Below are 72,089 nucleotides of genomic sequence, written 5' to 3' on the forward strand. Positions count from 1 at the left end.
TGACTTTTATGTAGTATAACACACGAAAACCTTCCAAAATACCAAATTTTGCAAGTTTAACGAACTTCGTGAGCTTTATAAAGTATAGCACATTAAAATATTCATAAATACAAAAGATACCAAATTTAACGAATTTGTGACTTTTATATAGTATAGCACACGATTATCTTCCAAAATACCAAATTTTGCAAGTTTAACGAACATCGTGACTTTTATGCAGTATAGCACACGAAAATCATCCAAAAAGACCAAATTTTGGAAGTTAAACGTACTTCTTGACTTTTCTGTATTATAGCACATGAAAATCTTCCAAAATATTAAAATTTGCAATTTTAACGAACTTTGTGACTTTTATGTAGTAAAACACAAAAATCTTCCAAAAGACCAAATATAGCCAATTTAACAAATTTTGTGACTTTTAGGTAGTATTGCACACGAAAATCTTCGAAAATACCAATGTATAGAAGGTTAGCGAACTTCGGGACTTTTATATACTATAGCACACAAAAATCTTCCAAAATTTCAATGTATACAAGTGTAACAAACCTTGTGACTTTTATGTATTATTGCACAAGAAAATCTTCCAAAATACAAAAATTTGCAAGTGTAACGAACTTCGTGACTTTTATGAAGTATAGCATACGAAAATCTTCCAAAATACCAAAATTTGAAAGTTTAACAAAATTGTGACTTTTATGTAGTGTAGCAAATGAAAATCTTCCAAAACACCAAAATTTGCAAGTTTAACAAACTTTTTGACTTTTACGTAGTATATAGCACACGAAAAGCTTCCAAAATACCAATGTATGTAAGTTCAGCAAACTTGATGACATTTATGTAGTATAGCACACGAAAATCTTGCAAAATACCAATGTATGCAAGTTTAATGAACTTCGTGAGTTTTATATAGTATAGCCCACAAAAATATTCCAAAATACCAAAATTTGCAAGTTTAACAAACTTCATGACATTTATGTAGTATAGCATACAAAAATGTTCATAAATACCAAGGACTGAAAATTTTACGACTTTCGTGACTTCTATGTAGTATAGCGCACAAAAACCTTCCAAACTACCAAAATTTGCAAGTTTAACAATCTTCGTGACTTTTATGTAGTGTAGTAAACGAAAATCTTCCAAAAGACCAAATTTTGCAAGTTTAACAAACTTCGTGACTTTTTCGTAGTATATAGCACAAGAAAATCTTCCAAATTTCTAATGTATGCAAATTTAACGAACTTTCACTTTAATGTAGTATAGCTCCCGAAAATCTTCCAAAATAACAAAATTTTCCGGCTATACGAACTTCTTGACATTTTTGGGATATAGTAGACAAAAAACACCCAAAATACAAATGTATGCAAGTTTAATGATTTTCATGAGTTTTATGTAGTATAGCACACAAAAATATTCCAAAATACCAAAATTTGCAAGATTAACGAACTTTGTGACATGTATGTAGTATAGCACACGAAAATCTTCATAAATACCAAGGATTGTAAATTTAAAAAATTTCGTGACTTCTATGTAGTATATCACAAGAAAATCTTCACAAGCACCAAATTTTGCAAGTTTAATGAAACTTCATGACCTTTATGTAGTATAGCACATGAAAATCTTCATAAATACCAAAGATTGCAAATTTAAAGAATTTCGAGACTTTTATGTAGTATAACACGAAAATCTTCCAAAATACAAAATTTTGCAAGTTTAATGAACTTCGTGACTTTTATGTAGTATAGCACACGAAAACCTTCCAAAATACCAAAATTTGCAAGTTTAACGAACTTCGTGACTTTTATAAAGTATAGCACATTAAAATATTCATAAATACCAAAGATTTCAAATTTAAGGAATTTCGTGACTTTTATATAGTATAGCACACGAATATCTTCCAAAATACCAAATTTTGCAAGTTTAACGAACTTCGTGACTTTTATGCAGTATAGCACACGAAAATCATCTAAAAAGACCATATTTTGAAAGTTTAACAAACTTCTTGACTTTTCTGTATTATAGCACATGAAAATCTTTCAAAATATTAAAATTTGCAAGTTTAACGAACTTTGTGACTTTTATGTAGTAAAACACAAAAATCTTCCAAAAGATCAAACTTAGCCAGTTTAACAAATTTCGTGACTTTTAGGTAGTATAGAACACAAAATTTTTCGAAAATACCAATGTATACAAGTTTAGCGAACATCGGGACTTTTATATCGTATAGCACACAAAAATCTTTCAAAATTTCAATTTATACAAGTGTAATAAACTTTGTAACTTTTATGTATTATTGCACAAGAAAATCTTCTAAAATACAAAAACTTGCAAGTGTAACGAACTTCGTGACTTTTATGAAGTATAGCACACGAAAATCATCCAAAATACCAAAATTTGCAAGTTTAACAAACATCGTGACTTTTATGTTGTGTAGCAAATGAAAATCTTTCAAAAGACCAAAATTTGCAACATTAACAAACTTTGTGACTTTTACATAATATATAGCACACGAAAAGATTCCAAAATACCAATGTATGCAAGTTCAGCAAACTTCATGACGCTTATGTAGTATATCACACGAAAATCTTGCAAAATACCAATGTATGCAATTTTAATGAATTTCGTGAGTTTTATGTAGTATATAGCACACAAAAATATTCTAAAATATCAAAAGTTGCAAAATTAACAAACTTCGTGACATTTATGTAGTATAGCACATAAAAATCTTCATAAATACCAAGGATTGAAACTTTAACGAATTTTGTGACTTCTATGTAGTTTATCACACGAAAATCTTCCAAAATATTAAAATTTGCAAGTTTAACGAACTTCGTGACTTTTATGTAATATAAGCACACGAAAAATCTTCCAAAATACAAATATTTGCAAGTTTAAAGAACATCGTGCCTCTTATGAAGTATAGGACACGAATATCTTCAGTAATACCAAAAATTTTAAGTTTAACGAACTTCGCTACATTAATTAGTATAGCACATTAAAATCTTCATAAATACCAGGTATTGTAAATTTAACAAATTTCATGACTTTTATATAGTATAGCACACGGAAATCTTCCAAAATATTAAAATTTGCAAGTTTAACGAACTTAGTGACTTTTATGTAGTAGCACACGAAAATCTTCCAAAAAATCAGATTTTGCTAGTTTAACAAATTTCGTGACTTTTATGTAGTACAAAGCACACGAAAAATCTTACAAAAGACTAAATTTTGCAAGTTTAGTGAACTTCATGACTTCTATGTAGTATATCACACGAAAATCTTCCAAAATATTAAAATTTGCAAGTTTAACGAACATCTAACTTTTATTTAATATAGCACACGAATATCTTCAAAAATACAAATATTTGCAAGTTTAACAAACTTTGCTACATTAATTAGTATAGCACATGAAAATCTTCATAAATACCAGGTAGTGTAAATTTAACGAATTTCGTGACTTTTATATAGTATAGCACACGGAAATCTTCCAAAATACCAAATTTTGCAAGTTTAACAAACTTCGTGACTTTTATGCAGTATAGCACACGAAAATCTTCCAAAAAGACCAAGATTTGAAAGTTAAAAGAACTTCTTGACTTTTCTGTATTATAGCACACGAAAATCTTCCAATATATTAAAATTTGCAAGTTTAACGAACTTCGTGATTTTTATGTAGTATAGCACACGTCAATCTTCCCAAAGACCAAATTTTGCAAGTTAAACAAATTTCGTGACTTTTATGTAGTATTGCATACAAAAATCTTCCTAAATATCAATGTATACAAGTGTAAGAAACTTCGTGAATTTTATGTAGTATTGCACACGAAAATCTTCCAAAATACAAAAATTTGCAAATGTAACGATTTCCGTGACTTTTATGAAGTATAGCACACTAAAATCTTCCAAAATACCAAAATTTGCAAGTTTAACAATCTTCGTGACTTTTATGTAGTGTAGCAAACGAAAATCTTCTATAAGACCAAATTTTGGAAGTTTAAAAACTACGTGACTTTTACATAGTATATGGCACACGAAAATCTTCCAAATTATCAATGTATGCATGTTTAACAAACTTTGTCACTTTTATGTAATATAGCACCCGAAAATCTTCCAAAATACCAAAATTTTCCGGCTATATGAACTTGACATTTTTGGGATATAGTAGATAAAAAACACCCAAAATACCAATGTATGCAAACTTAGCAAACTTCATGATATTTATGTAGTATACCACACGAAAATATTCCAAAATACCAATGTATGCAAGTTTAATGATTTTCGTGAGTTTTATGTAGTATAGCACACAAAAATATTCCAAAATACCAAAATTTGCAAGTTTAACGAACTTTGCAACATATATGTAGTATAGCACACGAAAATCTTCATAAATACCAAAGATTGCAAATTTAACAAATTCTGTGACTTCTATGTAGTATATCACAAGAAAATCTTCCAAAACACGAAATTTTGCAAGTTTAACGAAACTTCATGAGCTTTATGTAGTATAGCACATGAAAATCTTCAAAAATACCAAAGATTGCAAATTTAAATAATTTCGAGACTTTTATGTAGTATAGCACACGAAAATCTTCCAAAATACAAAATTTTGCAAGTTTAATGAACTTCGTGACTTTTATGTAGTATAGCACACGAAAACCTTCCAAAATACCAAATTTTGCATATAACGAACTTCATGACTTTTATAAAGTATAGCACATTAAAATATTCATAAGTACCAAAGATTTCAAATTTAACGAAGTTCGTGACTTTTATATAGTATAGCACACGAATATCTTCCAAAATACCAAATTTTGCAAGTTTAACGAACTTCGTGACTTTTATGCAGTATAGCACACGAAAATCATCCATAAAGACCAAAATTTGAAAGTTAAACGAACTTCTTGACTTTTCTGTATTATAGCACATGAAAATCTTCCAAAATATTAAAATTTGCAAGTTTAACGAACTTTGTGACTTTTATGTAGTAAAACACAAAAATCTTCCAAAAGACCAAATTTAGCCAGTTTAACAAATTTCGTGACTTTTAGGTAGTATAGCAGACAAAAATATTCGAAAATACCAATATATACAAGTTTAGCGAACTTCGGGACTTTTATATCGTATAGCACACAAAAATCTTCCAAAATTTCAATGTATACAAGTGTAACAAACTTTGTGACTTTTATGTATTATTGCACAAGAAAATCTTCAAAAATACAAAAATTTGCAAGTGTAACGAACATCGTGACTTCTATGAAGTATAGCCCATGAAAATCTTCCAAAATACAAAAATTTGCAAGTTTAACAAACATCGTGACTTTTATGAAGTATAGCACACGGAAATCTTCCAAAACACCAAATTTTGCAAGTTTAACGAACTTCGTGACTTTTATGTAGTATAGCACACGAAAATCTTCTAAAAATACAAAATTTTGAAAGTTAAACGAGCTTCTTGACTTTTCTGTATTATAGCACCCATAAATCTTCCAAAATATTAAAATTTGCAAGTTTAACGAACTTCGTGACTTTTATGTAGGAGCACATGAAAATCTTCCTAAAGACCAAATTTTGTTAGTTTAACAAATTTCGTGACTTTTATGTAGTACAAAGCACACGAAAAATCTTACAAAAGACTAAATTTTGCAAGTTTAGTGAACTTTGAGACTTCTATGTAGTATATCACACAAAAATCTTCCAAAATATTAAAATTTGCAAGTTTAACGAACTTCGTGACTTTTATGTAATATAGCATACGAAAATCCTCCAAAATACAAATATTTGCAAGTTTAAAGAACATTGTGACTTTTATGAAGTATAGCACACGAATATCTTCAAAAATACCAAAATTTGTAAGTTTAACGAACTTCGCTACATTAATTAGTATAGCACATAAAAATCTTCATAAATACCAGGTATTGTAAATTTAACGAATATCGTGAGTTTTATATAGTATAGCACACGGAAATCTTCCAAAATACCAAATTTTGCAAGTTTAACGAACTTCGTGAGTTTTATGCAGTATAGCACACGAAAATCATCCATAAAGACCAAATTTTGAAAGTTAAACGAACTTCTTGACTTTTCTGTATTATAGCACATGAAAATCTTCCAAAATATTAAAATTTGCAAGTTTAACGTACTTTGTGACTTTTATGTAGTAAAACACAAAAATCTTCCAAAAGACCAAATTTAGCCAGTTTAACGAATTTCGTGACTTTTAAGTAGTATAGCACACAAAAATCTTTGAAAATACCAATGTATACAAGTTTAGCGAACTTCGAGACTTTTATATCGTATAGCACACAAAAATCTTCCAAAATTTTAATGTATACAAGTGTAACAAACTTTGTGACTTTTATGTATTATTGCACAAGAAAATCTTCCAAAATACAAAAATTTGCAAGTGTAACGAACTTCGTGACTTTTATGAAGTATAGCACACGAAAATCTTCCAAAATAACAAAATTTGCAAGTTTAACAAACATCGTGACTTTTATGTAGTGTAGCAAATGAAAATCTTCCAAAAGACCAAAATTTGCAAGTTTAACAAACTTTGTGACTTTTACGTAGTATATAGCACACGAAAAGCTTCCAAAATACCAATGTATGCAAGTTCGGCAAACTTCATGACATTTATGTAGTATGGAACACGAAAATCTTGCAATATACCAATGATGCAAGTTTAATGAACTTCGTGAGTTTTATATAGTATAGCACACAAAAATATTCCAAAATACCAAAATTTGCAAGTTTAACAAACTTCGTGAAATTTATGTAGTATAGCACACAAAAATCTTCATAAATACCAAGGATTAAAAATTTAATGAATTTCGTGACTTCTATGTAGTTTATCACACGAAAATCTTCCAAAATATTAAAATTTGCAAGTTTAACGAACTCCGTGACTTTTATGTAATATAGCACACGAAAATCTTCCAAAATAAAATTATTTGCAAGTTTAAAGAACATCGTGAATTTTATGAAGTATAGCACACGAATATCTTCAAAAATACCAAAATTTGTAAGTTATGGAACTTCGCTATATTAATTAGTATAGCACATGAAAATCTTCATAAAAACCAGGTATTGTAAATTTAACGAATTTCGTGACTTTTAAATAGTATAGCACACGAAAATCTTCCAAAATACCAAATCTTGCAAGTTTAATGAACTTCGTGACTTTTATGCTGTATAGCACACGAAAATCTTCCAAAAAGACCAAAATTTTGAAAGTTAAACGAACTTCTTGACTTTTCTGTATTATAGCACACGAAAATCTTCCAAAATATTAGAATTTGCAAGTTTAACGAACTTCGTGACTTTTATGTAGTAGCATACGAAAATCTTCCAAAAGACCAAATTTTGCTAGTTTAACAAATTTCGTGACTTTTATGTAGTACAAAGCACACGAAAAATCTTACAAAAGACTAAATTTTGCAAGTTTAGTGAACTTCGTGACATTTATGTAGTATAGCACACGAAAATCTTCCAAAATATTAAGATTTGGAAGTTTAACGAACTTCGATATTTTTATATATTATAGCACACGAAAATCTTCCAAAAGACCATATTTTGCAAGTTAAACAAATTTCGTGACTTTTATGTAGTATAGCACACAAAAATCTTCCAAAATATCAATGTATACAAGTGTAACAAACTTCGTGACTTTTTGTAGTATTGCACACGAAAATCTTACAAAATACAAAAATTTGCAAGTGTAAAGATTTTCGTGACTTTTATGAAGTATAGCGCACGAAAATCTTCCAAAATACGAAAATTTGCAAGTTTTACAATCTTCGTGACTTTTATGTAGTGTAGCAAACGAAAATTTTCCAAAATACTAAATTTTGGAAGTTTAACAAACTTCGTGACTTTTACGCAGTATATAGCACACGAAAATCTTCCAAATTACCAATGTATGCAAGTTTAACGAACTTTGTCACTTTAATGTAGTATAGCACCCGAAAATCTTCCAAAATACCAAAATCTTCCGGCTATACGAACTTCTTGACATTTTTGGGATATAGTAGACAAAAAACACCCAAAATACCAATGTATGCAAGCTTAGCAAACTTTGTGACATTTATGTAGTATAGCACACGAAAATCTTCCAAAATACCAATGTATGCAAGTTTAATGATCTTCGTGAGTTTTATATAGTATAGCACACAAAAATATTCCAAAATACCAAAATTTTCAAGTTTAATATGGATCCTAAAAGAACTAAGTTGGGTCCCCGAGGGATCAAATGTGCTTTTATAGGCTATGTATTTAACAGTAAAGCATGTAGACGTTTGAGTTTGGAGCATAAGATAATTATTGAATCTCGAGACATAAAGTTCTTTAAGAACCTTACTACAAGGGATAAGGAATCATAGTTTCCCATAAATGAAGAACCTCGTGAGGAAGACTCTCCATATGTTGTTAAAACACAACCCGAATTTTTTGCACAGATTGTTGAAACACAACTCGAGCTTAAGATAAGCAATATTGTTCAAATGAATGAGGATCTAGGGCCAAATGAAATCAGTTTTCAACTTATTTCTTTTTATCTTGTAGAAGTAAATAATGAGAATTTTGTTTGTAAAACTCCTATTATTCTTCAATTGTAAGGTGATTGATAAGTGTCAATATGTAGTTATTTTGAGTATATATTTGTGGCATTTGTCGATTCTATTCTTTGCATTTTAAAAATAAAATCCCAACTTTTGTGTAAATATTAGTATACTTGAGATTTGATTCGTTTTATGTACCGTTTAATAGTTTTTCATTCATTTTATAGGTATTGATGCATATCGGAGCCTCGAGCAATAAAGTGTCGAAGGCACGACTTCAAATACGCAGTTTTGAAGCAATAAGGAGAAAAAATTTCAGAAGTTCGCTAAGCCAAGTTGTAGCGTGCTTAGAGATTCACAAATAGAGGCAGAACATTCTTCATGAGCTCGCTTAGCGCGGTCAGTTGGCTAAGTGAGATCTCTTTTACTATACTAGATATTTAGGAATAAAGTGTAGGCTCGCTTAGCCCAAGTGGCTCGCTTAGCGAGCCTGCGCAAATTTTGTTTATATTTTCTTTATTTGTAACATTTTAGGTTATGATTTTTGGGGGAGTTTTTACTCAAACTCCATCAATCTCATTCTTAGGTTAGATTAGGTTAGAAAACAACTATGGAGATCGCACTTGGATGATTTGAGGTGGATTGATCGTCGATCGGAGCTGACAAACTGGGAGATTTTCATTTCATTTCTCTTCTTCTTTGTGTATTCTCTATTAGTTAGGTTTTGTTTATGTATTTACTTTGAACTCATGTATATTTGTCGCTCATGGCATTATATTTAATATGCTTTACAAATCTTTGTCGATTGTTGTATTAGATTTTTGCTCTGTGCTTGGGGTTTTGGGTTGTTATAGACATATATTGCTTGAATCCTTATCTAGGATGATTATTTGTTAGTTTCTAGACTCTAGAGATAGATTTGTTATTGGGTATTTGTTCTTAATGTCTCTGTGTTGGTTGTGTTGTGCTGAGAGATCGTCGGCGCGAGCAACACAATTGTCTTTTGTGTTATCGAGGTGTGTGGAGAGATCGTCATTGAGATGATACAGTGGGTTTAGTGGTTGATATGTGATGATATTGATGAGTATCGTAGGTTGAGTATAACTGATTGATAAGTTTAAGTCTGTGACGAGTGAGTATGTCTGCATGACTGATAAGCTAATTTCATCCAAAGAATGTCTTTATTTTCTGTTTATATCTTTCTATTTTCTGCTTTTACTTTCAATCCATTCAAACCCAAGCTCGAAAATATCGAAACCGTTGAATGGCATTCTAACAACCATCTTTGTGGACACGATAATTCCCGGAGTAATACTTTCAAATTTTTTGTTGCTTGCTGCTATACATCTCCAACAAAATAGTGTCGTTGTCGGGGATGGTTTTGTTTGGGATTGCATCGCAATAATTTCCTTGGTTTTAAGTTTTATACATATCGTATATATTGTATATGCCTAGTTGTATAATTTCACCTGTACATGTTTATTTGTATATGTTCATCATATAGTTTACTTGTATATGTTAACATATAAGTATATTTTTGTTGGTGAATGTTGACTAAACAAGTTGAAATTGGACAAGTGCTTTATTCACTTCTCAAAATTTGTGTATCCAATATTCACCAATTTTTCCCGTTTCATTCTCACACTTAAAATATTTCTCATTTATTTATTAACTTAGACATTGAAGTAGTAATATTACATGTTCATCCCGCTTCATCCATCTCATTTCACCCATCCCGCCCCACCGTACTGGAAGCACACTCCAGTACACATGAATTCTATCACACTCCGTCATCAATTACTTTTAATAAAAAAATTTAAAAATAACTTTTCAAAAAACTGAATAGATGGATAAAATCTGAATTCAAAAAGTTTAAACTTTAAATTATCATTGTAAACTCAAAAGAGGAAATTAAACTAAAAATAATTTTTAAAATAAAATTATAAATGGCTAAAAATAAATAAAAGAGATGTTTGGTGAAAGAAGTTAAAGTAAATATACGTATAAATTGTTGATATATTTTTTTTGCTAGATAAGAGGAAGCCAATTTACTAACCACCTTCTTTAATTATTTTTTAACCTTATAAATAGGAGATTTTTCAACCATTCCCTAAATATACTCAAAAGAATATTTAAAAAAAAACTCTTGAACAAGTGTAAAGAGCCAAATCGAAAATCAAAATCACACTACTAGTGTGTGGTTATTGAAAACTACTCATTCACCACCTCTCACACGTCTTTCATCTTTTAAAAATAATCACAAATTGCTCTCAAACCACAAAACATAATTGATGAGGTTGTCTTTCAGATTGTGACATCTAAATTGAGGTATGTTTGTTTGGTTTTGATTTGATTTTCTTCAATAATTTGTACATACATGTTTGTTAATTTCGTTTTCACAAAACGTGGGATTGTCTTACTTTACTTTTTCTTTCTCTTGTTGAGAAGGGATTTTAAGGATTATATATGAGGATTTTAGAATGATAGTGAAATTGTGATGAAATTATGATGATTGGATGGATGAATGAATGATAGTAGAATATTTAGGATGGAGAAATAGTCCTAAAACGTATTGAATTTTCTGCAGAAAATAATGTCTACGAATTCGCGTTCACATATCGATATTGATGATTATTAGATCAAAATCGGAAAACTTTAAGAACTTCATATAAAGTTTAATTATAAAAATATCAAATATAAAAACTGGAGATCTAACCACTATTCAAAATTTCAGATATTAATTTCATGAATGCGTGAGATTGTGACCACGTTAAACCCTAATTTCAGGTTAGTTTGCCAAACACTTAGATTTTGATGATATTATTAAATATTATATTTAATATAAATATAAAATAAACTCAGAATTTAACAACTATAACTAGTAATATTCGTTTCATATGCTTTCTGTGCAAGTGGAATTTAAAATCATGACCAAATACTTTGTACAAAGTTTTAATAAGAATGTTAATTAAAAAATGAAAAACCTTCCAAAAGAGATAATTACCTAAAAAAAATTATGTTATCAATAAAATATAACTTAATTAAAAAAAATCAAAAACTCAAAACATCATAAATTATCTGTGTGAATTTTTGTAATTTTCGTTAATCGTCTGTTTCGAAAACTTCACAATTGTCTGTATAAATTTTTTTGTGATTATTATCATTTCATCTGCGTGTGTGCTAAAAAATTAATTTCCAATTCATACTGAACTATATCCTTAAGACAAATTCTGAAATAATTGTTTGATATCTAAATAACCCAAAATGTGAGATTCTTTCTACAAATACAATCTAAAAACTTTAACTTTCTCACTCATTTTCTTTTGAGTTATCATTTTTTAACACTGAAAATGACATAAACCATCTTCCACTAGCTATGGTTTTTTTTATACCAATTATGTTACATACCTTATGGTGTCCTACCAAGCTGAACACCATGTACCATCAACCACCATGTACCATCAACTTTATAAGATGACAAAAATCAATTATGTAGTACTCTCACGTGATATATAATCATCTAACAGTCCAAGCTATATAATAGGCCATAAAATAATGTCATATGATTATTTATTTTCCTTTATATAATGTGTGAGATTTCTATGGCCAATAACTTTTGTAATAGTTTCTGTAGAACAGAAAGAAGAATTTGAGGGTCAAGGTGAGAAGAAAAGATGGCTTTGGAGAATTTGTTCAACATATTGTTATCTGTTGAAACAAGTAAGTTCTAATCAATAGTTACAAATTCATGCTCCTCTCTCATTATTATTTTACTATAAACAAGTGTTTCAAATTTGATATAAGAAAAGAGAAAATTAACTTGTAATAGTAGTTTCTAAGTTTGTTAATAAATTCGAATGCACCTTATCGCTTATAGCATAAATATTTATCATCATAAACGATTATGTTTAATTTAATTAAAGCCTTCTTTAAAATTGTGTAAGATGACTTACAATGCAGAGTCTCGTATTTTTTCATAATTATGTTATAAAAGAGTCTTTTTACATACGTGAATTCATGATTAATTTACAATTAAATATATTTTATTAAAAAAACTCACAATTCAATTGAAATTAATTTCAATCTTTTGAATCTATTCTCTCAAAATTATGAGAAAACTCTATATTTAACATTTAATTATTTTATTTTCTCAAAGATGAAGTGACTCTTCTCTCAACAAAGAGCCATTTTTTACTATCTTTCTCAAATGTCTTATTCAAATAATATATCTTATAAATTCGGTGAATATAATACATATTTTAGTGGAACATAGATTTATAACAATCTTCACCCAAAGTAAAGTACAACACGTAACTATATAGTATTTGAAAAATCAGAGTCTTGTTATTTTAGTGGTTTAAAGGTCCATCATTTTGGAAATTATGACCTAATTCATTCTTAATAGATTACACACTTTCATAATTAAATTCTTCATTGGTCCATAAAAAAATTATTATATTGATTAAGATTTGAGTCGTGAGAGTATATTTTTTTCAAGATTTCATATTTAAATCCGTAAGATGTTAATAATTTGATGTTGAATTATTTCATATAAAATTTTGCTCAGACTTTAAATGAGTCGCTGCTAATAGAATATTTAATTTTTTTAAATTAGTCGGTCTCAATATCAGAGATCAAGTTTTTTTATATGAATTGACGAAGCATATAATGTTAGTGTCAGGGACAAATATTCAATCATCTAAATCCCAATCATACCTTTCTATTTTTGGTCTTATTTTTAGAGTTTGAAAAATCAAAATTGTATTCCTACACATCATTTTTTTTGTTTTGAATCCCATCTATAATATACGTGAGAAATACTATTAATTTTCTATAGAAAATTTGGAAAATCAAAATAAAACAAAAACTAGTGGAGATTCCAATTTAAAGCAATAGTGACACTTTAACTTTTTCTGTTTTGTTTTTTTGTTTTATAAATAGTTATTCCTTTTTTGTTTGACAGTAAGCATTATGTACTTGAAATTCTACACCTTTAAATAATCCATAATCACTTATTGGTCTTGCCAAACATATCTTATCATATATTTTTTTCTTTAAGAAAAATGTTACTGATATCAAAGTTGACTCAATTATTGATGAAAGGACAAACAGAAATTTGAAAAAGAGGAATGTATAATAATAATAATAAACTATTTAGAGTAGTTTTAAAAGTGATAAATTAATCACTTTTTTCTATATCAAAAAGTCTTTATTATTGAGAATTTTATACTTATATACTCTCAATACTATTTATGCTTCTTCTACTATATGCTACCATGAATCTTCATGATTTTGATATCACTTTTCATTTGAATTTACCAGAGTTTAGAAGTTTTTCATGGCAGCCATTACTCTCACCATGCTTATTGGAACATGTAACTTTACCTCTAGAGTTTGGATTCTTTGTGATATTGTTAGTCCAACTTTTAAGAAATTGGATGAACAATGTCACCAAGCAAAACAAGCTCTCAGAAGTGAATCCAAACGCCATGAAATTCGGTTTCGCTTACAAAATCGGCTTATTTTGCACCGCGTTATTGTTTGCTGTTCATGGCTTAATGCTGTTTTTGATCATCAATCATGGTGAGCCGGAGTGTACCTCGAAGCTTCAAGCTTTAACATCGGAGATAGCTCAAGTGTTATCGTATGCAATTGTTGTGATCGCGATATGTAAGATGTTGAAAAAGCCGAACGCTTATTTCCCTTGGATTGTAAGAGCTTGGTGGTTTATCGGTTTCTTTTCGAGCATTATCAGCACGATTCTTCATGTTCATTTCAGCGTAAAAAACAACGGTACTATCGGTGTAACGGAATACGCAGATTTTCTTGGTTTGGTTTCCTCAACATGTCTTTTAGTTATTTCGACAAGAGGCAAAACAGGCATGGTTATCATTGCGACAAAAAATGGAAGTCTAGATGAACCACTATTGGGAGAGAAAAACGAGAAACATTCTTCCGAGTTTGTAAGAGAATCGTCGCCATACGGAAAAGCTACACTTCTTCAGTTGATAACTTTCTCATGGCTCAATCCATTGTTTGCAGTAGGGTATAAGAAGCCTCTTCAATTGAATGACATTCCTGATCTCGACATTAAGGACTCTGCTGAATATCTGAATTGCTCGTTTGACGAGAGTCTTCGACAAGTTAAGGAGAAAGATGGAACTACGAATCCGTCTATCTACAAGGCAATTTATTTATTTGCTAGAAAGAAAGCAGCGATCAACGCGTTTTTCGCGATAATATGTGCTTCCGCGTCTTATGTTGGTCCATATTTGATTACTGATTTTGTGAATTTTCTCGCCGAGAAGGATATCCGTGGAGTAAAGAGCGGATACCTTTTGTCGTTAGGTTTCTTATGTGCTAAAATGGTTGAGACCATAGCTCAAAGGCAATGGATTTTCGGTGCTCGGCAGTTAGGTCTTCGATTAAGAGCAGGGTTGATAGCGCATATATACAAGAAGGGCTTACATCTGTCTAGCCGATCGCGTCAAAGTCATTCCGGTGGTGAGATAATGAACTACATGAGTGTTGATGTGCAGAGAATTACCGATTTCGTTTGGTACGTAAATGTGATATGGATGCTTCCGATTCAAATTTCCTTAGCCGTTTTCATTTTGCAAACAAATCTTGGATTAGGTTCGTTGGCTGCATTAGCCGCGACGCTAGCGGTTATGGCTTTGAACATACCGCTAATGAAAATACAGAAAAGATACCAATCAAAGATCATGGATGCAAAAGACAACAGAATGAAAACCACTTCAGAAATTCTCAAAAACATGAGGACTTTGAAACTTCAAGCATGGGATAGTGAATTTTTCCAAAGGATAGCGTCGTTGAGAAGTGTCGAATATAGTTGGCTATTGAAGTCGTTAAGACAACAAGCGTTTAGCGCGTTTATCTTCTGGGGTTCACCTACATTCATTTCAGTGATAACCTTTTGGACATGTATGTTCTTAGGGATTGAACTAACAGCTGGAAGAGTCTTATCGGCATTCGCGACGTTTCGAATGTTACAGGATCCTATCTTTAGTCTACCTGATTTACTCAATGTCATCGCCCAAGGAAAAGTTTCTGTCGATAGGATCGCTTCGTTTCTTAAGAAGGAAGAAATCCAACACGATGCGATCGAATACGTCGCAAAGGACAAAACAGAATTTGATGTTGTTGTTGAGAAAGGAAGATTCAGTTGGGATCCCGAGTCAACAATTCCAACACTCGATGAAATCGAGTTGAAAGTTAAGAGAGGAACAAAGGTTGCGATTTGCGGTTCTGTCGGTTCAGGGAAATCTAGCGTGCTATCGGGAATTCTGGGAGAGGTATATAAACAATCGGGGAATGTTAAGATTAGTGGAACAAAAGCTTATGTTCCACAATCTGCATGGATACTTACTGGAAATATAAGGGATAATATAACCTTTGGAAAAGAGTTCAATGAAGATAAGTACGAGAAAACCGTTGAAGCATGCGCGTTGAAGAAGGACTTTGAGCTATTTTCATGTGGAGATTTGACTGAGATTGGTGAGAGAGGGATTAATATGAGTGGTGGACAGAAACAAAGAATACAGATTGCTAGAGCAGTTTATCAAGATGCTGATATATACCTTTTTGATGATCCTTTCAGTGCCGTTGATGCGCATACCGGCACTCACCTATTTCAGGTTAGAATTTTTGTTTTTATATTTTAAATATGTAAATGTTTCATGGTATGAGGACATTGTTTTGAGAAACTATTGCATTGCTTAATGTTTTGTGTTCCTCATGTTTTTTGCAGGAATGTCTTATGGGGATTCTCAAAGAGAAAACTATACTTTTTGTTACACACCAAGTTGAGTTTCTTCCAGCAGCAGACCTCATTCTGGTAAATAATTCTTTAAAGTTTGGTTCTATAAACTATGAAGATTGGTTTTGATTTGTTAACAGTGTAAAACTTTTTACAATAGTGTCTCAAAATTCTTAGCAGTGTTGTCGATGGCAGAGAGCCAAAATCCCGCCGGCGGCTTTGCGACGCCGTTGTAGTGGATTATGGCGGAAAAATCCGCAATATCGGCCAATATTCACTATTGGGGCGAGCCCAAAAACCCCATGTATATCCGCCATGGAGGATATTTGATAACACTGACTCTTAGAATGTTTGGGTTGGACCTAACTATCCCTACAAAACACCTCTCATGCTCGGGATTGGACATCTAGAGCATAGACATGATTGGTGGGGGCCCGATAGCGGAAACCTGATAGCAGGTGGTGGCCTAACGGATCTTAAACTTGACTCTGATATCATATTAGAATTAGAATTTGGCCCAACTCATTCCTACAAAGCCGGCTTCAAAGGTGAGGCTTCATTTACTTAAGATTTCTTTGTTTTGATTTATTTCTTCCAAATGATTACCAGGTAATGCAAAATGGAAGGATTGCACAAGCTGGAACATTTGAAGAACTTCTAAAGCAAAATATAGGATTTGAAGTATTAGTTGGTGCTCATAGCAAAGCACTAGAGTCAGTTCTTATGGTTGAAAACTCAAATAAAACAAATTTAAATCCAATACCTGAAGGAGAATCCATCACCTACTCACACTCAAGTTCTGAACTTTTGCACACAAAGCTCGACACAGTGCAAGATAACCCACCTGATAACAAAGGAAATAAGGATGGAAAATTGGTTCAAGAAGAAGAACGAGAAACAGGAAGCATATCAAGAGAAGTTTATTGGTCTTATTTGACCACTGTTAAAGGAGGACTTCTTGTTCCAATCATAATATTGGCACAGTCGTCGTTCCAAATTCTTCAGATTGCTAGTAACTATTGGATGGCTTGGGTTTGTCCCACAAAATCTGATGCTAAGCCAATATATGATATGAACTTCATATTACTTATTTATATGGTACTATCTGTTGCTGGTGCCTTTTGTGTTCTTCTGAGAGCCATGTTGGTGTTAAATGTCGGACTTTGGACAGCACAAAGTTTTTTCACAAGAATGTTGCATAATGTGCAAAGAGCACCCATGTCCTTTTTCGATTCTACGCCAACTGGAAGAATCTTGAACAGGGTAAGCATAGCATATATATGAAAATTCTATTTATGTTTTTTTATTATTGTTATTATTATTAGAATGCAATGTTGAAAGTTTTAATTTCAGGCCTCAACAGATCAAAGTGTGCTAGATTTGGAAATGGCAAACCGAGTAGGATGGTGTGCTTTCTCGATAATACAGATTCTAGGAACGATTGCGGTGATGTGTCAGGCAGCATGGCAAGTGTTTATCATCTTCATTCCAGTAACTGCAATCTGCATATGGTATCAAGTACGTGTCTTGTTTCCGTCTTGCTCTCCCTATGAAAGGACATAAAACATGTGTAACTCGTTAATTTCACAATGTGTAAGCTATGTGAATCATATGATCGTAACAGAAGTTGAATGATGTTTATTTCAGAGATATTATAATCCGACGGCAAGAGAGCTGGCTCGGTTAGCACAGATACAGATTACTCCAATTCTACACCATTTCTCAGAATCTTTAGCAGGAGCTGCATCAATACGAGCTTTCGATCAAGAAGGCCGTTTCATGAGCTCAAATCTTGTCCTTTTGGATGGCTTCTCAAGGCCATGGTTTCATAATGTGTCTGCAATGGAATGGCTTTCTTTCAGATTAAACTTGCTTTCAAATTTTGTTTTCGCCTTTTCACTTGTCTTGCTAGTGAGCCTCCCTGAAGGGTTCATCAATCCAAGTAAGTACAAATCTATATTGAGAAAATATCGAAAACAGACGATAAAAGTAGAAACCTTTAAGATCATCAACTATCCATGTTTTGTGCAAATATACAAAGTTATTATCATATAAAGCTCGTAATAGGAATTGAAGATTTTTTTCTCGATATGTTACAGGCATTGCAGGGTTGGCAGTAACATATGGAATCAATCTAAATGTCTTGCAAGCTTCCGTTATATGGAATATTTGTAATGCAGAAAACAAGATGATATCAGTTGAAAGAATTCTTCAATATACAAATATAACGAGTGAATCGCCTCTTGTGATTGAAAACTGCCGGCCGCCAAGAAACTGGCCAGAAACTGGAACAATATCTTTCCTAAATTTGCAGGTTTGATATTGCAAGAATTTAGGATACAAAATATGTAACGAGTCAAGTTTATACGTCCAGTTTTTCCTAACATATCTTCTTCTATACGACAAAATATGATACAGATACGTTATGCTGAACATCTCCCATCTGTGCTGAAAAATATCACTTGTACATTTCCTGGAAGGAAGAAAATTGGAGTCGTAGGACGAACCGGCAGTGGGAAATCAACACTCATACAAGCAATTTTCAGGGTTGTTGAACCAAGAGAGGGATGCATTATGATTGACAATGTAGACATATGTGAGATAGGTCTCCATGACTTAAGGTCAAGGCTGAGCATTATCCCTCAAGATCCGGCCTTGTTTGAAGGCACGGTTAGAGGAAACCTGGATCCTCTTGAGCAATACTCTGACATTGAAGTCTGGGAGGTAAACACTTTAATCAAACAACTAGATCATGAACATGAAAATAAAGTTAAAGCATCTTTATCACTATTAGCACATGAATTTTTCATTTTCAGGCTCTAGATAAATGTCAGCTAGGTCACCTAGTGAGAGCCATGGAAGAGAAGTTGGACTCCCCAGGTTGGATTCATTAGCTATCAACATTCATAGTTTATTATGCTTTTGGTAATAATCAATCATTGTTATAACCGAAATGCTTTCTCAGTGGTTGAAAATGGTGATAACTGGAGTGCTGGACAAAGGCAGTTATTTTGCCTTGGAAGAGCCTTATTGAAGAAAAGCAGCATATTAGTACTAGATGAAGCAACAGCCTCAGTGGATTCTGCAACTGATGGAGTGATACAGGATATCATCTGTCAAGAGTTCAACAATCGAACAGTTGTCACAATAGCTCATCGAATTCACACAGTTATTGATAGCGACTTGGTTTTGGTTCTCAGTGATGGTAAGTGTTTGAAAGCACAATAAGAGTTTGACATATGATGTTTCTATGAAGTAGCTTAATGTATATCTTATGTTACAGGGAGAATTGCGGAATATGATGAACCATCGAAGTTACTTGAAAGAGAAGATTCCTTCTTCTACAAACTTATAAAGGAATACTCTAGCAGATCACATAGCTTCAACAACTTGGCAACTCAACATGTCCAAAACAAGGAGTAAATTCAAGAATTTATGGATAATATATTAATTTAGTGGAGTGACGGGTAGCTACTTGCTTGATGGGACAAAAAAGGCTCCAAACTATTTCAGTCACAGCTTCAATAAAGAAAGGAGTTCCTTCCTGGTCTCGTCCATGTGAGGTAGCAGTGCAAAATGGGAAATCATTAAAAGGTTCTAATATATCATATTTGAGGAGCATAGGCTCCAATTTTGAGCAGGAAAGAGCAAATTGGGAAGAGATTATAAATAAGGGAGTCTAGTTTCTCATCTAGTAAAACTGTAATAAGCAGTTCCCTGTATCTGTCAAGAAAATGCACTCTTGGAGAATATTTATTTTCAGTTGGAGCTCTTCGGAGCTCTTCAACTCCCATTCAAAAAGTAAAACTGAAAAAAAAAACTCTTACTTGAAAAAAGCTAATATATTTCAAGAACCTACCTTCATTTCATCATGAATAAAAGAATGACATACAAGTATGACTTGGGATCTCGCAAGGGATCCACTACGTCATGTACCTTTTCGAAATCCATCTTAATTACGGTTTTTTGTTTCCTAGAGTGGCCACATGAACACTTAATTGCAATCAGATTTTAAAAAAATAATAATTAACAGTTTTTGTTTCCTAGAATGGCCATATGAGCGCTGATTAGCAATCAGATTAACAACTTATATCTGTTTCAATACACCCTATTTTATAAGTTACAAAAGCTATGTTCAAAAACTGGTTCAAAAGAAGACCTTATTAATAAGTTCACCTTGATTAGATTCTAGCAAGCAAATATAATACCAATTTCTCAATATTCATGTAATCCAGGACATAACTTATTTTATTAAATTTGATTAAACATAACTTAGATACTGTTGTTGTTACTTTTGGAAACAAAAAACAGTTGGTTTCAAGCACAACACTTATAAGAGAAATCACCTATGAAAAGGTTATGTATTCACAATTTACATATAGTTACATTGTTATTGAAATATGGACTTTCAAATGATTACAAGGAACGAGCATTATATGAACAAGAGAGTTGAAATATTTGATAATATTATTTTTATAACTGTACAAGGATTCCTCCTTTATATAGAGGGAATTACAACAGGTGATTGACTATAGTTTAGGAAGAAAATCCTAAATTAAAGAATGAATAAATCATAATAAGAAACTACCTAAAATAAACTATATAGAAAAGGAACAAAATAATTATTTACAGACAGAATTATTTTCTGCCAGTTAAGAGCTGTAAATACTGTAATTTACAGTCTGTCAACACTCCCCCTCAAGCTGGCTTAAAGATATCCTCCATAGACAGCTTGCTAGTGATGTTGTCAAATGATTTTTTCGGTAATCCTTTGGTTAGGATGTCTGCTGATTGTTCTGTAGTGGGAATATATGTAATACAGATCTGCCCCCTTTCTATCTTCTCTTTGATGAAGTGTTTATCAACTTCGACATGCTTGGTCCTATCATGTAGGACCGGGTTATGTGCAATAGATATTGCTGACTTGTTGTCGCAATATAGTTTTATTGGAGGAGAACTACGAACCTTTAACTCTTGTAGAAGTTTTTTCACCCATAATGACTCACAAATTCCATGAGCAAGTGCTCTAAATTCCGCTTCTGCACTACTCCTTGCTACAACATTCTGTTTTTTGCTTCTCCAACTAACTAAGTTTCCTCCAACAAAGGTGCAATAGCCTGATGTTGATCTTCGGTCTGTCACACTCCCAGCCCAGTCAGCATCAGTGTAGCCTTCTACCTGAAGGTGTCCATGATTTTTATAAAGAAGTCCCCTTCCAGGTGATCCCTTCAAATATCTTAGGATTCTGAAAACTGCCTCCAAGTGTTCATGACCTGGTGCATGCATAAACTAACTTACCATGCTTACAGCAAAGGCTATGTCTGGACGCGTGTGAGATAGATATATTAGCCTTCCCACTAGTCGCTGATACCTTCCTTTGTCCACCATATTTTCTGTTTCAGCTGGTTGTAGTTTTAAGTTGGGCTCCATAGGTGTTTCTGCAACCTTGCATCCAAGTAATCCTGTTTCTTTTAAAAGATCCAGAATATACTTTCGCTGGTTCATAAATATACCTTCCTTTGATCTTGCAAATTCAATTCCAAGGAAGTATTTCAAGGGGCCAAGTTCCTTGATTTCAAAAACTTTAGCAAGTTTCTCCCTCAAATTTTTGAGTTCCAAACTATCATCACCTGTTAGAATAATATCATCAACATAAACAATCAAGATAGCAATCTTATTATTTGTTGAATGTTTATAGAATAATGTGTGATCAGCTTGGCTTTGGATAAATCCAAGCCCTTTTACCACTGTTCCAAACCTTTCGAACCATGCTCTTGGAGATTGTTTTAGGCCATATAATGACTTCTTTAGTCTACACACCTTATTTCTTCCAAGTTCTTCTTCAAAACCCGGGGGAAGGCTCATAAACACTTCTTCCTCTAGTTCCCCATTCAAGAAAGCATTCTTTACATCCAATTGATGTAAAGGCCAGTTGGAATTTGCAGCAAGGGATAGAAGAATTCGAACAGAGTTAAGTTTAGCGACTGGAGCAAAAGTCTCCTGATAGTCTACTCCGTAAGTTTGGGTGAATCCCTTTGCTACTAATCTCGCCTTGTACCTTTCTACACTCCCATCAGCCTTGCACTTAATAGTAAAGACCCACTTACAGCCCACCTGTTTTTTGTCACGTGGTAGGTCAACAAGTTCCCAAGTCCCAGTCTTTTTCAGTGCATTCAACTCTTCTAAGACTGCTAAATTCCAATTTGGATCATCTAGTGCTTCCTCAATGTTTCTAGGCACAAACAGATTTGTTATTTTAGAGGTAAAGGCTCTGTGATTTTGGGAAAGATTTTTATAAGAAACATATTGAGAAATGGGATGGTTTGTGGTAGTCTTTTTTGAGTTTTGAGTGCAGGTTCTGGTTCCTTTCCTAATAGCTATGGGCAGTTCAATAGTAGAAGTGGGAATTTCAGTGTTACCTCGACTTTCTCTTGGTATTTCTCCTTGGCCTTCCTCCGGAAATTCTGCTTGGTTTGTGGCTGAGATGATGGACTGCTCTTTGATCCTTTTAGGATATTTCCGAATATAAACACGACACTCTTTATTTGACTGTGGTATTTCTTTCCCTGTTTGGGCTCCACCTAAGTCTGGCATAGGATTTCCTTTGGAAAATTCAGGACTTGTTTCCACATGGTCTTCCTTGTTGTGTTCATTTCTTTGATCAATAAAATTTGTATTTTCAGTATGCACAACAGGGATAGGCAATGGTTCATGCACATGTAAAAAATTGTCTTCACTCAAATTATCATTCTCCCCCTGAAGGGAATTTTTTTGAAAAAAAGGTTGATGTTCTAGAAAGGTAACATCCATGCTAACACAAAGCTTTTTTGTAATAGGATTAAATACCCTGTACCCTTTTTGGTTTGGAGAATATCCAACAAAAATGTGCTTTTCTGCCCTTGGGTCCAATTTAGACCGAGATATGGAGGGTGTATGCATGAAAACAGTACAGCCAAACACTTTTAAAGGCATTTCAGTATGTAATCGACATGCTGGAAAAATTGTTTTGAAAGTGTCCAAAGGTGTGCGGTAATTTAACACACGAGTGGGCATTCTATTTATAAGATAGGTTGCTGTTAGGACAGCATCCCCCCACAAATATTTTGGAACATTACTCTCAAACATGATGGCACGAGCCACTTCAAGGAGATGTTTATTTTTTCGTTCAGCAGTGCCATTTTGTTGAGGAGTATTTGGACATGTCGATTGATGCTGAATGCCTTTATTTTTCAAAAACTCATTGAGATTTTTGTTAAAATATTCGGTTCCATTGTCACTTCTCAAAATGGAGATTTTTGTGTCAAATTGAGTTTCTACCATTTGTGAAAAAAGTTTAAATATATTAGGAACTTCAGATTTTTCATGCATAAGGTAGACCAACATAATCGGGTGTGATCATCAATAAATGTTACAAACCACCTTTTTCCAAATTGTGTTGTAATTTTTGAAGGACCCCAAACATCGCTATGGATTAAATAGAAAGGTCTAGATGCATGATAAGGTTGAGAGTAATAAGGAGCTCTCTGATTTTTAGCAAGAACACAACTTCCACATTCAAGAGAAGAACAATCAATATTTTTGAATAAGTTTGGAAACAAATGCCTAAGATATTGAAAACTCGGGTGCCCTAGTCTCTTATGCCAGAGCATTATTTGGTCCCTAACAGGTACGGAACTCATACCACTTAGACCATGAGCTTCTTTATTTTCGAACGTATCCTCAAAGTAGTAAAGTCCATCCATCATCTTAGCACTGCCAATCATCTTCCCCGAAGTCCGGTCCTGAAAAACACAATGAGTGTCAAAAAATTTCACACTGCAATGAGAATCAATGCAGATTTTGCTAACAGAGAGAAGATTATAGGTAAGTTTAGGTACATGTAAAACATTTTTTAAGTCAATGGTTTTAGATAAGGTAATATTCCCTTTCCCTGCAATTGCGGAGAAAGTACCATCTGCAGTTCTAATTTTTTCACTTCCAGAAGAAGGAGAATAGGTTTTAAATAAAGAAGAAAGACTGGTCATATGATCCGAAGCACCTGAATCAATGATCCAAGGTACACACATATTTGAGGTACAATTAAGGGAGCTAGGGATACTCGAATTACCTGTTTGTGCCACAGAACCACTAGGGGTACCAGATAAAAAATTAGAATTTAACAACCTTATGAGTTCCTCAACTTGTTCCTTTCTCAAAGAAGTCTTTTCTGCCTCATGAGCTGTAGGAAAGGGTCTGTGAACTTTAGGACCTGATTTGTTGCCCTTTAGATGAGCTGGTCTCCCGTGAATTTTCCAGCAAGTTTCCCGTGTATGACGTGGTTTGTTGCAGTGGTCACACCAGAGGTTTGAAAAATTCTTCTGGTTAGTTGAACTTTTAAGGGCAGTAGTTTCTGCAGCAAGAGCGTTGGTTTCGGGAGGAGGTGGAACAATTTTGATCTTTCCCATCATCACACTTCTCCTAGTTTCCTCTCTTCTGACTTCAGCAAAGACCTCACCCAATGAAGGTAAGGTTGCTCTCCCAATGATCCTGCCACGAACTTCATCTAGTTCCTCATTCAGACCTGCAAGAAATTGAAATATTCTACCTTCTTCCACTGTCTGTTGATGGTGTTTGGCATCCTCTGCAGAGTTCCACTTGTAAGTGTTGAAGAGATCAAGGTCCTGCCAAACCCGCTTCAAAGAGTGGAAGTATTTTGTCACGTTATTACCTCCCTGTCGAATTTCTCTGGCTTGCAAGGTGAGTTCATAAATCTGAGATTTATTTCCAAGGTCAGAATACATTTCTGTGACACTATCCCATAGCTCTTTGGCTGTGGAATAGCACATGTAATTGCTGCTAATGTCCTCCTCCATGGAGTTTACCAGCCAAGTCATGACCATGGAGTTTTCAGCATCCCAAACAGCATACTGTGGATCAGCAGTATCTGGCTTGGGTCGCTCACCATTGAGGTATCCGAGTTTTCCTCTGCCACGAATATACAACTGGACAGATTGGTGCCACCGGAAGTAGTTCGACCCATTGAGTCGAAAGGTGGTGATTTGGACAGAATGAGATTCCCCGAAAAAAACTCGCTGCAAGTCTTTGGGGGCGGCAATCTCCTCTTTATTCTGATCATTGCTGGTGGTTGAGGAACTGTCAACCATGGCTGCAAATCAGAGGCGCAGAGATCGTTGCTCTGATGCCAAGTTGAAATATTTGATAATATTATTTTTATAACTGTACAAGGATTCCTCCTTTATATAGAGGGAATTACAACAGGTGATTGACTATAGTTTAGGAAGAAAATCCTAAATTAAAGAATGAATAAATCATAATAAGAAACTACCTAAAATAAACTATATAGAAAAGGAACAAAATAATTATTTACAGACAGAATTATTTTCTGCCAGTTAAGAGCTGTAAATACTGTAATTTACAGTCTGTCAACAAAGAGTTTATGCAGTTCAAAAGTTTTAAAAGGAGAAAAAGACTTAGACTTAAATTTCAACTTTTTCATTCAAGATCAAATGCGTTATATACAAAATATACTTTTACAATGCCAGGGAAAGTGTAGACAAAGCACCAATGATCATCCTCAAGCAAACCTATTACTAACATCAAAACTCATTGATAACTAAGAGTGACCCTAGGCTAAGAGTCCGCAGTTTTACCAATTTGTTTAGTCAGATTGCTCACTCTCTAGGAATTGATAACTTCCATCTTGTTGCAAACCCATATCATAAACTTCAGAATCTGCATCTCTAACCCTTGGGGAAGCATTGTTTGAAGTCCTCTGAGTATATTTTCTATAACTTCTGCCTGCAATGGAATTGCTCCCCCTCTGTGTTCTACCAGAACCATCTCTTCCTGCATACATCCCATCAGACCCATTAACATCCTTTGATATAAACCTCCTTCCACTCTTGTTCCTACTTGACCTAATATCACCAGTTCCATTAGACCGATCATCCTTGGACATAATCCTCCTTGCACTCCCTTTGTTCCCGAATTTACCATCAAAATTCACTCCATTCTTCACATGTGAAGGAGACGAACGCTCCGCATCATCCGACCCATAAACACCCTTTGGAATAAACTTTCTTCCATTCCCGTGCTTCCTCATTCTAGCACCACCGTTCAATTCATTCCTCCCAGAATTCAAGGATGAATAATGCTCTTCATTAGACGACCGATCAACATCTCCTAACGAATACCTCCTCCCATTGACATTCTTTCTCAGTCCACCACGAACATTCAACTCATTCCTCCCACTACTCAAATGAAAAGAACGCTCCCCACCATGGGACCGATCAACATCCTCTGCCAAATACCTCCTCCCATTGCCATTCTTTCTCAGTCCACTACGAACATTCAACTCATTCCTCCCACTACTCAAATGAGAAGAACGCTCCCCACCATGGGACCGATCAACATCCTCTGCCAAATACCTCCTCCCATTACCATTCTTTCTCAATCCAACACGACCATTCAGTTCATTTCTTCCACTACTCAAATGAGAAGAAAGCTCCCCATCATGGGAGAGATCAACATCCCCTGACAAATACCTCCTCCCATTCCCATTCTTTCTCAACCCACCACGACCATTCAACTCATTCCTCCCACTACTCAAATGAGAAGAACGCTCCCCATCATGGGACGGATCAACACCCTCTGACAAATACCTCCTGCCATTCCCATTCTTTCTCAATCTACCACGACCATTCAATTCATTCCTCCCATTACTCAAATGAGAAGAACGCTCCCCGTCATGGGGCGGATCAACATCCTTTGACAAATACCTCCTCCCATTCCCACTCTTTCTCAATCCACCACGACCATTCAGTTCATTCCTCCCACTACTCAAACGAGAATAACCTTCCCCGTCATGGGATGGATCAACATCCTCTGACAAATATCTCCTCTCATTCCCATTATTTATCAATAGGCCGTCAACACTCACTCCATTATTCCCATAACTTAAAGGAGAAGAAGAACCATCCTCACCATCAATAACATCTTCTGACCAATACCCTTCCCCATCATCGTCTTCCAGACCATCTGGTTCCTCCAACAAGTCATCACTAGTAACCTTCATATAAGGCTTGATACTATGAACAACCCCTTTAGGAAAGAACCTCGCAGAAGGAAACTCATCAGGGGTTTGAAACAACTGTGGTCCATCATTCTCAGTCCAAAGGTCAAACCCACCAGGCTTTTGAAACCTATCAGCCAAAACCTTGAGCTGCTCATCAGCTTTGATAGAGAACAACTTGGGGGGCTTCTCAACCACCTCCCAAGGCTTCTCAAGCTCAGACACAGCAGCCTTAAGTTCAGCCCTCTTCCTCATTTCATATATTTGTCTCTCCCGGCATAGCCGCGCTTTCAGGAGCTGCTTGGCCTTCTTGGCCTGCATTCTCTTCCACTGCCACTTGGACACCCCACCTGGGTATGTCCTTGGCCCTCCACCCATTCGGATCACAGTTGACCGAGACGGTGGGTTCGCTACAGTCACTGTGAGGGACAGCGCATTCTTGCTCTTGTTCTGCCACTCAAAACACGATAGCGATTTCGAGAATGATAGTGACAGTTGCTGTACCACATTGGAGGTTAACACATTCATTTTTAGTCCAGTGTCTGTTATTTGGTTCAAAACACCACCATCCAATATCTTTAATTTTTATCTGGAAAACAGAGATAAGAAAAACACATAATAACAGAAAATGAGATATGAAATCAACACTATAACACACAACAAAACAGAAATTAACAAATTCAAAAAAATCAATGGGATAACTAGGAAAAGTTGAGTTTGATTCATAAAAAAACGTAATTTAGCTAGGGAATTAGTCATATGCAACTCTAATTATATAAAAATGAGTTCAATTGCATGAACTGAACAAGAAAACAAAGTAGGGTTCATGTAGATTGGGGAAATCCAATTTCTGAAAAGAGGAATAGTAAAGTGACAGAGGTGAAATGAAAATAACCTTGGTCGGATAAAAGGCAGTTGCGGCGGTTTCACGGTGGCCGGCGTTAATGGTGGCGGAGCAAAGTGAAGATGAAAAGGTGGACGAGAGTGTTATCCATTAGCATGGATGGACTGTGTTGTATTTTCAATTTTCATAAATTGCAAATTGAGTAAATTTGCATTTTGCAACTTAGTCCTAAAATTTGAATGTTCTTATGATCTTGTCCACAATTCCTTTACAGGTAGATTAAAAGGTTTGTTGTATATTTTTCACCCTTAATTTAATTTGAGTTTTCCTCTATTTCTTTTTTTTTTTTTGGTATAATTTAAACTTAATGGAATGGAATGAAGAAGAATACTCACTTAAAATAGTTGCACACCACATATTAACTCAAAAATATTTAGGAATTGCACTTATGATCTTGTCATTTATAAAGTGTTTAATCCAATGTGAGACTCATACTCACACTTGATATACCAACAATCTGTCCCATAAATGTGAGTTCATTCATTCTTATGTGTATTCTCCCCCTCAAATGGAAGCATTTTCATCTATATCTATTTGTACCGCCGTTGGATGGCCTCAACAAAACATGTCGCATGAACACCCTTGTCATAAAAACTTTTGATACAATGAGCCATAGTTGAACTAGGCTCTGATAATGAGGGGTCCAGGATCCGCTTTTCCATCCAATGTGGGATATCTATTTGTACCGCCATTGGATGACCTCAACGAAACACGGCGCTTGAACACCCTTTTCATAAAGACTTTTGATCCAATGAGTCATATCTGAACTAGACTCTAATAATAAGGGGGTCTTGGATCATCACATTGTGCTTTCAACACTCGCTTTAAATGTGTTGGACATTATTTATTAACACAAAATCTTAAGACATTTAGTTTATGGGTCTTCTCATTTTTAAAGTGTTTAACATCCGCTTTTTCATCCAATATGGGATTCATACTCACACTTGATATACCAACATAATCAAAGCCTTGAACATGTTCTTGTTCCTTGAAATTTGAGAATTCCAAAATCTAATATTTCTCTCATCTCATGTAAACAATTTGTTCGTTCTTCATCTTGTTCCTTATTTGGGTAAAAATCTATGAAACTTCTCAAACTCATCATAGGTTGTTGGTGGAGGATATGAGGATCGAAACGGTCTAGAGGGGATAAATAAACCATTCCTCTAAAAACTATTTTCAAAAACATTTTATTTTACAAAATCAAAGTTTTAAAAACAGATTTGCAAGTTACATGTCCTGAGGTTAAGTGTTGAAACCATGAGAGCATATAATAAATGAAAGCAAAATTAGCGGCGATTTTTAAAACATGCGATTAAATGAACATTGTAGTTAATTCATATTATCAGTAATTAAAACAACTGAGAAATATGAATTTGCTTAAACAGGCAATTCAACAATTATCATAATTCAATTCTCACACAAAACTCAAATTGAATTGAATTAATCAAATTATCATTCTAACAGCAAGAGTTCATACAACAATAATCGTGAGAAAAAGAATAGTTCACCAGATATATAGCGTTCAACTCTATCATCATCTCATGAGCTTAATCCACTATTCAATTACTTTCGATTGGAAATTTGTTAGTCTTCCAATAATAATAATACGACAATTGTTTCACAGAAATTATACAACCACTTGATACAAGATACTATTGAAAATATTTAGTCTTCTTATCTTGATCCTCTCTTGTTGCATACGGCGTCTGCTTCGTCGATCTTGCAAGATCCATGAGATCTTGACTTAAATCTTCTAGAATCACCAACCTACTCCAAGTCTTCGTATGTGGAAATCCCTTTAATCCCACTAATTTTTTGAGCGATGACTTGTCTAAAGAACATAAAAACTCGAACTTCGTATATAGGCTTCCACATAGTTCTGCAGAAGTAGTCTTGGAGAAAAGGCTTCTTTTTTTCCTACTGGATTGCCAAACTCCAGCAACACCATACAATATGAATCTTAGACCTGTAACTCAAGAACTTCACAAACACTAATATGAATGAACCTCCTTTACAATGGATCTCACATTCCTTAGAATTGAGAAACATTAATGATGTTAATCTTGCTAAAGGTTAAGGATGAGTTCATATGCAAAAGAAAAATGTGAAAATGTGTTATTTGAAAATGAGTTTCTAAGTTTTTAGAAAGACTCGCAAAGATATGATTATCATCATAATAATCATTCTCATTATTATGGTGAGAAATGAAAACTGATAATCTGAAAAATTTAATGGCGAGGGAGAGAGAAAAATGATTTATATAGGTGTTTGAGATTATGCTCAAAAAGGAGTAAAAATATCTTTTTAATTCGAGTCAAGAGCAATGGGTATGATTCAAGTCAAATGAGTGAAATGACTTAATAAAGAAATACAAACTCAAATTCTTCACTGTGATTGATCAATTGTAACATATGATTCAAATCAAACTGGAAAGAAGAAAAGTCTGAAGTCATGACTCCAATCAAGTATAACTTGTGATTTGAATAAAACAGACTCTTGATTCTAATTAAGTGTAATATGTTAATTGAATATAGCTAAATAAGAATATACAACAAAGATAATGATGTATCACAAATACACGAAAGCCGGTGCATGCCAAATGCGACAAATATGCCCAACAACGACTTGAAACATTTAGCAAGTAAAACACAATGGTTAATTCACATAAAAAAACATATTGGAAGAGGGATAAATAAAGTATTAACATAAAGAAATATGTCAACATGCATATAATCAAAAGATTCACTTAAGGATATTTTAAATGCAAAAATATGGGGAAGAAAATGCTTTTCATGCATATGAAAAGAAGTCATGAATGATCATGTAACATACTCAAATGATATGAATAAAAAAATGAGTTTTTTTAGTTTAAAGAACAGTTTCAATGATGAAATGAAATGATTGAAAACCGAAGAAATACACATTAAAATTCAACTTTGAAAGCTATGATTCGAATTAGATATACATGTGATTCAAATCAAGTAATTAATTTTTTATGAGAAGTCAGATGTGATTTAAATCAAATGGTGATGTGATTAGAATAAAATGAACCATTAGACTTTCAAGAAAAATGAAGAAGTCTTGATTCGAATCTTGATGTCCTGTGATTCCAATCATTAAGCAACAAATCTTTAGAATTTAAATGCATGAGAAATAGCTTTTATGAATTGCAAAAATTGTAACTGAGGTTTTTAAATGCTACAGAATTTTAATGAATATACTAAGAAGGTTTATGCTAGATCAAAAACAGTTTTAATGATACATGGTTGAATGAAAATTGAAATGCACAAATGAATAACAACAACTTGATGCAAGAAATTAATGGAATGTTTGATGCAAGATATTTTAATGAAAAATAACTTTAACGCCAATGAATGTCACGATGAAGATGATTACATAAAACATCATATGAATGAAATGATCCAACTAACAATACAATGCACAAATGATTGTATTACTCATATGAATGACATATATCTTGCAAACATAGCAAATGTATACTACATATGCAATAACATCAAACAAACACATATAAATAAATCAATAAATAATTAAAGGTGAAAGAGAGTATCACATCAATTTGATGGTCTAGGCTCTAACTTACAGTTAATGGTTAATACAAACACACGCTATAATAAGTTCAAGGAAAAGATTTCCCTGTATTAGGGTCTATCTCACTTGCTCTTAAATGTTCACTGTAGTGTGCATATTCATTTTCACCTTCATCCACATGAATAAGCTTATACATTAAATTCACAATGTATATACTCTGTTTTTCTTAATGAAAACACAAATATTTGAGCATGTTTAAGTTCAGTAAAATGTTTCTTACATCAATACACATTATAAGACAATTTAAACACTGAATAGTCAATTCAATACTCTTTTCATACAAAACTGTACTAAAGGGGAAAAAAGAAGACATGATATTCCCTGTGAATTCCAAATTTACTTACAATGTGTTTTTTAAGTACAAAAAATTCCCCCAAATAGCTCTTTAAAAGGTATTACTAAAGACTAGCTTTAGCTATAAATCCACTAAATGATTCTGCCACTTCTTGTTGTTACTGCAGTGTCATCAGCTGGAACCAGCATAACATAGATACAACAAAATGTTCAATCAATGCCCAAACTGGAAAAAGTTTCAATTCCGCCCTGACAAAAATATAAGATAGATAATCTGCAAGATAAATACTTTTGATTCTACACTATCCTATAGAAACAAAACTAGCAAAAATTATTGCTCAACAGAATTTTTTTTTATAATAAAAACAGAAGAGGCTTGCATACCCCTCGTTAAGTAGAACTCTAATTCAACCGCGAGACATGCCTTTATTAATAATACATTCTAGCAATAAACTGGAGAGCCGACTCCAAGATACATGCTCAACTCTTTCCAAAATTAATTAATTTGAATAGATCATATATATAGGCATGCAGGTATAGAGAGTAGTCTCCTTTTATCTATTGGTAGAATGCAGAAATAACAGACTAGACCTATTTTACAGAAATATGCTACTCACTGAGCAGTCATCATGAACACGCCATATAGTCTCGCCCAGAAGGTTTGCCACTGATAAGACAGTTAATTGGGGGAAATAGTTCTTCTCGGAAACTGGAATTGTATTAGTTATGATAACTTCTTGAAATAAACCGCTTGACAATCTCTCTATAGCAGGAGGACTGCAAAAGCCAAAATGATGAATAAGTCATGAGTAAAATGCCTTGAATCAAAAATCAACTATGTAGTATTAACCATCATTGCAATATATCCTTTGCATATCTCAATGTCAAAGAAGAACAAGAAATTAAATGCTTCAACTATCTTCTTGTTTTGTTAAGGTACAAGCTTGGGAACCGTGCCTGGGTATTAGGCATCAGCATGGGAAGGTCCATCCCCAAGACCATCATGAAAGTAAGACCCAAAAGGGATTTTACAGTTTTCAAATCCACCCATGTACCCTATCCTTTTGCTAGGCAAGAAAAAGAAAGTACAGAGAAAAGAGGACACAAGACCGCCATAAGGCTTACAACAGTTTTACCAATTCACCAAATGATCCCGTTCAGTATCCCGAATCCTTGACCAAAGGATGCCTCTCATAATTTTCTCACGTGTATTGTGATCCACCAGAATCTTAAAGAAGGATAGAATATAAAAGAAAAACACGAGAAAAACTTAGTGATTGCTTCATAAGGAAAACATACATATCCCTTGTTTGTCCATCCAGTCTATATATCTATATACATAAACCACATTGGATACCAAAAGAAAGCTCTTCGAGGTTCATGTCTCAAGGAAAAAACACATTAATGGTCTCTAGGTCACTCTTAGATTAACAAGCCATCAATTAAGAAACTGGTATCCAGACATACTTACCACACTCTCCACAATTCTAGTCAGAATAGCAGTAACAATAGAGATAAGGGATCAAAAGTCCCTTTATTTTTCATTTCACCATAATTGACCTGATTAAAGTGCCTCAGCAGCACAAACCCCAAGTTAAAATAAATTATTTAAAGAAAATAGAAGGTCATTATATACCTGAAAACAGCATGTGTAGTGCATGCATAGACTTCTCTTGCCCCTTCTTGATGCAACAGAGCTGCGCCTTTGGCGATGGTCCCTATAAGACAATTTCACAATTTATTGAGAAGAGCATTGATAAGACTTACTAATACCAAGCTGTAGCAAGAGAGAATTGACACAAACAATCAAGAATCTTAGAAGTATAAATCATCCCTAGTGGCACTAAAATTTTAGCAAAAGACAGTTACACCAAATGAATAGACTGGTTAACATAAGGCCAATGAAGCAACCCATTAAGAGTAAGCAGTCAGGTACAAAGCCTGGAATGATTCTCACCTCTAACATGCCATTTCACACAAAAGCCCATTGGCCTCTAAATTTGGACAAAGCACAAGTCCAACATACAATTTGTTATAATATAATTAAATAAGAAGATAGTTGAGCTGCATGAATTGAACTCTTGACCACTTGGTCAATAGATGCATTGATACCATTATAGTTTTTCATATAGGAAAAAACTCATCATCAAGAAAAAGGGAAAGTCAAAGTACAAATAAGGGTAATTTGGACATAAGAAACAAAAGAAAATCAGAATAGAAAAAAAAAATCAAGAATAATCAAAGTGTGCAGTCCCAAAACAAATAAAAATGACAACTCTTTTAAAAGAAAATTCATCAACTGCCAAGCCAAGTCTAGAAAGTTATTAATTGAAATGTTTTTCCCACAAGAAACAGTGATGCAATCCAATGCAGCATTAAAAATTATACTAATACATCTATTTCTAGTAACTTTCATCCAACAAAACAACTCTAAAGTTTAAAATAATCATATTTAATAATCCAAATCAATCATGCTAAGTAATTACCAGAGGATGGGGACCCATTTTAGTGAAATTTGTATATACCTTTCTCTTACAAGTCTTTTTTATGACTAAGGACTCTAAGTAACAATACCAACTTAGTTGGTTAAACAGATAGATGGTAAACATAAGACTTAAGCACTTATTGATCAGAATTGTGTAAGCTGAGTCCCTATTCTAACTGATTATAAGGTCACAAAGACAAGCTATCAATATTGCACTAGCACATCAAGAGTTTTATACAAACTCACCAGCAGTATCAATCATGTCATCTACCATAACTGCTACCTTTCCCTTTACATCACCTATCAAATTCATCACCTGCAAAATGAGGTTCAACCAATAAGAAAAACCTAACGTTTCTTCAATATAGAATATAAATATGCTTTATTAGATAAAAGGGAAAAAAAGAGTCTTAAGCAGCCAATCCTAAGTGATCTGAAGAAAGTATATTAACATACCTCGGCAACATTATGCCCATGACGCCTTTTATCAACAATAGCTAAAGGAGCATCAGATAACTTTTTGGCAAAAGCACGTGCTCTAGCTACACCACCAACATCGGGCGAGACAACTACCAAATCATCTGAACAAATAGTCTTGCTAGCAAGGTAATCGAGTATAACAGGCTGGTAGTGGCACAAAATAACAAATGATTAATCAACAAAATGAATTACTCCCTCCGTCCCAAATTATGTCACTTTGGCAATTTTACACAAATTAAGAAAAGATAGTTAATGTTGTAGAAAAAGAGAAATTATGAGTAATTTTACAAACATATCCTTTATTAAGTGTATAGGAAAAAGAATAAAAGAATTGGGAAAATGATAAAGTAATATTGAAGGGCATAGAAGGGGAAAAAAGAATCAATGATTTATTGGTAGTGTAAAATGACATATAATTTGGGTCAAAGAAATTTTGCTAGAATGACATCTAATTTGGGACAGAGGAAGTACATTGACAATTTTCAAGGTAAGAACATAAAATTAACAACAAACACAAAATGTGTGTCTGAATGGGGAAATAATGTTTCAATACATCTAAGAATGGCAAGCTTTGGGATTTATTAAATTTTGAGGAAAATCAGAAATTTAAAGGGTCATATAAATAACAAAATAGGCATGTCACTGTATCATAGTCATTTCCATATCCCATATATTATATTCTTCAAAACTCTTATAAGCTAATGACAACCTATGTACTATAATCTATTACCTGTCCATACACATGATCAACTGGAATATCGAAGTAGCCCATAGACTGCCCAGAATGGAGGTCACATGCAAGAACACGATTTGCACCTGCTTCTGTAATTAAATTTGCTACAAGCTTAGCAGCAATTGATTCACGCCCTTGAGTCTGAAACATTAAGTAATGATTGTGCTTTAACGAAACTGAATTTGAATGTTGACCTTTTCAAAATCTTCATTAAAATATCTTTCTAGAACATTGTACAAGTAATGTCAGGTAACATTTAGAGCTAAAAATATATGACTTCAGAAGTTGTTCATGTGCGGATGCATGTGGAATAAGACTGGTCTAAAGACTTGGATATTGTCATCTTTATATCCAAATTATGATATACAGATACAGAGAAATGCCAATATAGACAAAGCCGGCAAACAAACCTTTCTATCAGCTCTAGCATATCCAAAATAAGGAATGACTGCAGTAATATTTTTAGCTGAAGCTCTTCTACAGGCATCAATCATTACTAGAAGCTCCATAAGATTCTCATTCGCAGGGGGACATGTGGGCTGCACAAGAAACACATCACACCCTCTGACACTCTCTTGCAGTTGGACATATATTTCACCATCAGCAAAACGCTTTATCTTAATTTTCCCCAAATCCAGGCCCATATAGCATGCAATTTCCTATTTAAGTACAAATCAGCAATTTTAGTAAATAAACATATATTATCTAGTGTTATAACATTAATTTTCAAATATCATTAGTAAACAAGAAACGTATATGCATTCACAAGTTCGTTACACATTCTTTATTAACCAAAATCTTATCACATCATGATTCAGTTTGGAATCCAAACATCTCTACGAGGACATAGATGCTAATGGCATATTCACAAGCTATTTACAATAAACTTTTTAAGATAACTAATGAAAACAACTTATAGCTTATATAACAGCTTGACCACATTTTATTTGACTATAGAAATAGCTTATACATAAGCACTAATTTAATAAGTGTTAAACCTATATGTATTCAATTAAGAAGCTTTTACAAGCTAATCCACATTCAGACCTCTATTAACTTTAAATTACCATGTGCTTCATAGTAGATTGAATCTCAATTCAATTTAATTTGTAGCTAGATATCCAAATTTTTCCTAGAATCAAAATTGAAGTACAAGAGTAACGAAATTGGATTTATAGATACATATACCTGAGCGAGTGCGGGATTGGCGGTACCGGAGAATATGCGAAGACGATTTCTGTTAACGAGATCATGGATGCGAGTGTTAGGCGCCACGAGAAAACTCGGAATGGAAGTTGAACCGTTAGCTGAAAGTTCAGCGGAACGATATGGAATTCCGTTCGCCGAGTTCAAAGAGGCTACGGCATTATTGCATCTCTGAAAATGAAAATGAAAATGAAATTCAGTTAAATCAAAGAAAAGCGGAGGGAGAGAGTGGAGATAGAAGGTTGCTTACGACGGCGTTACGGAGGGAGACGCGAGCGAGACGGGGAGTGATCGGAGAAATGAAAGAGGATTGAAGTAGAGTGGACATGATGGCGTTAGTAAACGTTACGCTGAATTCGGATTAGGTATATTTATACTTCCATTCATTTTTTTAGCACTCGATCACTCCAAATATATATCAAAATAATTAAATATTTTTTCTTCTACAATTAGCAATTGAAAAATTTTGAAATTGATAGTTAAATCCGTCTCTTTAATTAGATAAAAAGACGGGTTAATGAACTTTTTCGTCCCTTTAAATATTTCAAATTTTGTTTTTAGTCCTTCCAAAATTTTCCTTTAAGAAATCGTCCCTTCAAAATTTTTCTTCCGAACTGTTGGTCCCTAACGTCAAATTTCGTAGCTAATCAGTGGCTAAAGTCGTAGCTAATCTCTAGCAAATTTGACGTTAGGGACCAATAGTTTAGACGAAAAATTTTGAAGGGATGATTTCTTAAAGGAAAATTTTGGAGGGACTAAAAACGAAATCTGCAATATTTAGAGGGACCAAAATTTTCATTAACCCTAAAAAGACTAATATAAAATGTTTTACGACCAATTTAACACAAAAAAATTAAAGAACCAATCTAAACTTAAGGGTATAGTTAAAGGATTAAATTGAATATTTTGTCCAATTGTTTTCAACTATAAGATTAGAGTAAGAGAAGTGAGCGTGTGGGAAAAGATATGTTATTAGTCTATGTAAAATTGAGATTGAAATCACTGCATTCAAATTTTCACGCATTCAATCAAATTTAGACCATTAATATGAAATCCAATGACTTGACTCAGAATACATTAGTAAAAAAACATTTATTTATTTGAGTTAAATATACGACCCCCCTAACATTAGGGAGAGTTTTGTTCCCCCCTGAAGTATTTTTTTTGTGATTGCACCCTTATAAAACAAAAATTATGTTTTCAGAAGCCCCTATTTCATGTTTGACTGACTGGGCGTGGGGAATCTTGCAAGGTGACATCATGGACTTGTTGACTTTGATTATTACATTGATTACATGTATCAATTGCATAAAATCTCCTTTATTGGTCTAGGGTTGTTCACTCTTTCTTCTTCCGTCGCTTCATCTGATTCTTCTACATACTCACATTCTTCCATTCATCTTCTTCTTCTGCATTCATTTTCCATACTTCGCGTTACACTTCATCCTTTCAATTGGAAGCATGGTTGGAAGCAATTCTTTTAGAAGCAACGACAATTCCATTGGGTTTCTAGGTTTACCCAGATGTGGTTGTGCTCGTGCAATGAAGATGTGGGTATCCAACACAGTTCAAAACTGTAATCGGAAGTTTTGGAAATATCACAACGTTGGGGTAAGATTGTTGGTGGATTTAGGGGTTTTCCCATATGCTATTTGAAAGCAAAATTTGATTTTTCTTCATGTTAACAAGTGTGTAAATTGTATTTTATAGAATGGGAATAGCTGTGACTTGTTCTTGTGGAATGATGAAATTGGAGACTCTATGAAAGGGAAGTGTGATATTCAACTATTTTGTCTAAGTGAGAGATTCTAGAAGTGAAATTAGAAACTGCAACGAAGAAGTAGGAAAAATCGAAGATGGAGCTTAAAGTTGAGAGAAAGATTAATATGAAGTTGAAGATGGTCCTTGTTATATCTTGTTTGATTATTGCTTTATTGTACAACTTAATGTAATTTTAAGTAGGTTGAATTATTGTACTTTTCTGGTTGTTGAAAAATGTTAGCATTATCATGTATTTAAAACTTCTTTGTATTGACGAAAAGGTTTATGTTTTTGTCAAACAATTTGTGTTCATCATTTGATAATAGAAGCAACACTGCAGCAAACATTTGATAATAGCACCAAAAGTGTGCATCATTCCTTCATTTGATAATAGCACATAAAGTATGCATAAGTCAGTCATTACAAAATAGCATTTAAAGTGTGCATCATTCATTCATTACAAAAGAGCACCAAAAATGTGCATCACACATTAATTATAACAGAGCACCAAAAGTTTGCATCAATCTTTACAAAATAACACTAAAACACATTAATTTTCATTACAGTATACACTAAAGGTCATAAATTGATTTCTTCTTTGGAGCCTTCTTTGGAGTCCTCTTTGGAGACATCCTTGTATTTTGATAGCCATTTCCTTCTTCTTCTTCTTCATTCAAGTACATTGGTTTTGGTTTGGCTTCTTGTTTGAACTTAATCTTGCCTTTCCTTATGGTACTTGTTGATTGCACACTTGGATTTATGCCAGGTAGGTTTGCCATCATATCATCAGTAATATCCTCAAACAATGAAACATCACTTTGAGTTGCAGCAGATGGTTGATATTGCTCAGCAGTACCTTCATTTTGAGATGCCACATTCACACTAGCCCTTGGATCAATTGTAACATTTGCACGTGACCTGTTTCATTTGTTCCACCAAAAATTGCACTTGACCTCGTCTTTTTGCTACAAAAAGCAATACAAATAACATACTAGTAACAACAACAACTAAACAAACAACAATTACCAATAATATAAAGAGACTAACAACAATACCTTTCTTTTCAAGGCATTTAGATCTTGTTTTTTGCTTTGGCATAACTTAACTTTGTGTTCAATCTTATCACACTTAGTGCACCTATAAGATACACCAGGTAACTTTACTCTAGCACCTTTTTCACCAGTCTCCCTAATTATTAATTTCCTTGGTCTACCAGGTCCTTTGTTGTAGTTTGGAGGTAGAAGCTCTTCACTTTCAACCTTAGGCCACATATCATGTCCATTAATAGGGCTAACAACAAATCCATGACAAAGGGCACACTTTTCCCTAGTGAAACATTCATCAACAAACAAGGCTGCAACAACATGCCTGCATGGAATACTAACTAACTCCCAAAAATTACAAGTGCGGGACCTTTTGTCAATATGAACTATGAATTCCTGTCTGTTATAAGAATGAGTGACCTGAATTTTTTCTTCCATAGCCCAAGTTGTCAACCAATGACCACTCATAGCTACCTTAGTATCTAATCTTTTTCTAGAAATTAACTTAACCTTGTGTGGCCATTTTTAAAGTTTCAAAGTATAATTATTACACCTATTCATCAAATATTTCATAATTCATTCACACATTATCAATATAGGTTTATCTATAGCAATTAAAATAGTGGCATTAAAAGACCCAACAATGTTATTCATCAGTACATCACATTTAGCATAAAAACTAAATGCATGCTTACACCAACATTTTAAAGGTACTCCCATTAACCATGACCAAGCCTTTGGATCTACATGCTTCAATTCATTCATCTTTTGCATCCATGTTTGATGGTAAGTTGTCTTGGCTGCTCCCATCATTAGATCTCTTATGAGTGATCCACCATCAAAATTTCTTAAAGTTTGCATACAAATGTCTTAAACACAACCTATGCTCAATCTATCAAACATCTCTTCAAATACTGCAACCAAATCCTGTTACAATGATAAAAATTAGTGAACTTTTAGAACATCAAACACAATGGGAAATTAGTGAACTTTTAAAGGGATTACCTTTTACTAATCTGAAATAAAGACATGTTTATTGTTTATTCTATGTATAAACCACCTTCAGGTATCCTATGCTTCTATTTCCACAACACCAAAGGCCAATGGGAAGTATTGGTCATTGGGATCCCTACCCATAGCTATTAAAAGTTGACCTCCATACTTAGTCTTCAAATGACACTCATCAACCCTAATAAATGGTCTGAAACCATTTATGAACCCTTTTTTACATCCATTAAAACAGAAATAACAAGATCCACATCATGGTTGAATTGAAGGGATTGGTCTGTCAATGTTGATCTTCAAAGTATTTCCAGCATTTACGCTCTACAACTCAGCAACATATCTCTACAGATCTGCATATTGCTTATCTGCATCTCCGTCAATGATCTATTTTGCAATCAGCTTAGCTTTCCATACCCTTGCCACATTATACCCACTGAATAGTTTTGCCTCGTATCTTGAATAATATCACAAATCCTCACTTTATCAGATGTTTGCATTTTCTTTACAACAGTCTTGGCCACCCACCTAGAGTTTACAGATCTATTATCCAAAACACTAGCACATGCGTGGGTGTCCTTTATAGTCTTAATGCATAAGTGTGCTTATGACCCACCCTAGAACAAAGCATTAAAAAACCACATATAGCCTTACATTCTACCCTCACCATGTACCTTTCTTTTTTAACAAAAGTTATTTCCCTCCCATTAAAATTCTCCACTCACGAATGGCCTCTCTAAAGTCAAATAGAGAATTGAACTCCATACCCCACTTAGACTTAAAATTCTTATTAAGTTGCTTTTTCTTAAACTTCTCAAACTTAGGTCCTTTTTCATCTTCTAAGTTATCAGGATCTGAGCTATCTAGCTCTTCACAAACATAATCGTCTTCTTCCCATTTTTTCTTACTAGAACAAGTTAACAAACCATCTATCATTGGACCCTCACTAATTGGTATAATCACATCAATTCCATCAAATCCATCTGCAATAGCAGTCGTTCTTTCATCCTCACTATCGTTCAACCCTTCAACTATCTCTTCATCACTAACATCTAACTCAACCATTTCATTCACACACCTAAGACTGCTTCCACTTGCTTCGTGTTCCACAAACATTTTTCCATCAACTTGCATCGCACAAGCATAAGCAGCGAAATCATAAGCATCCTCATCATTCTTAATCTGGATAAAGTTAGGATCTATGGCGGTGATTTTCGTCCACAATCACTACAACCCTTCCAAGTAGAGATGTCAAAATGGGCTAGCCCTAATGGATAGCGAGCTTTTAAGGGCTGGGCTAAAAATGCCCAAAAAAATATGGGCTCTAATTTTTAGGCCCAAACCCTATGATTTTTCAGGCCTAGCGGGCCAATCCATATGGGCTAGCCCATTTTGATAGCTCTACTTTCAAGTTACCCCACCCATTTACTTTGTTACGAATGTGAATCAATGTCCACTTTTCAATGTGTTCCCCAGAATCTAATGTAGAAACACCATCTTTGTATATCGTTTCACCATCACTCAACATTACGAACTCTCTTTTATGGTGAAAAACAACGTTAAACAGTTATTTGTTCTGAAATTAAATACTAAATGTAAGGCTCAACCCAACAATGCATGTTGGATTCAAGTAATATAGACAGAAATTCAAACTTACCTGAGACGAATCACCTGGATCTTCACCGTTCTCAGCCATGATTTTGTCTTCCCCGATCAATTTGTCTTCTCCCAAAAAAAGTTTTCCAACTTTGAACCTTAGGTTATTCTCTGGGAGTAAAAAGGAATATATATTTGATTTTATTTCAGTTTTCATTTAATGTATTACATAATAATTCAAGTCAGCAAATCTAAGATGCCACCTTGCAAGATTTCCCACGCCCAGACAGCCAAATATAGAATAGGGACTTTTGAAAACAAAATCATTGTTTTATAAGGGTGGAATCACAAAAAAAATACTTCAGGGGAAAATTAAAACTCGCCATAATGATAGGGGGTCGTATATTTAACCCTATTTATTTTAATGGCCGAGATTTACTCGGCAGTTACAGTAGAGAATCCATATATGTAAAATGGTCACAAGACTAGACTACATCTTTGGCATTTTCTTCTATCTGTTTGGTTAATTTTGTCATAGAGGAATAGCTCATTGGTAGATGATACCCCAACTGTAGACGAGGTTTAGGAAAAACCATCTGAATATACACTACAAATCTACATAGCTATGAGGAGAGCAATAGAAATTACAAGTCTACATAGCTATGAGGAGAGCAATAGAAATGGTTCAATATCTTGGCTGGTCATAACTTCAACAAAATGAAGTAGCATTAAAACCAAACAACCACCTTCTATACATTATAATTATCCTTATTCTTATATTATTACATTAGAAACAGAATCAACACAGTCACATGTGCTTTACTCAGTGTCCAATCAATGTCAAAACTTTCTACATAGAAAATCAAAGCATATCCTGCAGGTTTACGCAAGATTGTCGTGCTGACGAATGTGAGCATATTTGGAGTGAAGGGGTAGGTACTACGAATATCAGTCCAAGCTTCATGAAGAAACTCCATATGGAAGAAGCGCAGCAGCCACAATACGACCTTCTTCATTCAGTATGTTGTAAGTTGATGCCGCGTTTCTCTGTAAATAATAGATGATAAATAATTTCTCTGTAAATAATAGATGATAAATAATTAAATAACGTAACATTTGAAAATTTAAAGAGAAGCAATCAAGCTGGCAGTGATCATCTTTTTGGTTAGTTTCTCCCTAATGACATTTGGAATTATTTGATGTGAATTGTGTTCCAGATAATAACCTTTAAGAGGCAACAATATGATGTAGCAAGATGGTAAAACATGATCAAACATATGTGTAAAACCCGATTACACTGCCAATGTACATTTATCAAACTCATAATCTATAAGTATAACTACTATGCATTCATTGATTCAGATAAAGTTATACCCAGGACACAACAAATGACTCTTCTAACATATACATCCTTATGATTTTATTTTGATCCAATGTTGCCATGTCATTGTAAAAAGTTTGACATATAGATGTTAGCAGTATACTCAAACTCTTTCAATGATGTGGAAAATATAATTGAATGATATTGTGAAATATTTTATTAAACACAAATAATAATGCACCAACAATGTAAGGTGAAGTAAAATTTAGATCTCATAAAATAAAGCAATCATATATACCGAATCAACAGCTTCTAATTTCATGCCAGTAGAGCGAATAAACCGTCTAATTTCAGGATCAACATGTTGAATGTTCCTTCCACAGCCAACAATCAGAATCTCTGGCAAATAATTCTTCCAAATTTCAGTTAATATAGATCAAAAGCAATTTGATAAGTGGCAATAACATTAACTTAGTAACATAACGAGCAAAAAGCAGGGTCTTGTAGTTAATTCAAATTAATTAGCTAAAAAGGACACTAAACCCATGGGAGAAAGAACAATAGAAAAGAGAATTACACGAGTTCATCAAAAAGTGGAATCATGTTGTTTCAAATAATCAAGACAGTGGGATTCTCGTCAGCTCTAAGGTCCCGACTTAACACTTAGAAACTACAAGTACTATATGCATAGGGATCATTAGTGTAAACCACTTCACAAGTGAATTAGAAAGTAAACCATGAGTTAAGTAATTTTTTATCTATATATAGAAGAACACATTATCAAGTATTCCCATAAAGCATCCGGGTAGGAAAAATGAAAGGAAGCAAAGAATTGCACCCAAAAAAGGGAAAACCAGAAAGTTAAAGTAAAGAAAGAATTGTGAAACTGAAAAAACCAACCTGGGATGGGGCGGACAATTTGAAAGAGTGACAAGCTGTAACAAGAAAAAAATATGACAACAAATAAGATATCAAAGCAAGATAATACAATCAAACTTGAAACTAGAGCAAATAAATTGTTAGTATGACTTATGATGCATTCACTTCTTGATGTTTCGCTGCATGTTTGGTGATTATCACACAAAAATAGATACACCCAGTTTATTGGAGGACAGGTAATTAATCTAATGATTTATTGCCATTTATCAGAGTCTATCATCTATTTCTCTTGGTAAAACGAACATTATCGATATAAGAATGTTACTACCATGGACATGGGTGTAATTACACAAAACAAAATAGGATTAGGAATACAATCATTCGACGGGAAATGGGGATAGCCACACAGTAGAGAAGATAGTAGAATCCCGTCTTACAAGTACTAATAAGAGGAGTATACCAAATTGAGTGTAGTCCAATAGTTAGAGGCGAAGAAAATTAAGGAAAACTAAATGTAAAACTTTTAAGAGAGATTAAGAGGTTAACAGTTTACTCGGGAGACCTAATAGTACATTACAGAATTTTACGGTGTCAAGTGTCAACCAATTCATGTAGCTGACTTCACCTACCGGAAAAAGACTTGATTGTTTTTGTTGTATCATGCATGTCATAAGTTCATTCTCAAAACCAATGATGATATGCAAAATAAAGAAATATAATGAATGCATGAAGTACTAATCCTGCCTATGGTATCAAGCCCGGATAAAAAGAGAGGGTTGTGTTAGTCTGTCGACAACCAGCATAATACTTAGTGGAACTTGTATCTATGACATGGATAAAAGATGTAATCAACACATTAAGTACTATCCACAATAAAAGGATTTGTAGAGAAAGCAAGAAGCAAGAGAAGAATGTAAAAATACTCACTCAGAAAAATGAAGAGCAATAGTTAGAGAATAAGAAAGGAAGAAACAAACCTATCAGCATTGATCTCTGAAAATTTCTGTGGTTTCCAAGACATGATCAAATTTCCAACACAAAGCAAACTTCCTTCATACTCAACACCATTTACAGTAAACCCAGTATCATTAAACCTGCAATTTCATTTCATTTTTAAAACAAACAACACATTTCATATGAAAACTAACTAAAAAACAAAATTTTGAAACACTCCATTTTTCAAAATAGAGAGAAAATTCCGAATTGATTATGTAGAATGAAAGAGAGAAAGAGAGAGTACCCTTGGAATCGGAGTTGGTCTTCGGGGACATTGTCAATGAGGTTGATCTGATCGTACAAAGAGAAAGCGCGCCGGAGAGAGGGTAAGGGATTGTGAGGAGGCTTGAGCTTGAAAGGCTGTTCGTTGCGGAGATTGCGTATGAGGTTCGGAAGGGTTGTTACTGCTTTTTGCCTAACAGCCATGGTTGTGTCTCTCGCTTTCTTCACAACCCACAAGCGTCTTGTTTCTGGGTCATCTCAGTGCTCGACAACCATTTACGGATATCTACCCGACCCGACACGACCCATTTGTAGTTTACAATTATTTACATTTTATATAAATTATTAAAGATTTGTGCAAATTACTTGATTTTTTTTTTTGTTTTTGCCATAATTTTTTATTAAATAAGTTGTTGTTCGAAGCGGTGGAAAACTAACGAGAATTCTTATTAAATAGAATTATTTTTTGGGACTGAGTGTGTTGTGATGAGTGATGACATGAGTTTTTTATATGGATTACATGGGTTGTTGATGTTATGTTGGCGATGATGAAAATTAATAACTTTGAAGTTATTTAATAACTATGTTGTGCTGATTTCAGTTGTGTTTATGTATTTTTTATTGTGATTGTGTGGTAATTTGGAGAGTGAAATATGAGAGTTGTCACTGCATTATGTTAGGATCAGAGAGGGGTTTTAACACATTGATATTGATATGCATGCTTCATGTATCATTTGAGTTGTGTCAAGAGGTATGTTCACTAGTTCATAGAGGGAACTAGTGGCTTGTCTCAAGCTTAGAGAGAGAGCTTGGAGCTCAGAGAGGAGGCTCATGGGTTCAGAGAGGGGACCTGATTCTTGAGAGAAATAAATATTGAGTTGGTACCACATGCATATGCATTAAGTTGCTTAGTTGAGTTGTATAACATAAATGAGTTGTATGCTTATTGTCGATTTGTGTGTGGTTGATGAGATGGGTGTGAGAATGTGTTATGTGATGTTGTATGCAATTATTTGTAGAATATATATATATATATATATATATATATATATATATATATATATATATATATATATATATATATATATATATGTATTTTATACTCTACCTTACAATATGTACCATTTACTTTATTAAAGTGATTTTTCACCCCTTTGTTGTTATTGTTGTGTGGTATGTGCTCCTCTTCGGAGTACATATAAGCAAGTAAACGAGCAGCTGCTTAGAGTGGGAGGATGACAGCAAGTTGTTCTTCTTTCCTTTTTGTTTTGCGTATTTAGATTACGTTGTTTTTATCTGTAAAATTGGACGGACAAACTATACTTCTTTTGTTTTGTGCGAAGTTAATTCTACATTATTGAAGTTTAATAACTATCCCGTTGAGTTGCTTTGAAGTTGCCATGAGTTGGATATTATACTCTATTCTAATTATTTTATGAAAGTTTAAGACCTTATGAGACTAAAGTTGACTTTGATATATTTCATTATTGAATTTGATATGATTCCGCTACAATGATACCCTAAGTGAAGGTGAGCATGTGATGACAGGTGTTAAATATTTTATGTTATAATGTGTTACAGAACATATGTGTTTGATGTCGAGTAACATTCTAACTATGAATATGTGATTCCATATGATTTATTTTATAATAATAAGTGTGGGGTTTTAGGGTGTTACACTATACAAACTAACATGACTATTGCTCATATTGACTATAATAAAGAAATTGTTGAAGATATGGAAAGCTATTGCTCATGAGGGTACCTAGTGGAGCATAACCTTATGGAAAGGCGAAGGTCAAGTAGGATAACGAAAATGTGTTCAAGGGTTAACAATTATTGTGAGAAACACTCGTAGAAAAGAAGAAAGAAATGCACTCACTAGTAGAAACTAACTCTCAAAAGATTGCAAAAAAAAAAAACCTTGAACACTTGAAAACCCTTATATATGCAAAAGAAATCAACAAACAGATCACTTAGAGGCAGTAAGTTACAAGATCTACAGTCAGATTTTTCCTAGGGACCGTAAACAAACTCAAATGCACCATGAGGAAACACCATACCCTAACATGTACACCTAGAGTCACGCGTTCCAAAGAAGTGGTGAAACGTTTCAACAACGGGAAAACATTTAATGCATCTGTTCCTCACTACTTTTACAAACGATCGAAGCGTTTCCACTTCTCTCCAAGAGAGAACATCATTACCAGAGGTCGCCCACGACTTCAAAGACATCCCATGCTATTTCACGCCCGACAAGCCTAAGTAAGTCTAAACAAAACGACCCAACGTATAAAACCAACACACATGAAATTCAATATGTATTTTTCTGATTTCCACTTTTACTATCGTCATCTTGAATATTGAACTAACTTGAACGTGAGAGTGTTAGCCTTGCAGATCCAGTCCACGCCGCAATATCAAAAACCAACACCACTAATTCAAAATTCCTTACTATCATAACACACTAATTCTAATTACAAAACGAAAGAGGATCTCTATCCCTAGCAAGATGCACTTTAATTATTTTTAAATTTAAACATACATAACTTTAATATTATTTTTTCCGTCACAAAATAAATGTTGTATCTGATAAAATTATTTGACCTAAAACAATTGTGGCTTTTAATTTTTAATGCAATTCTAATTTTTTTCTTCTAATTCTTCCTTTTAATTAATACTCTCAATTTATTATTTTTTCGCTATGTATTTATGATAGTTCAAATACACTAATAGTAAACAATGATAATTTATTAAAAATACTATCTTAATATATATAAATGGAAGGTTGTCATGATGGCAACCCTAGCCACATGTCAACCTCATAACAACTCTAAGCATAAACCCTAATTTTGATTTTACTACTTTGACCTTACACCCTAATTTTAATTTTACTATTTTAACCCTACATTAAGAATAAATATAATAATAATAATAATAATAATAATAATAATAATAATAATAATAATAATAATAATAAAACCAAAAATAATAATATAAATAATAAGTAATATATATATATATATATATATATATATATATATATATATATATATTGTCACAATCTTAAATTTATTTGTTATTAAATTGATACAATATTAGTAATTAAAATAATTATAATTATAACAACTACAATAATAATTAAAATAATAGTAATCATAACAAAAAATAATATTAATAATAATTAAAATAATATATATATATATATATATATATATATATATATATATATATATATATATATATATATATATATATATATATATAAGAGATATCTATTGGAAGGTCGATTCATATGCGAAATTTTTTATCACTTTTATGTTTTATATTTCTTATTCATTTTCTTTTGATCTTCGACATCATAATTTTGAATGTCTTTTGAAATGGATTGTGTTAAAGAAAATAGTTTGATGATTCTAATATTAATTATATATGAATGTTGTAGAAAATAGTTTAACGATTCTTATATTATATATAAACAACACTATTGTGAAGCTTCTTCAATAAGGTATGTACGCTTTTTTCTCCTGATTGCTTTTATATGAATTTTAATGTGTAAATTATAAAATTAATAGTTGTATACTTCTCTTCAATCAAACAGTTAATCACATATTTGAAGAACTCTGAAGTAGGTGCTGATCATAGAACATGAATATTAATAATAATTAAAATAATATATATATATATATATATATATATATATATATATATATATATATATATATATATATATATATATATATATATATATATATATATATATATATATATATATATCCCCCAAAAAAACTTAATTCAAATTCTTATTATGAAAAAAGAAATAGTTCATACATTAAAAAATTATTATGTTATAAATTCATTTGGTAAATACATTTTTTAATAATATTGTAAGATAATATTTCCACATCATATAAAAGTTTTAGGTGTCACTCTCAAATGCTTCACTCTTAGTATAATGGTACTTTTTTTTCACTCCATATGTTTATTTAATATATTTATTTTTGTTTATATACATTTTATGTTTATATTTTTATGCTAGCTCACGAGAATGTTTAAAATTAGAAGGTATATATACTTATGCTAGCTCACAAGAATATATTAAAATATGTTATATATATGTGTATTAGATTAATTTTTTAAATGTCAATTTAAACAAAAATTTCTAAATTTTTCAATACTTTATATAAAATCAAGCATATAAATTAAATTTATAACTATTTATTAATATTTTAAAATTCAAAGAAATAAATATATACATATTTTAAATTTTATTCACATAAAATTTTTATTCTCATTCAATTTTATTAGATACGAATATTGTAACTTAATAACTTTTAATAATAAATGTGTAACAACTCTTAATAGCATGTCTGATAATAATAATTACTTTTATTTATTTTTAAATAAATTTATAACATAAACCTTTAAAATACTATTTTTATATTATCATTTATATGTGACTATTCACTAACTTATAACATTGATAAAAAAATTAATTAAAAAATTGATTAATTATTATTTTATTAATTCGAAATAAATTTATAACTTATTCCTTTAATTGGAAACAAATTTATAACTTAAACCTTTTATTAATTATTATTTATATGTGACCATTCACTAAATTATACATTAATGTAAAATTTTAATTAATAAATTGATTGCTTATTATTTTCATTAATTGTTAATTTTTCATCCATGATTTTTATTGTATATATAAATATGTGATTCTGAGCCATCTTTACTTTCTTAATAAAAAAAACACTTTAGTCTTTATTTTGTAATATTCTTTTTGTTTCTCTTTGCAATGTCAAGGTTTTGAAGATTTATAAGAGATATCTATTGGAAGGTCGATTCATATGCGAAATTTTTTTTATCACTTTTATGTTTTATATTCCTTATTCATTTTCTTTTGATCTTCGACATCATAATTTTGAATCTCTTTTGAAATAGATTGTGTTAAAGAAAATAGTTTGATGATTCTAATATTAATTATGTATGAATGTTGTAGAAAATAGTGTAACGATTCTTATATTTTATATAAACAACACTATTGTGAAGCTTCTTCAATAAGGCTTCTTCAATAAGGTATGTACGCTTTTTTCTCCTGATTGCTTTTATATGAATTTTAATGTGTAAATTATAAAATTAATAGTTGTGTACTTCTCTTCAATCAAACAGTTAATCACATATTTGAAGAACTCTGAAGTAGGTGCTGAACATAGAACATGATGAAAAGGTAGCGTTTGGAGTATTTTCATTTAGAAGATCTAATGATCATGTCGTTTATTGGAGATAGTAAAGGATTGTTTTTATCTTAATGCTACTAAAAAAAATTTCGTTATTATTTTTTCTTTTCAATTTAACATGTGGATTAACAACAAACATTTTTTAATAGATAAAATGATATTAGAATTATAAAGGTTTATTTAATTTATTTTTGTTATTAAATAAATTATTTTAATAGATAAAATGATTTATACAATAAAATGTATAATTTCTTACAAATAAAAGTCTACATAATTTATATATGTAAGTAGATATAACAAGAATTTGTGTAATTAATTAACCTTACATATTATATACTAAAAAAGTATAAGTATTTTAGACATTGTAACCTTTAATTCGAAAAAAGTAAGACGTTGGATCTAAATTATTATTTGTTAATTGAAACATGTAGTTGTTAACTAATATTTTCACAATGTCTTCTATACAATCATAGAGAGAATAAATTATTTATGTATAAATATCCTACTAAAATCAAGTAATGAATCATAAAATATTATATTTGTTTTTCCCATAAAATCAATAAATATAACATATTTTTACATTTCAATAAACAAAAAAAAATATCATTCTTTCGGTTCAATGCCAAACTATCTAACTACAATATAATAAAAGACTAAAGTTTATTCATAATAGAAAATAAAATGCATTATAATATTTGATAAATATATGGTCTAAAAAAGAAATTTGGAATTAATACTATAAATTGCTTTTGTTAATATACATTATAAATTGGAATTATTTTATAAAATTTTCTAAAACATAGTCTACTCACTATCTCATATATTATGTATGGAAGAACTACTAAAATAACAACTTTAATAAAAAAAAGTTATTAATAATAAAAATTATAATATAAATACAAAATATAGGATTTTAGATAAAATATATTAAAATATTATATAATTTCTCTTTAAGGATCAAATTTGATATATCAAATTTAAAAATAACAAATTTATAAGTTAAAACAATAAAAATTCTCATACTTCTAAATATTATTCTTAATTTTAAATAAACAAAAATTAAATATAATATTTTTAGTATATTTTATAACATATTCAATCACTATATTAAATTATATATATTTTTATAAAATATTTAACCTATATATTTTAATTACACCCGTGCAACGCACGGGTAATTTACCTAGTTCTCTTTTATTTATAGTTTTCTCTTTTAATCAAAGGGAAATAACTCACTATGATAATTATTTTGAGAGACGGAAGATAATTTAATCTGAATTTAATATGGATTAATGATACAAATAAACATATAGTTTAGGCGAGGGATTGAAGTGCAAAGAGGAATGAATGGGTTGTTGTTGTGGTTGGAGAAAGTTGTATGGCATTGGTACTTCACTTTCTGCACCAATGTTACCACTCTCACTCTCACCCTTTCGTCCTCTCTCTTCTTCTCTTCCATTCTCTTCTTCTTCTTCCTCATCCATTTCCCCACTAGTACAAGACCTACAACAACAACAACAACTAAAACCGCAATTACGAAGCTCACAGCTCGTCGCATTAGAATACGCTGACCTCAACCTCTCCAACAATTTGGTTTGTATATTCATTTTCACTTGCAATTATCACTTCAAACGGATAATATTAACACGTTTTATCTCCAATTTCAGGAACAGGGTCATGTCAGAATCAGGCAACATGTTAATCCCCTCAGTTCTTCTTTCGCTGTAAACTTCCTTTACTCTACCAATTCAAATAAATTTTCTCCTTCATATTTTATTCATATTCATTTCTAGAGTTAAACATGTTCTTAGTGTGAATTATAAAGCACAGACACCGGACACAACACTGACAAAATGAATAAATTGAAAGTGTCCGACCCCGACACTGACACATTTTTTCCAGAGGTATCGGTGTACAGAGGAGTTGTGTAGACCAATACTCTTAATAAGTATTGTGAAACCAGACATAATATGCATTTGGTTCAGTGAACCCTTCTGTCTTTCATTGTTGATGAAATAGTCTTTTTCTTTAGGATAAAGCTAACATGTGCCCCAAGGGCACATGTTAAGAAACTTAAATATAGTAAATTAGTATTGAAAAATGTAATAAACACATTAATTATCAACTTTTTATGAAAACAATGCACAATTTTTTAGATAAAGTTTCTACATTTAGCTCTTAACATGTGCCCTAAGGGCACATGTTAGCATGACCCTTTTCTTTATTATAATGATTTTGTTTGTTTTTCTTGATTTGATAGACTCCTGCACAAGTACCAGACTGGAACCAGGTTTTTGCAGACCCTGCATTGCCACTCATGGTAGATATTGGATGTGGTAATCTGAATTTCATTCATAAATTTGTTGAATTTAGCATCTATGTTATTGATTGCCATTAGCTTGGATATCATGTTTGTATAAGTTGATATTATTGCACCATAGCATCTTGTAATCAAAGTGTCAAATATTTTCACCAGTTTGTTTACCTTAATATCAAGACACAATTAATGGGTCCAGTATGTTGTCATATACAGAATTATAGTCACGCTATAGTGCTATTGCGTAGTGGAGTATAAACAGTCTCTATTGTTTCATGATACAATGTTAAGTACAAAGTTTTGTCGAATATCAGCTATTGCGGTGCTGTAGTGTACTAGAATCACAGAATTTTAACAAACCACTATTTTCCGTGATCCATAATTGACAACATTGTGAGTAGATCTAGGACGATAAAATAATTGTTCCACTGCCTTTTAAACAGCACACTTGATCCAGCATATCTGTTATTATTGATAATGACAGGCAGTGGCAGGTTTCTTATGTGGCTTGCAAAAAGGACACCTAAAGTGAGAAATTATTTGGGATTGGAAATACGGCAAAGGGTAAGGAAACCTATTCTTTCGATCTCTTTTTGTTTTGAATGCCCTTGATGATTGCTCCCTTCCCTTCTAGTAAATTTCAATTTCTTATCTTGTTACGGCATATTCAACTTAGAATAGAGGCGATATTGTATTGTATGATTGTATAATTCGGTTTCATGTGCAGATGGTCAAGCGTGCTGAGTTATGGGTAAAAGACCTGGCTCTAGATAACATGTACTATCAATCCTAAACTTTATTTGATTGCCAAGTTAAACATATACACTTTATTTTTAACAATGCGCAATAATGACTGTTTTTTTTACACTAAATTGCAGACATTTCTTGTTTGCAAATGCTCCAATTTCTTTCAAGCAATTGGTAGAATCATATCCCGGGCCCTTACAGTTAGTTTCAATTTTGGTGAGTCTTTATAAACGCACCGAAAAGCCTTTTATTTCCAAAGGCCTTTTATTTCCAAAGCGCGCTGAGGTTTTACTTCCAAAGGCCTTTTATTTAGTTAAATGATGTCGCCCAACACATGCGATGTCTAGATTTGTCCCACATAGTTAGCTCGGTTGTTGAGCTAACGAACACCAACAAACATTACCAGTAGCTTACTACTAACATTTTTATATCCAAAAACATGCAGTGTCCAGACCCTCATTTCAAGAAAAAACATCATAAAAGAAGAGTTCTGCAGAAGCCTTTGGTTGGTGCTATTGTAGATAATTTAACTCCTGGAGGACAGGTATATTTTCTGCATGCTCTAATATATTTATACTTCTTAGGTCGTTCATCATTAAGGAAGTTCAAATTTACCTTGTATACAATTTGTGGATTAAGCGATTAGGCCGTGTGAGAATTCCGACATGTTTTTCTTTTATGACGGGAAACTTCTGAAGGGAATGAAGTAATTCTGTTTGTTGTCTTGTTTATGACAGGTGTTCATACAGTCTGACGTGGTTGAAGTGGCACTTGACATGAAAAACCAGTTCGATGAAGTTGATGCACTAAGTCACATAGATACTTTGAACCCTGCTATACCGTGTGATAGTGATGGATGGTTATTAAGCAACCCTATGGGAATTAGGACTGAGAGAGAGATTCATGCAGAATTTGAAGGAGCAAAAATCTATCGAAGGTTGTACGAGAAGAAGCAGATATGATTGATTTGTCAAACTTTAGTGCAATTCACCAGATCTGACGCGTCTGAATCAAATCTTAGCAGGACACTTGGAATTTTATTGTGTCTGATCTGATGTGCTCTTATATGCTCAAAAAACTTCAACCACGGGAGAAAAAGTACACAAATGCTCTTAGAATGCAGAATGCTTTACCAGAATTTTCTATAGATACTAATTTATCTCATTTACTTACAGTGGATTCTGTATTTTGAAATATAATTTGTTGGTGTCATTGAGAAGTTATATGAATGAGTTAATGGAAAAGATTGTGTAAAACAATTTGATATTTTTTCTTCTTTTCATAAGAAAATGTAATCTGATATTCTGTTTAAATTAACTCTATTTGATTGAACTCATCATATTTTTGCAAGCGGTTAATTTGGTGTCGGTGTTGCGTGTATTAAAAAAAAGTGGGTGTACAGGAATATTTTTTTGTTTATTAATTAACTTTTTCTATCATATCAATTCTAATTATTCTAATTCATATCTTCCACTCGCTCAGTGTGTGAAATGAGAATAAATCCCCTACACATTAACAGCATAATATAATAGTCTAAGTTTCCAACGGAAGAAAAAATATACTAACAATTATGCTTTCAAAATGTATATAGACATAACATATATATATTCCATATTGCGTAGAAACAACGAGTGCTTTTTCAAAATAGAGAAATTATAAGTATAAGAATAGGTGAAGTTTCACATCCTTTAACTTTTTGCGGCACCAACAATAATTCACTTATCACCTTTGGATGATTTTACAGAGAACATTTGCAGTTTTCCATTGAGTAAGCACCAAACAATAGTTAATACAACTTTTTTCTTGTTGCATGTTACTAACAAAATCTTGTTTGTTGAAACATTTCTTGGTTTTATATGAAATCATAGCAATATATGTTTCCTTTTTGGATTCAATCCTTTACTATTGCACATGAGAAAATGAATTTCTATGAGTTAGTTCTATTGGCATAAACACCGATGAGATGAGTCTCTCTTCTGGTTATGAAACATTGACACACAGATACCGGACACGACACTGATACATTGACATTTATAATAATTTAGAAAATAAATAAATTGAATGTAATCACATGTATCTGTGTCGTGTTGATATTAGACACTGACACGCGTCAGACACCATGCACTTTTATTCAGAGGTGTCAATAAATTACTTAAATTTTTGTTACAGAAATATGATATGATATGATGAATTTTTATATTTTTGCGAATTTCAAACTATTTTTAAGGTGAATCAAGATGAACAATGGTAGAAACAATCAAGAGTCTACTGAGAGAGGTATGTTTTCACATATAGCAGGCTATCCAGCAGCACCAGCCTATCCTCCACCACATGGTTCCTATTCCTGTCCACCTCAAGGAGGCTATTATCCACCACAAACTGCATATCCACCACAAGGAAGTTACTATCCTCCCCAATATCCACCACATGCAGCAGCAGGGTATCCACCTTCCGGTTACCCTCATTCAGGTTATCATCAACCATCTTATCACACTCCACATGCCTATCCGTCCGCGTATCCTTCAGGTAAACACGATCATCCCAATTTGTTATCAGAAACAAACATATCAGTGCATACAAACAACCTTAAGATTTACCGCATGTTGGTTAATTTATAGGACGTGGAGCCGGTATAGGATTGTTCGCAGGTTTGGCGACTGCATATGGTGCTCATCATATGTCATATGGACATGGAGGTTATCATCATGGTTATGGACATGGGAAGTATAAGCATGGAAAATTTGGCAAACATGGGAAGCATGGTAGGTATGGTTATGGCAAGTTTAAGCATGGAAAATTTGGCAAGAAATGGAAATGATGCAGAGGACAATATATATAATTCAATATGCAACTTTGAGCATGAACTTTTATATGAATAATGTATGCTAATTGCTATTAGTAACACACTAAGTTTCAATTTGATGTTTGCAATAAACAATTTGCTCATTTGGGATTACAAAACCTTTTGTGCAAAGTTATGTGAAGTTGTATGTATGGTAAACAAGTAATAACATATTGGGAAGAGACTGTCTTGTGAAATTAATGCATTTTGTTTAGTTGGAAATTTTAATATGGTAAACAAGTAACGAATGGCCTCATTTACGTTTGTTTGATATAATAACTGTGAGGTATAATTTTTTTTTTATTATTTGTAATAATTTGTTTAAAATCTCAATTTAACTTACTGATATATTTTTACATAGAAACTATAAATTTTGTTGGTTACTCAGAACATAACTTAATATACCCAGTGAGATATTGGATCGAACTCTAGTATGGTCGAAGAGTAGCTTCTTGGTTCGACAGGGTTAAGCATGAAGTCGAAGGTTGTTCACATGCTTGTGTCGAAGATGCTAGGGTTGTTAGCATGTTAAATTAGGTTTTAGTGTTTAAACCCTAATTTGTTAAGTTAGCTTGTTTATTAAGTCGGCTTGTGTAATGGGCCTTGTGGAAAAAGCCCATTAGTTAGTATGTTAGGTTTTATTATAAATAGCATACTAGTCTCTCATCATTGCTAAGCTGCAAATCCTAATTTAGGGTGAGAGAGGTTATTTGTTATTCTTGTAAACTTGTAATCTTGTTTTAAGAGAAAGTGAAAGAATAGCAGTTATAACCAATTCTTGTGTTCTTCTTCTTCTCCCTAATTCCCTATTATACTTTGTTATTGGTATCGTTTTTCACAACAAATTGGTGCGGTGAGCGTGGAGAAGATGCCGTCAACAAAGTATGAGATTGAAAAATTCACCGGAGTGAATGATTTCGGTCTGTGGCGCTTGAAGATGAAAGCCCTACTGGTTCAGCAGGGTTGTTTGGAAGCGTTGAAGGGAGAGGCAGCCATGAATGCTGCATTAACGGCAGCGGAAAAGACAACTATGATCGAGAAAGCACACAACGCAATTTTGTTGAGCCTTGGTGATAAGGTTCTCCGACAGGTATCAAAGGAGACGACAACATCAGGGTTATGGGTGAAACTTGAAAGTTTGTATATGACCAAATCGCTGGTAAATCGACTCTACCTGAAGCAAGCTTTGTATTCATTCAAGATGATTGAAGACAAAGTATTGGCTGAGCAGTTGGATATGTTCAACAAGCTGATTCTTGATCTTGAAAATATTGATGTGAAGATCGATGATGAAGATCAAGCGCTGTTACTATTGTGTTCTTTGCCTAGATCACATGCTCACTTCAAAGAAACTCTCTTGTATGGAAGGGAGTCCCTGACGTTTGAAGAAGTTCAATCAGCCTTGTACTCTAAGGACTTGAATGAACGAAAGGAGCATAAACCTTCGACTGTTGGCGAAGGTTTGGCCGTTAAAGGAAAACTCTTACGAAAGGATGGTAAGTTCGACAAGAAGAAAGGAAAAAGCCAGTCGAAGTCTTACAGTGGCGAAGCATCTGGCATTCGATGTTACCATTGTAAAAAGGAGGGTCACACAAGAAAGGTGTGCCCTGAACGCCTGAAATATCATGGAGGTAAGGATAATGGCAACGCTGCCATTGTTCAAGATGATTTCGAATCATCTGATGTTCTTGTGGTTTCAAGCAGTGACTCTAAGAGAGAGTGGATTATGGATTCAGGTTGCACTTGACACATGACTCCAAACAAAGACTTGTTCGAGGAATTATGTGATCAAGATGGTGGATCAGTATTGCTGGGAAACAACAAGGCTTGCAAGATTGCAGGTATTGGATCTGTTAGATTCAAGCTCCATGATGAGTCAATAAGGTTGTTGACTGAAGTCAGGTATGTTCCTGATTTGAAGAGAAATCTACTTTCTCTTGGTGAATTCGGCAAGAAAGGATATGTTTTCCAAGGAGAGAAAAGTATCCTAAGAGTCATGAAGGGTTTGAAGGAAGTCTTGAGAGGCGTGAAGAAACAAAGCTTGTATACCCTTGAGGCTGAAGTTGTAAGTGGTTCGACAAATGTTGCATCCACGAAACCTTTGTCGAAAACAGAAATCTGGCACATGAGATTAGGCCATGTCAGTGAAAGGGGTCTGGTCGAATTAGGGAAACAAAATCTGCTTGGTGGAGACAAAGTCGAAAAGCTGAAGTTTTGTGAACCCTGTGTACTTGGAAAATCTTGCAGAGTGAAGTTCAACAAAGGCAAATCAAGAACACATGGATCCCTTGATTACATCCATGCTGATCTTTGGGGGCCTGCAAGGTGTGCATCACATTCTGGGGCAAGGTATTTCCTATCCATAGTAGATGATTATTCCAGAAAATTATGGGTATTCATCCAGAAGACTAAGGATGAAACTTTTGAGAATTTCAAAAGTTGGAAGACTCTGGTTGAAAATCAAACTGGCAGAAAGGTCAAGAGGTTGAGAACCGACAATGGCCTTGAATTTTGCAATGAGGCATTCGACAGTTTTTGTGCTACCTCTGGTATTGCAAGGCATAGAACTACTACAGGTACTCCACAACAAAATGGTTTGGCTGAAAGGTTTAATCGAACTATTTTGGAGAGAGTCAGATGCATGTTGACTAGTGCGGGGTTAAAGAAGGTGTTCTGGGCTGAGGCTGTTGCGACAACAACATATCTGATAAACAGATGTCCTTCGACAACGTTAGATATGAAGACACCTGAAGAAGTTTGGTCGTGACATCCACCAGATCTCGACAAACTGAGAGTATTTGGCTGCATAGCCTATGCTCACATTAGGCAAGACAAGGTCAAACCTAGAGCTCTGAAATGCATGTTCATGGGATACCCAGAAGGAGTCAAAGCTTATAGGCTATGGTGCCTAGAGCCAGGTCACAGGAGGTGTATCATCAGTCGAGATGTTGTTTTCAATGAAGCTGAAATGGCTTTTAAGAAAACTGATGATGTTGGTCGAAGTACAGAAACATCTGACGAAGAGCTGGAACAGGTAGAGATTCCTGTTGAGGTGGAGCATGTTGATGCTGAATTGCATGTCCCTGATGAAGTCGAAGAAGAAGCAGAAGAAGCTGAGGAAGTTGAGGAAATTGACGATGACTACCTATTGTCGAGAGATAGGTCGAGAAGAGTCATCAAACTACCTCAGAGACTTGGGTATGCAGATCTTATAGCTTATGCATTAATCTCTGCCAGTGAGGTTCTTGATGATGAACCAAGAGATTATAAGGAAGTTATGAGGATTCAAAATAAGACTGAATGGCTGAAGGCCATGGATGATGAGATGAAATCTCTTCATGATAATCACACTTGGGAACTGATCAAGAAACCTGCTGGGGCAAGGTTAGTCAGCTGTAAATGGATTTTCAAAGTTAAGGAAGGAATTGAAGGAGTGACGTCGAAAAGATACAAGGCAAGGCTGGTTGCAAGGGGTTTCACTCAGAAAGAAGGTGTCGACTTCAATGATGTGTTCTCTCCTGTTGTGAAGCATAGGTCCATTCGAATGTTGCTTGCCATGGTGGCATAGTTCGACCTTGAACTGGAACAAATGGATGTGAAGACTGCGTTCTTGTATGGTGATTTAGATGAAACGATCCTGATGAGGCAACCTGAAGGGTATGTCGAAAAGGGAAAGGAAGATTATGTGTGCAAGCTAAAAAGATCTTTATATGGGCTGAAACAATCTCCTCGACAGTGGAATAGGAGATTCGACAAGTTCATGGCACACATAAGTTTCATTAGAAGTCATTTCGACCATTGTGTTTACTTCAGATTTCGACCTGGTAATTCATTTGTTATATTGTTGCTTTATGTTGATGATATTCTCATAGCAAGCAACAGTGTCGAAGATGTGATGAGGGTGAAAGCTGAACTCAATAAGGAGTTCGATATGAAGGATCTGGGAGCTGCTTCCAGGATTCTTGGAATTGATATTCGAAGAGATAGAAAGAAGTCGAAGTTATGTCTATCTCAAGAGGCATATCTACGGAAGATTCTTGAAAAGTTTGGTATGTCGAATTCGAAGCCAGTTGTGACTCCAACAAACCCTCAATTCAAGCTGAGTATTGATCAGTGTCCCAGTACTGATGTCGAAAGAGCCTATATGATTAGCATCCCATATGCTAATATAGTCGGTTCTTTGATGTATGTTATGGTTTGTACTAGACCCGACATAGCATACGCAGTAAGTCTTGTAAGCAGGTACATGGCGAATCCTGGAAAGGCTCACTGGCAAGCATTGAAGTGGATTTTAAGGTACATAAATGGGTCTCTGAATAGAGTCCTAATTTATGGTGGAGCCTTGGGTGAAGATGGTAAAGCAGTAATCGAAGGATATGTCGACTCTGATTATGCAGGTTGTATGGATTCCAGGAAATCTATTTCTGGATATGTTTTCACTATGTTTGGCACAGCAATTAGTTGGAAAGCAACACTTCAGAAGGTTGTTGCTCTATCAAACACTGAAGCAGAGTATATTGCATTAACTGAAGCTGTGAAAGAAGCATTGTGGCTTGAAGGTTTTGCGAAGGAGCTGAAACTTCAAGGCCGAGTTATCACTGTTAAATGTGATAATCAAAGTGCAATACACCTGTCGAAGAATTCAGCCTATCATGAGCGAACTAAGCACATTGATGTGAGGCTGCATTTCGTCAGAGGAGTAATCGAGCGTGGAGAAGTCCAAGTGCTGAAGGTTTCGACTGAAGACAATGCTGCTGATATGATCACCAAGACATTACCGAGTTGCAAGTTTTTCCACTGTATGCAGTTGCTAAAGCTGCATGAAGAAAGCTAGTTTGTTCCCTTGATGTTGTAGAGTTAGATCCAAGGTGGAGATTTGTGAGATATTGGATCGAACTCTAGTATGGTCGAAGAGTAGCTTCTTGGTTCGACAGGGTTAAGCATGAAGTCGAAGGTTGTTCACATGCTTGTGTCGAAGATGCTAGGGTTGTTAGCATGTTAAATTAGGTTTTAGTGTTTAAACCCTAATTTGTTAAGTTAGCTTGTTTATTAAGTTGGCTTGTGTAATGGGCCTTGTGGAAAAAGCCCATTAGTTAGTATGTTAGGTTTTATTATAAATAGCATACTAGTCTCTCATCATTGCTAAGCTGCAAATCCTAATTTAGGGTGAGAGAGGTTATTTGTTATTCTTGTAAACTTGTAATCTTGTTTTAAGAGAAAGTGAAAGAATAGCAGTTATAACCAATTCTTGTGTTCTTCTTCTTCTCCCTAATTCCCTATTATACTTTGTTATTGGTATCGTTTTTCACAACATACCCAAAATACAAATTAGATTGTTAACAAAACTAAATTTACACGTATCCAAAATAGTATATCAACAGAAGCTATAGATATTTGAAAACAGGATCATATAATGCATACAAAACCTATAATAACACTTGGAATACATAAAATCTCTACACCAAAAAAATTTATACATATTTGAACCTATAATGATAAAATCAAATATATGCGTAATAGAAAACCTTTATACAATGCTTACAACAACTAAGAAGAACTAGTGTTGTTGGGATTCATAAAAAGATAAGAAGACACTAGGAATCGAACATTGCTTTTGTGAGTTTTTGACACCTTGATCATCATCGTGACACCATTAGTTTTTCTTTTAATTTTAGTACTAGTTGAGGTTGTTTGAGAGGTTGTGGTCGAATCGCCCATCATTGTGTAAACTTCTTAAGAGCATACATTCAACATATTCTCAAACTAATGCATACTCTCAAACTAACACTATTAAAGAAATACGACATTTCAAGATATTTGCTAAGACACCTAATGCTTTTGAGCTATACTATACTCATTATACAATTCCTAAGAACATACATTCACCATACTCTCAAACTAACACTATTCTAAAAAAAACAATATTTCAGTGGTCACTAACGTAACACCATTTTCTCAAACTAACACTATTCAAGAAAAACAACATTTTTATCAACATCTCAGGGTCAGTGACACTATTTTCTCAAACTAATACTAGATCAAGTGAGTTACGTAAGGAAAAAGTGATGACAAGCTTCATTCGAGTTGGATTGGAAAAGTTGATGTTGGAAGAGATGATGTAGGAAGACATGATGGAATCTAAATTTTGATAAAGATGAAAATCGCCTATTTTTTTTTTTAAGAAAGTAGCGATGAAACGAGCGGCGTTTATAGATAAATAAAAAGTTAGAGTCTAGTTCTATGATTATTCATGCAAAAAACTTACATGTCGATTATAGAGGATAATCGAGAGAATAAATTAATTTAAAATTAAAAAGTATATAAAAGTGTCATATTCTCATAAATTCATGCAGACAATATTACTTCTCGGTTGAACAAAGTAACCGAGGAAAAATACAAATTTAAAAATAAAGAATTTATATAAAAATAAGGACATTTGAATATATTAATTACGTAATTAAAAATAAATAAATAAATAAATAAAAGGGAAAAACGAAAGACACCAGGTGAGAAAATGTAACACTTGGTTGGACTGCAATGCCTCTTTGTTGGATAAACCTCCGCCAACCAACAACCAGGACGGGGAGGACTCCAATAAACCTCCGCCTACTGTCTGCGAGTTCTTTTTGGGGTGTATTTCAATGATAATTGCAATGGTAATTCTGATAGCTATCGGCTTTCTACTATATTTTGGTATCTCTAAAGCGATAAAGTTCACCACAACTGATGCCCCTGTCCCAGAGCCCCCTAAACCGATGGAGTTCATCATAACTGATGCCTCAATCATGCAGTTCGATCTCACAAGCGACAACACCTTATACTATCATTTTAAGCTCAATATTAATGTGACAAACCCAGAATACATCGGCATATTCACGAGAAGTATCCCTATCACTGCGATTTCTTCATATAAAGGTAACAAATTTGCTGTGGTGGACATGGAATCCCTTACCCCACAATTTGAGAAGACCATTTTGCTTAAATCGGTTGTGTTTTACGGAAACAGTTTGATCAAACTCAATGTACAACAACTTATGGAGTACCATAATGAGACACGATTGGGGATTTTTAATTTAGATCTGATACTAAATTTCAACCACCATCAATATGCTTATTGTATAGGTTTGGGAGTTCCTTTGATTTCCAATGTAAAATTAGAATCTACTTTTAATGTTACCAAATGCTCCCGTGAATATCAGGGATGGGGTTAGGATTTAGGTTTTTTTATAAGTTTTGTTTTTTGTTTTTTATATTTGGGTACATGTTTTTGTTTTTATTCTTATCATATAGATGGAACGTTTGTTATAATATTTGGCTTCTAAGGGTCTGTTTGGTAAAAATAGCGGTTGACTGATAAGCTAGCTGATACTGATGACTGATGACTTATAGCTTATAGCGGATGGTTGAGACTGATAGCTTATAAGCTCATTGAAGTGTTTGGTAAAATTAGCAGTTTAAGAGGCACTTCCGCATTCCAAATAGATGATAAAACGCAATCAAAATGATTTACCGGACTGCAAGGGATACTCGATTTGCGCAACTCGCTATAACACGAAGACACGAAGAAGGTGCCTTCCGCCAATAACAACCAAGACACCGAGTCCACCCGTGATGTATCACTAACAGGTGCTGGCAGCAACTGGAGCATGGATGGATGCGCCAAAACAGAGCTCAGGTGAGCTGGGTTTAGGATACCGAAATCGCCCCAATGCCACTCTCTGTCTATCCAACCTCCCATACCGGAAATAGAGACATCCTGCAAAAGAGATAAGTCAAACAAATCCGAAAAAATATCCATAATTCCCGCATCCGACCATGAAGCATGCCAAAAGGATAGAGTGACCAAGACCAACACGAAATTTAAGATTCTTCACTAAAAAATCTTCCGGAAAACTTTTCTCCAAAGAGGAGATGTCCGACCACCAAATGGATCTCTTACTCCTATTAACATTCTTCTTTTCTCCTATCAAAGCTTTTAACTTTGCATCCTCATATCTCGCCTTCAAAACCCGATACCACAAAGAATTTGAAGCTTAAAAAATTCTCCACCTCCACTTCCAAAGAAGCGCAATATTAAAATCTTTCCAAACTTCTTAAACCAAGACCGCCTTTATCCATGGTAGGCACATTTCTTTCCAACTCACCCAATGGATTTTCCTCTTCTTCTCTGATTTCCCCCACAAAAAATTACTTTTAAATTTATTGATCTCCACAATTATCTTCTTAGGGGCTTTGTAGAAAGATAAAGTAAATATCGCTAGACTACTCAAAACCGATTTCAAAAGAGTAATCCTCCCACCAAAACTAAGCCACCTCCCTTTCCAAGAATTCAACCTTTTTCTAATGTTATTCAAAAGCGGTCTCCAACATGTAGCCCTTCTAGGATTAGGACACACACACACACACACACACACACACACACACACACACACACACACACACATATATATATATATATATATATATATATATATATATATATATATATATATATATGAGGAGGTTTATATTTACTCCAGAAGTAAGTTGATATAACTTACTCCACATCTTAGACCATTAATTCTTTTCAATCTAATGGTTAAAAATAATAAGTAATAGTTTTCTCTCTCCATTTTTAATTACTATTATTTATAACCATTAGATTGAAAAGAATTCATGGTATAAGATGTGGAGTAAGTTATATCAACTTACTCCTGGAATAAATATAACCCTCCTATATATATATATATATATATATATATATATATATATATATATATATATATATATACATATATATATATATATATATATATATATATATATATATGCGCCAAGAAATTTAAACTCTTTTGCCTCCGTCCTACAAGAAAGAAAAGAAGTTGCCACATTCGAAAAAAGAGGATTAATATTAATTCCAATGATTTTACTCTTGTGATAGTTGATATCAAGACCCGACACCATTTCAAAGCCTTTCAAAACCGAATTAATGGCACAAAGATGATTCCAACTCCCATCCCCTACTAATAAAGTGTTATCCGCAAATTGAAGAATGTCTATAAAACATCTACCATTCAAATTACATCCCGCGAAATCACCGTTTTGAACCACCTTATTAACCATAGCCTTTTATCCTTCCACCACTATGACAAAGAGAAAGGGAGAAAAGGGTCTCCTTGACAAAGACCTCTTTCCACATCGAATTCCAAAGTAGGACTACTGTTAATGAGAACCGACATCTTACTCGAAAACACCAAGGCTTACATCCATTTCATCCAAAAGGCCCAAAACCCATCCTCCTCATCATGTATCTTAGAAAATTTCAACTAAATTTATCGTAAGCTTTTTCGAAATCCACTTTGAAGAGAAGACATTCCTTCTCTTTCTTAGTTGCATAGTCCACCAACTCATTATAGCTACAAGAATTCCATCAATCATTTCTCTTCCCGAAACAAAAGCATTTTGACAATTCAAAATCATAGAAGAAAGAACCTTCTTAATCATACTAGCCGAAACTTTAGAAATGATTTTATGGATGCACCACACTAAGAAAATAGGACGATACTCGTCTATACCTAACATGTTAGAGGACTTCGGAAGAAGAGAAAGAAACGAAGAGGTAGTAGACTGTGATAACCTCGCTCCTTTGTAAAAATCCCTAAAACACATTAGAACATCATCTTCTAAGAAAGACCAACAACTCTTCATAAAGAGAAGAGAAAAGTCATTCGGGCCCGGGCTCTTAGAACCATCACAACTCCAAACTAAATCCTTGATCTCTAAATCCGTAAAAGGAGCCTCCAATTCAAAACTATCTTCCGAACTCAATGAATTAAGAGTAATTCCATCTTAAGATGGTCTATCAAAACAAACTTCTTTGAATTTATCTTTAAAATGTAATTTAACCACCTCTTTGACCTCCCTCACCGAATTCACCACACCTCCACTAGAATTCATATAACTAAAATGATTTCTACTCCTCCTCTCCTTCATAACTCTACGAAAGAACTTATTATTATTATCTCCATCATTAAAACATTAAGTATGTATAAGGCTGTCATGATGACAACCCTAGACAAAACCCTAGCTTTAAGATGATGTGTCTTTCTCTCGAAACTTTTCAAATTATATTAATTTAATTATTATTAAAAAATCTTCTAAACCAAAAAACATAACTCTTCTTTTTTAAACTTTAATGCATTAACAATTACTACTATAAAATATTTAAATTAAAAAAATATGTTAAGCAATTAAAGTAGATAAAATTTTAATAAAACAGTCTAAAGTTCATAAGCATTTTATTTTAATAATATAAAATAAAAATATTTTTACTAAACTAAAAAATATGTGTTAAATAATCGAAGAAGATAAAATATTATAGAAATAATAATTTAAAAATAAAATTAAAGTTTTTTTTTGAATCAAAGAGAAATATATTAATTTAAAAAAACAATTTAGGTACAAAGGTGATCAAAAGAGATCCAACCCTCCAGCCAAACAAAGAAAAACAAAACAACTAAGCCAATTAGCGTAAGTCATCAAAGTTGTTATATGACATCTTAATTTTGTGTACTGCCATCCCCTATACACTATACTGTCAATGATTTGTCTATACGTATCTATAGCATCATGATTATCAAAACAGACGGAGTTTCAGTATTGCCATATACTATTAACTATTTCTGCTATAGCCATTCTCATAATGGTCTCTTTCCAACCTTTCCCTTTAGTGACCCAGATTAACCAAGCAATCTCTGTATCCCGAGTATTTGGGTTGTGCATAACACCCAACCAAGCTAAGACTTTCTCCCAAACTCCCCTAGTATTGCTGCAGCCAAAGAACAAATGAGAGACAATTTCTTCATCCCGTCAACAAAGACTAAAGTTGCTATCTTTCATTAACTCAAACCTCTTTAATCTTTCCTTTGTAGAAAGCTTGTTATGGAAAGCAAGCCAAAGTCACACAATAGCTCGAGGCCGAAACTTGTTGCAAAACAACAACTTACTCCAAGGAACCCGAGTCCCATCATCATTCAACATGGCATACATCACCTTCATAGGGAATTTCTGGTTCAGCAGACTTTGATTCCAAACTTGCTGAAGACGATTAATGTTCTCCCTCTGGTTCAAAATGTTATTCAGAATTCATGTACTATTCCTATTTACATTAGCTTCCATAATATCCTTACCTTTTAGGTAATAAGTGTGAACCCATTTCACCCGCATATTATCAGCTTTCCTACAAACATTCCATAAGTATTTCAACATACATACATTATTCCAAGTTTGCAGATTCAGAATATCAATTCCCCCTTGCTTTTTGGAGCTACACATTCTCTTCCAAGCAACCAAACTCTTTCTACTAATTTCTTGTTTGTCAGTCCAAATAAAGTTGCGACAAATAGCGTTAATTTTTTTGATAACAAACTGAGGTATAGGAAAACAATGGGCCAAATAGCTAGCAATAGCATAAGCTATACTCTTCACCAGTTGGATCCGCCCTGCATAGCTAAGCAGCTTTGCAGTCTAATGCTTTGTTCTGGACATAATTTTATTAATAAGTGGCAAATATAAGGCAATGGGAAGTTTATTACTAGATAAAGACACCCCAAGATATCTGACAGGTAGAGTCCCACCCTTCGACCATACTAGAGTTCGATCCAATATCTCACAAATCTACACCTTGGATCTAACTCTACAACATCAAGGGAACAAACTAGCTTTCTTCATGCAGCTTTATCAACTGCATACAGTGGAAAAACTTGCAACTCGGCAATGTCTTGGTGATCATATCAGCAACATTATCTTCAGTCGAAATCTTCAGCACTTGGACTTCTCCACGCTCGATTACTCCTCTGTCGAAATGCAGCCTCACATCAACGTGCTTAGTTCGCTCATGATAGGCTGAATTCTTCGACAGGTGTATTGCACTTTGACTATCACATTTAACAGTGATACCTCGACCTTGAAGTTTTAGCTCCTTTGCAAAACCTTCAAGCCACAATGCTTCTTTCACAACTTCAGTTAAGGCAATATATTCCACTTTAGTGGTTCATAGAGCAACAACCTTCTAAAGTATTGCTTTCCAACTAATTGTTGTGCTAAACATAGTGAAAACATATCCAGAAATAGATTTTCTGGAATCCATACAACCTGCATAATCAGAGTCGACATATCCTTCGATTACTGTTTTACTATCTTCACCTAAGGCTCCACCATAAATTAGGATTATGTTCAGAGACCCATTTATGTACCTTAAAATCCACTTCAATGCTTGCCAGTGAGCCTTTCCAGGATTCGCCATGTACCTGCTTACAAGACTTACTCCATATGCTATATCGGGTCTAGTACATACCATAACATACATCAAAGAACCAACTATATTAGCATATGGGATGCTATTCATATGGGCTCTTTCGTCATCAGTACTGGGACACTGATCAATACTCAGCTTGAATTGAGGGTTTGTAGGAGTCACAACTGACTTCGAATTCGACATACCAAAACTTTCGAGAATCTTTCGTAGATATGCCTCTTGAGATAGGCATAACTTCGACTTATTTCTGTCTCTTCGAATGTCAATTCCAAGAATTCTGGAAGCAGCTCCCAGATCCTTCATATCGAACTCCTTATTGAGTTCAGCCTTCACCCTCATCACATCTTCAACATTGTTGCTTGCTATGAGAATATTATCCAAATAAAGCAACAAAATAACAAATGAATTACCAGTCGAAATCTGAAGTAAACGCAGTGGTCGAACTGACTTCTAATGAAACTTATGCGTGCCATGAACTTGTCGAATCTCCTATTCTAGTGTCTAGAAGATTGTTTCAGCCCATACAAAGATCTCTTTAACTTGCACACATAATTTTCCTTCCCTTTTCGACATACCCTTCAGGTTGCCTTATCAGGATCATTTCATCTATATAACCATACAAGAACGCAGTCTTCACATCCATTTGTTCTAGTTCAAGATCGAACTGTGTCACCATGGCAAGCAACATTCGAATGGACCTATGCTTCACAACAGTAGAAAACACATCATTGAAGTCGACACCTTCTTTCTGAGTGAAACCCCTTGCAACTAGCCTTGCCTTGTATCTTTTCGACGTCACTCCTTCGATTCCTTCCTTAATTTTGAAAATCCATTTACAACTGACTAACCTTGCCCTAGCAGGTTTCTTGATCAGTTCCCAAGTGTGATTATCATGAAGATATTTCATCTCATCATCCATGGCCTTCAACCATTCAGTCTTATTTCGACTCCTCATAACTTCCTTGTAAGCTCTAGGTTCTTCGTCTAGAACCTCACTTGCAGAGATTAAGGCATAAGCTATAAGATCTGCATACCCAAGTCTCTGAGGTGCCTTGATGACTCTTCTCGACCTATCTCTCGAGAATAGGTAGTCATCGACAGTTTCCTCATCCTCAGCATCTTCTGCTTCTTCTTCGAATTCATCTGGGATATGCAATTCAGCATCAACATGTTCCACCTCAATAGGAATCTCTACTTGTTCCAGCTCTTCGTCAGATGTTTCTGTACTTCGACCAACATCATCAATTTTCTTAAAAGCCATTTCAGCTTCATTGAAAACTACATCTCGACTGGTGATACACCTCCTGTGACCTGGCTCTAAGCACCATAGCCTATAAGCTTTGACTCCTTCAGGGTATCCCATGAACATGCATTTTAGAGCTCTAGGTTTGACCTTGTCTTGCCTAATGTGAGCATAGGCTACGCAGCCAAATACTCTCAGTTTGTCGAGATTTGGTGGATGTCCTGACCAAACTTCTTCAGGTGTCTTCATATCTAACGCTGTCGAAGGACATCTGTTTATCAGATATGTTGCTGTCGAAACAACCTCAGCCCAGAACACCTTCTTTAACCCTGCACAAGTTAACATGCATCTGACTCTCTCCAAAATAGTTCGATTAAACCTTTCATCCAAACCATTTTGCTGTGGAGTACCTGCAGTAGTTTTATGCCTTGCAATACCAGAGGCAGCACAAAAGCTGTCGAATGCCTCATTGCAAAATTCAAGGTCATTGTCGGTTCTTAACCTCTTAACCTTTCTGTCAGTCTGATTTTAAACCAGGGTCTTCCAACTTTTGAAATTCTCAAAAGTTTCATCCTTAGTCTTTTGGATGAATACCCATAATTTTCTGGAATAATCATCTACTATGGATAGAAAATACCTTGCTCCTGAATGTGATGGACACCTTGCAGGCCCCCCAAGATTAGCATGGATGTAATCAAGGGATCCATGTGTTCTTTGTTTTCCTTTGTTGAACTTCACTCTGCAAGATTTTCCAAGTACACAGGGTTCACAAAACTTCAGCTTTTCGACTTTGTCTCCACCAAGCAGATTTTGTTTCCCTAATTCGACCAGACCCCTTTCACTGATATGGCCCAATCTCATGTGCCAGATTTCTGTCTTCGACAAAGGTTTCGTGGATGCAACATTTGTCGAAACACTTACAACTTCAGTCTCAAGGGTATACAAGCTTTGTTTCATCACGCCTCTCAAGACTTCCTTCGACCCCTTCATGACTCTTAGGATATTTTTCTCTCCTTGGAAAACATATCCTTTCTTGTAGAATTCACCAAGATAAAGTAGATTTCTCTTCAAATCAGGAACATACCTGACTTCAGTCAACAACCTTATTGACTCATCATGGAGCTTGAACCTTACAGATCCAACACCTGCAATCTTGCAAGCCTTGTTGTTTCCCAGCAATACTGATCCACCATCTTGATCACATAATTCCTCGAACAAGTCTTTGTTTGGAGTCATGTGCCAAGTGCAACCTGAATCCATAATCCTCTCTCTTCTCGAGTCACTGCTTGAAACCACAAGACCATCAGATGATTCGAAATCATCTTGAAAAATGGCTGCATTGCCATTATCCTTACCTCCATGATCTTTCAGGCGTTCAGGGCACACCTTTCTTGTGTGACCCTCCTTCTTACAATGATAGCATCGAATGCCAGATGCTTCGCCACTGTAAGACTTCGAC

At 33.7% G+C, this 72,089-nt stretch overlaps 7 protein-coding genes across 11 annotated transcripts; 4 read left to right on the forward strand and 3 right to left on the reverse strand.

The window, feature by feature from the left end:
* Positions 1-10,731: 10,731 nt before the first annotated feature.
* LOC131616148 (putative ABC transporter C family member 15) lies at positions 10,732-20,278 on the forward strand. 3 transcript variants are annotated; one of them, XM_058887400.1, is made up of 12 exons: positions 10,732-10,880; positions 12,178-12,272; positions 13,875-16,210; positions 16,324-16,410; positions 16,942-17,595; positions 17,686-17,850; positions 17,980-18,274; positions 18,432-18,646; positions 18,751-19,056; positions 19,149-19,212; positions 19,298-19,537; positions 19,616-20,278. In XM_058887400.1, the coding sequence occupies exons 2-12, from the start codon at positions 12,227-12,229 to the stop codon at positions 19,753-19,755; spliced, it is 4,548 nt and encodes a 1,515-aa protein (XP_058743383.1). In that variant the 5' UTR covers positions 10,732-10,880; positions 12,178-12,226; the 3' UTR covers positions 19,756-20,278. The 3 variants fall into 3 exon arrangements, with proteins under 3 accessions (XP_058743383.1, XP_058743385.1, XP_058743384.1); XM_058887402.1 differs by having other exon boundaries at positions 10,735-10,880; positions 12,192-12,272; XM_058887401.1 differs by having other exon boundaries at positions 10,741-10,880; positions 12,187-12,272.
* A 5,524-nt stretch (positions 20,279-25,802) lies between these two features.
* LOC131616149 (uncharacterized) lies at positions 25,803-28,475 on the reverse strand. Its single transcript, XM_058887403.1, has 2 exons — positions 28,299-28,475; positions 25,803-27,992 (listed from the first exon to the last, which is right to left on the reverse strand). The coding sequence occupies exon 2, from the start codon at positions 27,929-27,931 to the stop codon at positions 25,991-25,993; it is 1,941 nt and encodes a 646-aa protein (XP_058743386.1). The 5' UTR covers positions 27,932-27,992; positions 28,299-28,475; the 3' UTR covers positions 25,803-25,990.
* A 3,738-nt stretch (positions 28,476-32,213) lies between these two features.
* Positions 32,214-37,506, reverse strand: LOC131616151 (ribose-phosphate pyrophosphokinase 1). 3 transcript variants are annotated; one of them, XM_058887406.1, is made up of 9 exons: positions 37,371-37,506; positions 37,103-37,291; positions 36,325-36,573; positions 35,912-36,055; positions 35,158-35,325; positions 34,948-35,017; positions 33,853-33,934; positions 32,834-32,993; positions 32,214-32,392 (listed from the first exon to the last, which is right to left on the reverse strand). In XM_058887406.1, exons 1-9 carry the CDS (start codon positions 37,446-37,448, stop codon positions 32,375-32,377), a joined length of 1,158 nt encoding a protein of 385 aa, XP_058743389.1. In that variant the 5' UTR covers positions 37,449-37,506; the 3' UTR covers positions 32,214-32,374. The 3 variants fall into 3 exon arrangements, with proteins under 3 accessions (XP_058743389.1, XP_058743387.1, XP_058743388.1); XM_058887404.1 differs by having other exon boundaries at positions 32,214-32,465; XM_058887405.1 differs by lacking the exon at positions 32,214-32,392 and having other exon boundaries at positions 32,475-32,993.
* Positions 37,507-43,203: 5,697 nt separating this feature from the next.
* On the reverse strand, positions 43,204-46,236 carry LOC131618022 (uncharacterized). The gene is made up of 5 exons (XM_058889291.1): positions 45,963-46,236; positions 45,700-45,816; positions 44,744-44,778; positions 44,142-44,242; positions 43,204-43,569 (listed from the first exon to the last, which is right to left on the reverse strand). The coding sequence occupies exons 1-5, from the start codon at positions 46,142-46,144 to the stop codon at positions 43,483-43,485; spliced, it is 522 nt and encodes a 173-aa protein (XP_058745274.1). The 5' UTR covers positions 46,145-46,236; the 3' UTR covers positions 43,204-43,482.
* A 6,265-nt stretch (positions 46,237-52,501) lies between these two features.
* Positions 52,502-55,577, forward strand: LOC131616152 (uncharacterized). The gene is made up of 8 exons (XM_058887408.1): positions 52,502-52,779; positions 52,854-52,910; positions 53,447-53,522; positions 53,988-54,067; positions 54,231-54,280; positions 54,382-54,466; positions 54,696-54,794; positions 54,988-55,577. The coding sequence occupies exons 1-8, from the start codon at positions 52,534-52,536 to the stop codon at positions 55,210-55,212; spliced, it is 918 nt and encodes a 305-aa protein (XP_058743391.1). The 5' UTR covers positions 52,502-52,533; the 3' UTR covers positions 55,213-55,577.
* A 285-nt stretch (positions 55,578-55,862) lies between these two features.
* LOC131616153 (glycine-rich protein A3) lies at positions 55,863-57,314 on the forward strand. Its single transcript, XM_058887409.1, has 3 exons — positions 55,863-56,018; positions 56,478-56,776; positions 56,869-57,314. The coding sequence occupies exons 2-3, from the start codon at positions 56,488-56,490 to the stop codon at positions 57,066-57,068; spliced, it is 489 nt and encodes a 162-aa protein (XP_058743392.1). The 5' UTR covers positions 55,863-56,018; positions 56,478-56,487; the 3' UTR covers positions 57,069-57,314.
* Positions 57,315-63,745: 6,431 nt separating this feature from the next.
* LOC131619826 (uncharacterized) lies at positions 63,746-64,303 on the forward strand. Its single transcript, XM_058890876.1, has one exon. The coding sequence runs from the start codon at positions 63,746-63,748 to the stop codon at positions 64,301-64,303; it is 558 nt and encodes a 185-aa protein (XP_058746859.1).
* Positions 64,304-72,089: the final 7,786 nt, after the last annotated feature.

This window comes from Vicia villosa, linkage group LG7, assembly GCF_029867415.1.
Source record: "Vicia villosa cultivar HV-30 ecotype Madison, WI linkage group LG7, Vvil1.0, whole genome shotgun sequence".
Classification (NCBI taxonomy): Eukaryota; Viridiplantae; Streptophyta; class Magnoliopsida; order Fabales; family Fabaceae; genus Vicia; species Vicia villosa.

Bases quoted from the DNA above. Each gene is read 5' to 3' on its own strand.
- LOC131616148 (XM_058887400.1), top strand. From the start codon at position 12,227: ATGGCTTTGGAGAATTTGTTCAACATATTGTTATCTGTTGAAACAA. The intron at 12,273-13,874 runs GTAAGTTCTAAT...TGAATTTACCAG, and splicing joins ATTGTTATCTGTTGAAACAA to AGTTTAGAAGTTTTTCATGG. The intron at 16,411-16,941 runs GTAAATAATTCT...AATGATTACCAG, and splicing joins CAGCAGCAGACCTCATTCTG to GTAATGCAAAATGGAAGGAT.
- LOC131616149 (XM_058887403.1), bottom strand. From the start codon at position 27,931: ATGAATGTGTTAACCTCCAATGTGGTACAGCAACTGTCACTATCATTC.
- LOC131616151 (XM_058887404.1), bottom strand. From the start codon at position 37,448: ATGTCCACTCTACTTCAATCCTCTTTCATTTCTCCGATCACTCCCCGT. The intron at 36,574-37,102 runs GTATATGTATCT...GTACTTAAATAG, and splicing joins CCAATCCCGCACTCGCTCAG to GAAATTGCATGCTATATGGG. The intron at 35,326-35,911 runs GTAATAGATTAT...TGCCACTACCAG, and splicing joins TTGATCATGTGTATGGACAG to CCTGTTATACTCGATTACCT.
- LOC131618022 (XM_058889291.1), bottom strand. From the start codon at position 46,144: ATGGCTGTTAGGCAAAAAGCAGTAACAACCCTTCCGAACCTCATACGC. The intron at 44,243-44,743 runs GTTGGTTTTTTC...ATTATTTGCCAG, and splicing joins AATTGTCCGCCCCATCCCAG to AGATTCTGATTGTTGGCTGT. The intron at 43,570-44,141 runs GTATATATGATT...TATTATTTACAG, and splicing joins AATTAGAAGCTGTTGATTCG to AGAAACGCGGCATCAACTTA.
- LOC131616152 (XM_058887408.1), top strand. From the start codon at position 52,534: ATGGGTTGTTGTTGTGGTTGGAGAAAGTTGTATGGCATTGGTACTTCA. The intron at 52,911-53,446 runs GTAAACTTCCTT...TTGATTTGATAG, and splicing joins CCCTCAGTTCTTCTTTCGCT to ACTCCTGCACAAGTACCAGA. The intron at 54,795-54,987 runs GTATATTTTCTG...TGTTTATGACAG, and splicing joins ATTTAACTCCTGGAGGACAG to GTGTTCATACAGTCTGACGT.
- LOC131616153 (XM_058887409.1), top strand. From the start codon at position 56,488: ATGAACAATGGTAGAAACAATCAAGAGTCTACTGAGAGAGGTATGTTT. The intron at 56,777-56,868 runs GTAAACACGATC...GTTAATTTATAG, and splicing joins TCCGTCCGCGTATCCTTCAG to GACGTGGAGCCGGTATAGGA.
- LOC131619826 (XM_058890876.1), top strand. From the start codon at position 63,746: ATGGTAATTCTGATAGCTATCGGCTTTCTACTATATTTTGGTATCTCT.